This window comes from Neoarius graeffei, chromosome 18 (genome assembly GCF_027579695.1).
Source record: "Neoarius graeffei isolate fNeoGra1 chromosome 18, fNeoGra1.pri, whole genome shotgun sequence".
NCBI classification, from domain to species: Eukaryota; Metazoa; Chordata; class Actinopteri; order Siluriformes; family Ariidae; genus Neoarius; species Neoarius graeffei.
Window position 1 is genome coordinate 33562197 of NC_083586.1, and position 56891 is coordinate 33619087.

At 43.3% G+C, this 56891-nt stretch overlaps 1 protein-coding gene across 2 annotated transcripts; it reads left to right on the forward strand.

Annotated features, from left to right (window-relative positions):
* Positions 1-9620: 9620 nt before the first annotated feature.
* Positions 9621-49235, forward strand: si:ch211-91p5.3 (uncharacterized). Of its 2 annotated transcripts, none has more exons than XM_060898719.1 (21): positions 9621-9954; positions 24911-25042; positions 25775-25900; positions 26068-26220; positions 26398-26559; positions 28510-28684; positions 34279-34386; positions 34574-34756; positions 35112-35249; positions 35341-35481; positions 35602-35838; positions 35998-36162; positions 37910-38047; positions 40053-40181; positions 40303-40533; positions 40620-40739; positions 40874-41086; positions 41404-41535; positions 41835-42140; positions 45871-46011; positions 46091-49235. In XM_060898719.1, the coding sequence occupies exons 1-21, from the start codon at positions 9751-9753 to the stop codon at positions 46180-46182; spliced, it is 3426 nt and encodes a 1141-aa protein (XP_060754702.1). In that variant the 5' UTR covers positions 9621-9750; the 3' UTR covers positions 46183-49235. The 2 variants fall into 2 exon arrangements, with proteins under 2 accessions (XP_060754702.1, XP_060754703.1); XM_060898720.1 differs by having other exon boundaries at positions 35344-35481.
* Positions 49236-56891: the final 7656 nt, after the last annotated feature.

Sequence of the window (56891 nt, forward strand, 5' to 3'; positions counted from 1 at the left end):
CAAATCTGCTTGCTTTATGTAAATGTATGTGGCCAGGTCAGGAAAGATAATGCTGGATACAGCAAAAATTATTTTTGTGGGTATTTTATTCCCCTACTGCATTTTAAAAAAAACAAAGCTGCTTCAACTGTATAATTTTGAGGCTTTAGCATAATTCAGTGTGAACAAAACAATACAGTATTTTCCTCAAGTTCTGGACTTAACTTCCAGCCTCAAGCTATGCAATAAAATGAACTAAACAAACTCGGTGATGTGGACTCTGGACAACAGCAGTGGCTATCTTTAAATAAAGAAAATCAAAATACAAAACCCCAAATAAATACATTTAAGGCACACAGCTCATAAAGATGTTTTCCAGTAAAATGCAAAAACTCACTGTTAAATATACAGTACGTTCATGAGCAAAAACTGCATTTATAAACACTTTTACATCACTCACAAATTTCTCAGAATAAAACAAACTCTCTCACTCCAGTGTGCAGCCTACGTGCTTAGACGCACACACACCTGGACCTTCACACATCTTCTTTTCTTCCCTCAGGACCATCAAAAGCTCCTAAAAAAAACAACAACACATTTTATGTAAACAGTCAGAATGCATCAATATAAGTTGATTCTGTATGTATATAAGTGCACTTTATCACGACTTGCACCGACCAGCTACTTGCTACATCGCTCACTCATACTACATCACTTCCTGATTTCCCAAACTACGGGGGAGGGGCACAGAACGCGCATGCGTCAATCGCGCATCAAAAAAATTAGTGGCGTTAAAATGAATTTGCGTTAATGTGTGATTATCATGTTAACTTCGACAGCTCGAGTATAAATCATTTAGTAACTTATTTTGTTTTTCAGATGTCTGTTGATCTGTCATTGCACATCCCTGGGGTGGACAGTGTGGATGGAGCCAAAATGGAAGGAGTATTGATCATACCTGTCAACTTTGAGGTTTGAAAAAAAGGGATATTTCCCAGATTTTTAACTCAAAATAAGGGAAAATTTCGGAAAGTCATACCCTTCACCAAAAGTGGGTGTGTAGTTGAATGGGGGGCAATTTTCTATCTAGTATTTGTGATTTCCTGTACTCTGGTGCATGTTGGTGATAGCCAAGACCCAAACTCAATATGCTTATGGCTTATGGAGCACTTGCATGTGACGTCACAGCCGATCCAGATTGTGACAGACGCCATCTTGTCGGTCAAACGCCATATTCCGCTTTCTACTTCTACTTCTGGTTCTACTTCTGCTTTTACTTCTATCTTTTCTTCTGGAAAACCCTACTATATACAATTCTACTACAACGGCTGCGGCTACAAGCTCTCCCTACCTGTGCACGTTTTTTATGTTTTTTTTGTGTATTTTTGCGTGTTGTTCGTCTGTACCGGACTTCAATATCCACTACAACCGTATGGACTTACTGGACATTGGTTTCCAGCAGAACATGACGGTTTGTAGCGATTTCCATCGCATGCACAACATTCCGGACGAGATAGCGAGACCAGCGGGGTCTACGTGGATTGTTATCGGAAGCAAAGCGAAGGAGGCGGCGCCGGGAGCGGAAGCAAGAGCGAGGCTGCAGGCAGAGCCGGCCTGTTGACTAAGCTCAGAAAACAGCCACTCAAATCTCCACTGCTAAGCCTCTACCTCTCCAACGCCAGATCCATGTAAACAAGACGGACGATTTGGAATTACAGCTGGAATTACCTTATTCTATTCTATAATCGGCTGGTCAGTGCTATACTCAATACTTAAGTGACTTACCCATCCAATGAGGATTCTTGTTTACAAGATGCCACATCTGAGTCGCTGACAAATCCTGAATTTCTGTAAAGATAACTGTCCAGAGATTTATAAGCACGCAGTGCTTCACCACTGAACAGTGAGGGAAAGTTAATGAGGTAATTATACACGTCTGGGTATTCCGCTGGCAGTTCAAAATCCGGTCGTGAAAACTCCGTCCGGTAAGCCATAAGGGTCATAAATCTGTAGATCGTTTATTTTAGACATATATCTAGTTATCCGTTCATTAGAAAAATGAGCCGTGTAGTCCGTCGGTTGAAATTGATCCATTCTGTACACGAGTGCAGCAGTATTCAGCTGTGTTTTTGACTGACAAGATGGCGGTTGTGTACTTTCCGGTCACGTGACTGCAAGATCTCTATAGAGTGCATTTGTGAATAAACTATACATTTATTTTTATTTGCTTTCAGTGGTACCAGTTATTTCCCAAATTAAGGGCTAAAATACATATCTCATGTTAAAATAAGAAAGGTCATTATATAACCAGTCAATAAATTCAATTCCATTGCAATTTATTATGGGTTTTACCATAATCATGGCCTCGGAACACTAGATAGATAGATAGATAGATAGATAGATAGATAGATAGATAGATAGATAGATAGATAGATAGATAGATAGATAGATAGATAGATAGATAGATAGATAGATAGATAGATAGATAGATAGATAGATAGATAGATAGATAGATAGATAGATAGAGTAATAAAGAGTAATATAAGATATTAAACCAAGAGTGATTTAAAATGGGTAAGTTTCAGATAGAAAATAAAATAGACAATAAGTGGATAAAACAGTTAATACACCAATTAGTTTACACTAGGCTATTTATGAGGTCTTAGCCAGGACATACTTAATGTAAACATGTGTAGCTTACCTTTGATTATTTGGGAGGATTTCGTTTTCCCCATGGAAAATTTCTTTGCGATGGAAGAGTCTGGGAACATTCCAGCCACGCACTTGTTGAAATCATCAAAGAAAGAGAGGCTAATGTTTTTCTTAGCTATTAGCATCGCCATCTTCACCTCAGACCTAATCAGTGTTGCCAGATACTGCTGACGTTTTCCAGCCCAAAATATGTTCAAAACCCGCCAAAATGCACTTGAAACCGCCCAACTTGGGCGGGAAACCGCCCAATCTGGCAACACTGGACCTAATCACTTGTTCAGCCTCGCCTCCGGACGTAGTTCTGTAATTACTGATGTCTGAGAGGGCGGGGACATGAATTCATGGCCCGACTTCCTGCTGTAAACTCCTGACAGAGGCGCATCATGAATTCTGGACCTACCGACTTTTTTATATTGTGAATATACTGGACGTTTATATAATGTCAAAATACAGGATATTTTCGGGAAAATAAAAAAACGGGAAGACAGCGGGAAATAAGTCAAAATAAGGGTGTAGCACGAATAAAGTGTGGGTGGAGCACAGAGGACGGCAGGACAATGTTTAGATGCAGAGAAGGATATTTATTAATCAACTTTTCAGTCGAGATGCAGCGTAAGCCCACATACACACGCGCACACACACACTCTGCTTCCGGTCCCGGGTCACGCTCCCTCTGCTCTCTCTCTGCCTCCTTAAATAGGGAGCGGTTACTGGGAAAACACACACAAAACACAGGTTAACTACTGTCAGGTGTACCGATTCTGCCACTCACCTTCCCTGGCTCCGCCCTCCTGTCACAGACCGGTGCTTGACCACGCCCCCGCTGCCACATACCCCCACCGCCCGACTCAGGCCGGGCGCCCGTCCGGCCTGCAGCCGACTCCCCCCCACCCCTTGACGGGAGAGGAAGTCCACCACGACCATCTGCGCCCCTGGCCTGTGGACCACCTTGAAGTTGAAGGGTTGGAGTGCCAGATACCAACGGGTGATCCGCGCGTTGGCATCCTTCATGCGGTGGAGCCACTGGAGGGGCGCGTGGTCCGAACAGAGGGTGAAAGGGCGCCCCAGCAGGTAGTAACGGAGGGCGAGGACCGCCCACTTGATCGCCAGGCACTCCTTCTCAATCGTGCTGTAGCGCCCCTCATGCACTGACAGCTTCCAGCTGATGTATAGGACCGGGCGATCCTCCCCCTCCACCTGCTGGGACAAAACGGCCCCCAGCCCTCTGTCCGACGCATCCGTCTGTAACATAAAAGGGAGAGAGAAGTCAGGGGAGTGTAAAAGTGGCCCCCCACACAGTGCAGCCTTTACCTCAGAGAAAGCCCGTTGGCACTGCTCCATCCACTGGACCGGATCTGGCGCCCCCTTTTTAGTGAGGTCAGTCAGCGGGCTGGTGACGTCCGAATAATTAGGTATAAACCTACGATAGTAGCCAGCCAACCCCAGGAACTGTCTCACCCCCTTTTTGGTCTTGGGCCTCGGGCAGGCCGCAATCGCTGCTGTCTTATTAATTTGGGGACGCACCTGCCCGTTGCCCAAGTGGAAACCCAGATACCGTACTTCCACCCGTCCAATCGCGCACTTCTTTGGGTTGGCAGTGAGTCCCGCCCGCCTCAGCGACCTAAGGATGGCCCTCAGGTGTTGCAGGTGCCGCTGCCAGTCATTACTATAAATGATAATGTCGTCTAGGTAAGCGGCCGCATAGGTGGCGTGGGGCCGGAGGACCCGGTCCATCAGCCGCTGAAACGTAGCGGGCACCCCAAACAGCCCAAACGGAAGTGTGACGAACTGGTGTAAGCCGAACGGTGTGGAAAAGGCCGTTTTCTCTCGGGATAATGGAGTCAAGGGGATCTGCCAATATCCCTTCGTCAAATCCAGTGTCGAGTAAAAGCGAGCCGTGCCTAGTCGATCGAGCAGCTCATCAATACGAGGCATTGGGTACGCATCGAATTTAGACACCGCGTTGACTTTTCTATAGTCACACAGAACCGGACCGAGCCGTCGGCCTTGGGAACCAAGACCACCGGGCTGCTCCAGTCACTGTGGGACTCCTCGACGATGCCCATTTCGAGCATGGCCTGAAGTTCTTCCCAAACCACCTTTTTTTTGTGTTTGGGTAGTCTATAAGGGCGGCTACGCACTACCACCCCCGGGGGCGTCTCTATGTGGTGTTCTATGAGGTTAGTGCGACCGGGCAGGGGTGAGAACACATCCGAAAACTCGGCCTGCAACTGGGCGACCTCCATGAGTTGGGTCGGGGAGAGGTGGTCTCCACAGGGGACCGGAGAGGTACGTGATGCCAATGTCCCTTTTTGAACCTCCGGCCCCAGCTCCGCCTTCTCCGGAACTACTGACACCAACACCACGGGGACCTCCTCGTTCCAAAGTTTCAGCAGATTGAGGTGGTAGATCTGTAGTGCCCCCTCCCTGTCCATTCGCCTAACCTCATAGTCGATGTCCCCGACTCGCCGTGTGACCTCAAAGGGTCCTTGCCACTTGGCGATTAATTTGGAGCTCGACGTGGGCAACAGGACGAGTACCTTATCTCCCGGAGTGAACTCTCTAAGGCACGTGCCCTTGTTGTACAGGCGGGCTTGCCATTCCTGGGCCTGCCGCAAATTCTCCTGAGTTAAGTGGGTGAGCGTGTGGAGTTTTGCGTGCAGGTCCATAACGTACTGAATTTCGTTTTTGCTCTGTGAAGGTCCCTCCTCCCAATTTTCCCGCAGTACATCTAAGATGCTGTGCGGCTTACGCCCATATAATAATTCAAATGGGGAGAGCCCCGTGGAGGCTTGGGGGACCTCTCACACTGCAAATAACAAGGGTTCAAGCCACTTATCCCAGTTACGTGCATCCTCACTTACGAATTTTTTGATAATATTCTTGAGGGTGCGATTGAACTGTTCAACTAAACCGTCCGTCTGTGGGTGATAAACGCTGGTGCGGATCGGCTTAATACCCAGTAGCCCATACAGTTCGCTCAGTGTTCGTGACATAAACGAGGTGCCTTGGTCAGTCAGAATCTCTTTCGGGATTCCAACCTGGGAGATGACGTGGAAGAGGGCCTCTGCAATACTGCGTGCTGAGATATTGCGAAGAGGCACCACTTCCAGGTATCGCATTGCATAGTCCACTAGAACCAATATAAAGTGGTACCCTCGTGTTGACCGATCTAATGGCCAGACGAGATCCATCCCAATTCTTTCGAACGGGGTCTCGATTAATGGTAGGGGGTGCAAGGGCGCTTTTGGAATGGCCACTGGATTTACTAACTGGCATTCGCGGCACGCCGTACACCACTTACGGACGTCGCCGCGAATCCCCAGCCAATAGAATCGGGCCATTATCCGGGCTAGTGTCTTATCCTGCCCGAGGTGTTCAGCCATGGGATTAAAGTGAGCCGCCTGGAATACCAATTCCCGGCGGCTCTTTGGAATTAATAACTGGGTGACTCGCTCTTTCGTCTGAGTGTCCTGCGTCACTCGGTATAATCTATCCTTCAAAATGGAAAAATAGGGGAAGGGCGGGGTGGCGTTCAGCTGGAGCGTTTGACCATCGATTACTCTCACTTGGTCAAACGCGTGTCACAGAGTCTCGTCTCGCGATTGTTCCAGTGGGAAATCCGCGAGGGATTCCCCAATAGAAAGAGGAGGAGCCGGCGGCTCCTCACTCTGTCGCGGAGATGACGTAGACGGCTCTGCGACCGCAGCTCCAGCCAAAGCGACACTGGGACCTTCCCCTGTCAAACCGCAGGACCCACTCTTTACTAGGCATGCCATTAAACCCTGAAATCCCGGCCAATCAGTCCCCAAAATCAAAGAGTGGGTAAGGCGAGGATTAACCGCCACCTTCACTATAGATTTTTCCCCTCTGAAATATATGTGGACTGGCACCAACGGGTATCTGTGAACATCCCCGTGCACACACAACACCTTCACCCCCGTGCTCCCCCCAATGCCTCGTCTTGCACCAGGCTTTGGCGGATCGAGGTCTGATTGCAACCCGAATCCACCAACGCCTGATATGTAGCCCCTTGTACACTCACCGGTATGCGATACGCTCCGGCCCGATCGAGGGCAGCTTCTGGCGCGTCGGGGATCCGCACCACCGCCCCCACCTCCATTGCTGCGCACTGTTGCTGCAGGTGGCCCGGTTCCCCGCAGCGCCAGTAAACTGGCCCGGGCCTTCCCTCTGCAGTTGTGTTCTGGGGCTCACTCACCTGAGGGGGGGGAGAGACAGACACAGAAGGGAGAAACGGGAGGGCACCACGGGTGTGGCGGACCGGCTGGGCGGGAGCCGGCCCCCGCCTCCGTGGTGGGGGAATGGGGCGAGGACGGGACACAGAAGGGGGGGAGAAAGAGAGAGAGGAGAGGAGAGAGGAGACGCCGTCGTCGGCCGTCCTGCCGCCGGAACAGCCGCCAAATGATCCTCCGCCAGTCCTACGGCCTGATCCAGCGACGCCAGGCGGTGGCACTGGACCCACTCCGCGGTTCTGGCTGGTAAGCGGGCGATGAATTGCTCCAGCACCACCTGATGTAGAAACAACTTTGCTTTTAACATCATAAGATCAACACGCTCAGGTGCATATAACAAAAAAGCAAGTCAGAACATAGAAGAGGTTGATTGGAAAAATTAATGAATTAACTTTTTAAGTTATATTCTTCTATTATGTTAAAAAGTTTCATTTAATTTTTGGTAAAGTTTATTTTTCATACCCTTAAAACGAGACTGCCTTTCGATTTCATAAAATCGGTGAAATTTAGTTCCATCGGAAATTTGGTCATTATGATATATGTTTATTTCTGTAATATCTAAAAAAAAAAAAAAACAGGCCATTCTGTGGCTGGGAAGTTCTTTAATTTGATGGGATTCCCTAGCAAATAATGTGCATGAAATAGCTTGCTTCACGCAGTCAAGCAGACAGAGGAAGTCCATGTGTGCATGCGCAGGTTTACCTTCTTCTTCTTTTGGGTTTTACAGCAGCTGGCATCCACAGTGTTGCATTACTGCCATCTACAGGTTTACCTTTGACCGCGCACTGACAGTTCCATCATTCTGTAGCTAAACGAACAGCTGATCACACCGAGGTGCTCACTGACCGCCGATGTTTATTAGTTTCCTTTCCTTCGTAACATAATGTTTTCTTTTCTTCTTGCTTTCCGTTACTATAGTCAGTCTTTCATGTTTCATTCACATCCTCCATTGTTCCCTCCAGTTTCAAATTTGTACCACGTGATGCATGACGTAGTATCTTGAATCGGGTCATGGTGTAGGAGGAAAAAAATAGCGGAGAATTTAGGGCCATGTGGCCCTAAATTCATTAATTGCTCTCATCTCATTATCTCTAGCTGCTTTATCCTGTTCTACAGGGTCGCAGCCAAGCCGGAGCCTATCCCAGCTGACTACGGGCGAGAGGCGGGGTACACCCTGGACAAGTCGCCAGGTCATCACAGGGCTGACACATAGACACACAACCATTCACACTCACGGTCAATTTAGTCACCAGTTAACCTAACCTGCATGTCTTTGGACTGTGGGGGAAACCGGAGCACCCGGAGGAAACCCACGCGGACATGGGGAGAACATGCAAACTCCACACAGAAAGGCTCTCGCCGGCCACGCAGCTCGAACCCGGACCTTCTTGCTGTGAGGCGACAGCACTAACCACTACGCCACCGTGCCGCCCATTAATTGTTCTATTAAAAAAAAAACTCATAAAATTGCAAGTCTGTGATTCAAATTCAGTAGCTTTCGGTCCACTAAACAAAAATAATTGGGTGTCAGGGAAAATTCTGAAAGGCAGTCTAGCTTTAATACACACACATGCATAAATAACGTCCAGTTTGATGAATAGCTTATCCACTTTGTGTGTTTTTCCCAACAATTAGATGAATAACACATCCAGTTTTGTGTGGCTTCCACATGTTGCAGCGGCCTAACCCAATCAGATCTACCAGATCGCAGCAGCAAAATTTACTGGTAAAACCTGTTGTTAAAACAAAGTGTGGTGAAGCAGCTTTTAGCTACTATGCAGTACAGCTATGGAACCAACTCCCAGAGGACATTAAAAATGCTCCTGCTGTTGGCAGCTTCAAATCTAGATTAAAGACCAAGCTGTTTTCAGATGCTTTCTGCTAACTATCATCATCTTTACATGTTTTAAACTTTACTTAACTTTTCTCATCTCATCTCTCATTATCTCTAGCCACTTTATCCTTCTACAGGGTCGCAGGCAAGCTGGAGCCTATCCCAGCTGACTACGGGCGAAAGGCAGGGTACACCCTGGACAAGTCGCCAGGCCATCGCAGGGCTGACACATAGACACAGACAACCATTCACACTCACACCTACCTATGGTCAATTTAGAGTCACCAGTTAACCTAACCTGCATGTCTTTGGACTGTGGGGGAAACCGGAGCACCCGGAGGAAACCCACGCGGACACGGGAAGAACGTGCAAACTCCACACAGAAAGGCCCTCGCCGGCCACGGGGCTCGAACCCGGGCCTTCTTGCTGTGAGGTGACAGCGCTAACCACTACACTACCATGCTGCCTACTTAACTTTTATTCTATTTTATTCTGCTGTTTTTTACTGAAATTTTACTTCATTTTATTATTTTATTTCTACTATTGTTTAATTCTTATTATTTTTTCTCTCTTCTTCCCCCTTTATTTTATGTAATTTTATTTTCTATTGTTTACTGTTTTGCCTTTACCTCTGTAAAGCACATTGAACTGCCACTGTGTATGAAATGCGCTATATAAATAAACTTGCCTTGCCTTCCTCGGCAGAAACATGACCATACCGATCCGATGTGCGTGGTAATATGGCGGACAGATCCCGTCACTCTGATTGGCCAATGAGCTCTCTAGCCATTTTACGTAAAGATCAGTGATTGGACCCTGTGGAAAAGACTGAATATCCGGCAACCATAGGCGTGACATGTTTCTGTTGGAAATCATCGGGTCAATTCTACCACCAAACTGTATCAGCAATAACAGCAGGCGGAATAATAAACAAGTGGGATAATAAACTCTTAGCTGTGATTTGTGGGATTAATGGATTCCTACAAGCGCTTCAGTGACGAAAATTACAAACACTGGCTTCAGGCGGCTGAGAGTCTGCACATACTGAGGAGCCACATTCGGGAGTTTGTGGAAAACGAAACCGAAAAATATCACCGGTCTCTTCGGCAAAAGTTAAAGAACGAAATTTGTGCATCCGAATGTAGTCTCCAAAAATGCCCACCAAGACCAAAAAAGGTAAACCACAGTAGAAGGAATCAGATCTAAAGCAATAATTTGCAGTGTATTAGTTATTATTCATAAGGAAGTAACTTTGATTTTGACATTGGTGGGGACACAAAAGTGATCCAAGGCAGAGTTAAAATGATATTTGGATATATAATTTAGTGATTGCCTATTATAGCATGATTATGATTACATTAGTATTGCATTTGTAGTATACCCCCCCCCCCATTTGTTTGTCTTTTTGTTGCCTGTTTGTGTTCGTAACGTGTGTTCACTGCAGATGTGCTTGTGACTTCATGTTCATGCTGCAGTTACCAATATTCGTCTGTAGGTGGCAGTAAAGGACCATGGATTTGTTGTATCTAGCCTAGCCTAGTAGTAGTCCAAAGAGGTCTCTGTAAAACGGTGAACGCAGCAGACTCTGCGGCTGTCACGCTGTTGATTCTGAAATGCAAGTCGCACATCTGCATGGCCCTGCAGTAGCCTACATCTGACTACTTACATTCTGTAAAACCATTAGGTCTATAAATTTAACATTCATTCATCGAGGATACTATCTAACACCAAGTTACATTGCTCCAGCATTCCTTTTCTCTGCAGCTATGCAGTAGCCTAGCTCTGATGCGGCCGGTCACGTTGCTAAACCTGCCTAAGGAGCCGCAGCAATACTTTTATGAAGGGTTTCCATACATCAAAAGGATTTTGTTGAGTTTTTAAAGCTCGACGGAAACCCTGCACTTACATTCTTGACTTAGAAGCAGAATGAACGAATGTCTCGTTTCTTGGGAGGGGGGCCATCATCCATGATACTCAAGTCAGCATGCGAGTCGTAGGGCAAGCATGCATGGGCATCGAAGTCCAGCTCAATTTGTAGGCTGACGGAGAGTGGGGGGTGCGTGGGGTCGGTCAGGTGTGTACGTGTGAGATACGGGGGGTTGATGGGCGGGTAGTCACGGCTGCTGTGGGAAGTGTGCTGCTTTTACAGCAGATGGAGTGACAGCTGGGATAGCCAACCATGTAAGTTAGTGAGAAACAGGTAGCTAATCAGAGAATAATATCGACGTTAGAGGGGGGATTATTAGCAGTGTCATACATTTAACCCTTTGTGTGCCATATAATCATTGCTCAGGTTAGGACATCGGTTTTATTGATCGTGATTACACAGTAGCGGCTGAATATTGGTAGGGACGCGTCCCTAGCGTCCCTACCCAAAATTACGCCCTAGATTATTCATAAGGGCCTGATGGGTTAAAATATAACACAGCAGCAGTTGTATGTAAAATAAATACATATATAAATAAATAAAAATCTATAGATAGTACAGCGCCCTCCACAATTATTGGCACCCCTCGTTCTTAGGTTTCTAATAAATTAATTTTAAAAAATAATATAGGACAATAATGCAAATTAGAGATGGTTTTGTAACCTTTTCCAGCCTGATGAGCATCAACAACACTTTCTCTGAGGGCCTCAGAAATCTCCTTTGTTTGTGCCATGATACACTTCCACAAACATGTGTTGTGAAGATCAGACTTTGATAGATCCCTCATCTCATCTCATTATCTGTAGCCGCTTTATCCTGTTCTACAGGGTCGCAGGCAAGCTGGAGCCTATCCCAGCTGACTATGGGCGAAAGGCAGGGTACATCCTGGACAAGTCGCCAGGTCATCACAGGGCTGACACATAGACACAGACAACCATTCACACTCACATTCACACCTACGGTCAATTTAGAGTCACCAGTTAACCTAACCTGCATGTCTTTGGACTGTGGGGGAAACCGGAGCACCCGGAGGAAACCCACACGGACACGGGGAGAACATGCAAACTCCGCACAGAAAGGCCCTCGCCGGCCACGGGGCTCGAACCCGGACCTTCTTGCTGTGAGGCGACAGCGCTAACCACTACACCACTGTGCCGCCCTTGATAGATCCCTGTTCTTTAAATAAAACAGAGCACCCATTCACACCTGATTGTCATCACATTGACTGAAAACACCTGACTCTAATTTCACCTTCAAAATATACACTATATTGCCAAAAGTATTTGCTCACCCATCCAAATTATCGGAATCAGTGTTCCAATCACTTCCATGGCCACAGGTGTATAAAATCAAGCACCTAGGCATGCAGACTGTTTTTACAGTTTGGAGCTGGCCCCTTCCTCTTCCAATATGACTGTGCACCCGTGCACAAAGCAAGGTCCATAAAGACATGGATGACAGAGTCTGGTGTGGATCAACTTGACTGGCCTGCACAGAGTCCTGACCTCAACCCGATAGAACACCTTTGGGATGAATTAGAGCGGAGACTGAGAGCCAGGCCTTCTCGTCCAACATCAGTGTGTGACCTTACAAATGCGCTTCTGGAAGAATGGTCAAAAATTCCCATAAACACACTCCTAAACCTTGTGGACAGCCTTCCCAGAAGAGTTGAAGCTGTTCTAGCTGCAAAGGGTGGACCGACGCCATATTGAACCCTATGGATTAGGAATGGGATGTCACTTAAGCTCATATGTGAGTCAAGGCAGGTGAGCAAATACTTTTGGCAATATAGTGTAGCTGCAAGCAGCAATGTGGGGGTCTAGCAGAAATGGCAGCGTCCGCAATGGTCTTCAGATGCAACACTGACTGCATGTTACATGACAAACAACCAAAGATTCACAGAGATTATCTCCTGCCTGGGAGCTTTTGGGTAAATGCTTTAAAAAAAAATCGACACTGTGACAATTAGTACCTTTTGTGAGGATTGGTCTGAAGATCAGCTGTTACCAATTTCATTAGAAAATGTGTGACCTGTGTGACCTATAAAATATGGTCTTATAACATAATGTTAAAATTATAGTGCCCCCCCAGAGGTCAAAGGTCACCATATTTCATGAGTGCCCTCAGGATGGGGTCAAGAGTCTGTACCAAGTTTGAACTTGGAACGTCAAACCGTTCCTGAGATATGACCTCACTTCCTGTTTGGCGGCCTCGCCGCCGTTTTCGTTTGGCTGTGGCAGGCAAACGCTTTGGAATTTCTAAACGGCTGTAAGTTAGTTTTGTGGGGAATGGCCCGAAGACCATGTGTTCCAATTTTAATGACAAGCGGGCTAAATTTGCGACCGCTGAAATTTTTGTTTCACTTTCAACAAAATCCAAAATGGCGGAAAATCCAATATGGCGGAAAATGACGTCATAGGGTGCGTTGAACTCGGCTTGCCCCAAGGATTCCAACGGTACCTGATTTTTGAAAATCGGGCATACAGCTCAAAAGTTACACTCATGGACACAACTCCAAATTTGATCCATTGGTGGCACTAGACCGCTTAACTTGCATACATGAAACTTGGTCAAATTAATCAGGGTGCTGTCCCCAATGTGTGTGCAAAATTTCACAACTTTTTACCATACGGTTCTATAGGTTGCCATAGACTTCCATCACGGAAGAAAGTTGAACAATAATAAGAATACATAGAAACACAATGGGGTTCTGCAGCTTCGCTGCTATACCCCCCAAAAAAGAGAAAAATCCAACCTTTAATTTGTTGGATTAAATTATTAATTATAAATTATTAATTGGATTTAATTTGTTGAATTAAAGGTTGGATTTTTCTCTTTTTTTTGCATTGTTGTCCTATATTATTTTTTAAAATTAATTTATTAAAAAATATGCATTTATTCAGTGGGAAAAAAGTCCCACATTAAGAAATAATTCTTTTACATGAAATCATGTGTGCCACAATTATTCGCACCCCTGATGTTAATACTTTGTACAACTCCATTTTGCCAACAAGACAGCACTTAATGTTCTCCTGTAACATTTCACAAGATGGGAGAATACAGAGAGAGAGAGAGGGATATTCGACCATTCCTCTTTGCACAATCTCTCTAAATCATCCAGAGTCCTGGGTCCTCTCCTATGCACTCTCCTCTTCAGCTCACCCCACAGGTTTTCAATTGGGTTGAGGTCTGGGGACTGAGATGGCCATGGGAGGAGCTTGAGTTTGTGTCTGGTGAACCATTTTTGTGTAGATTTGGCCACATGTTTAGGGTCATTATCTTGCTGAAAGACCCAGTGACGACCCGTCTTCAGCTTTCGGGCAGAGGCCACCAGATTTTGATTTAAAATGTCCTGGTATTTCAAAGAGTTCATGATGCCATGCACCCTAACAAGGTTCCCGGGGCCTTTGGAAGAGAAACAGGCCCACAGCATCACCGATCCTCCCCCATACTTCACAGTGGGCATGAGGTGCTTTTCCGCATACTCATCTTTTGCGATGTATTAGAGTGTTTGTTGCCAAAAAGCTCTCTCTTGGTCTCATCTGACCAAAACACACAGTCCCAGTTGAAGTCCCAGTACTGCTTAGTGAACTCCAGACGTTTACATTTATGCTTGTAAGTGAGAAAAAGCTTTTTCTGTGGATGCCTCCCAAACAGCTTGATGGCATGTAGATAGCGCCTGATGGTTGTTATGGAGACTTTGTGACCCCAAGATGCTACTCTTTGATGCAATTCTCTAACAGTGAGCTTTGGAGAACTTTTTACTTCTCTTACCATCCTCCTCACTGTGTGTGGTGGCAAGATAAACTTGCATCCTCGTCCAGGCTTGTTTGCCACTGTTCCAGTTGTTTTAAACTTCTTGATTCCTCTGGCTGTAGATATGGGCAGGTGTAGGCGAGTGGCTATTTTCTTGTAGCCATTGCCTGACTTATGAAGGTCAACACACATCTGCCTTACTTGAATGGTGTGTTCTCTTGTCTTTCCCATGTTGAAGAGTGGATAAGAGAAATAGGCCTCTGTGTCACATCATATTTATACCCCAGGGAAAGAGGATGTGATGAATTACGAATTAAAGGCTCCTAGATACTCTGATCAACTTTATAAACTACAGTAGAAATGACAGAAATTCTTCAATTACATTTATTTTCTAGGAATTATGGGTGCCAATAATTGTGGAACAGGTAATTTTATGAAAAATAATTATTTCTTAGTCAGGGATTTTTTTTTAAATTCACTTGAGTTAAGGGATACATTTGTCTACAATTTTCAGTGTGAGATTATGCTTCTGCAATAAAAATTGAATTTATTTCAAGGCTTTTAACACATCTTAACCAGGGGTGCCAATAATTGTGGAGGGCGCTGTACACATAATGAATAGATTTCCTTTTATCTTAATGCATTATTATTTTTTACTTTATAGAAAGAAGGTTAGGTGATTTAATTTGTGCTCAGTGATTTACAGAATATGAGACACAAACTGACTTGTAGAAAGCATGTTTTAGTCCCAGAAGAAGAAACCTTTATTGTCATTATAACATGTACAATTAAATTAAAGTGCAGACCTTAATCGGTGCAACATAAAAGGGGAAAAGTTATAAAATATATACAAAATATAAAAATAATGTGGTGTAGTGGTGTAAAGTTCACTAGGTGTGGGTGGAGTACAGAGGATGGCAGGACAGAGACTGAGTTTGCAAAACTCTTTTATTTTCACTTTTCAGTGGAAATATCTTTCTCTCTCAGCCACACATGCACACACATTCCAGTCATCTGGTTGTGGAGAGAGCTCCCTCTGCTCTCGCTCTCTCTCCTTAAATAGGGCGCGGTCACTGGGGAGACACACAAACACAGGTTAATTGCCGTCAGGTGTAGTGATTCTGCCACTTACCTTCCCTGACTCCGCCCTCCTGTCACAGACCGGCGCTTGACCACGCCCCCGCTGCCACATACCCCCACCGCCCGACTCAGGCCGGGCGGCTGTCCGGCCTGCAGCCGACTCCCCCCCCCCCCCCCCCCCCTTGACGGGAGAGGAAGTCCGCCACAACCATCTGCACCCCTGGCCTGTGGACCACCTTAAAATTGAAGGGTTGGAGTGCCAGATACCAATGGGTGATCCACGCGTTGGCATCCTTCATGCGGTGGAGCCACTGGAGGGGCGCGTGGTCCGAACAGAGGGTGAAAGGGCGCCCCAGCAGGTAGTAGAGGAGGGCGAGGACCGCCCACTTGATCACCAGACACTCTTTCTCGATAGTGCTGTAGCGCCCCTCACGCACTGACAACTTCCTGCTAATGTACAGGACAGGGCGGTCCTCCCCCTCCAGCTCACTTACGCATCGGTCTGCAACATAAAAGGGAGAGAAAAGTCAGTAATAGTGGCCCCCCACACAGTACAGCCTTTACTTCAGAGAAAGCCCGCTGGCATTGCTCCGTCCACTGGACCGGATCTGGTGCCCCCTTTTTAGTGAGATCAGTCAGCGGGCTGGTGACGTCCGAATAATTAGGTATAAACCTACGATAGTAGCCAGCCAGCCCCAGGAACTGTCTCACCCCCTTTTTGGTCTTGGGCCGCGGGCAGGCCGCAATTGCTGCTGTCTTGTTAATTTGGGGACGCACCTCCCCGTTGCCCAAGTGGAAGCCCAGATACCGTACTTCCACCCGCCCAATCGCACACTTCTTTGTGTTGGCTGTGAGACCCGCTCGCCTCAGCGACCTAAGGACGGCCCTCAGGTGTTGTAAGTGCCGCTGCCAGTCATTACTATAAATGATGATATCGTCAAGGTATGCGGCCACATAGGTGGCGTGGGGGCGGAGGACCCTGTCCATCAGCCGCTGAAACGTAGCAGGCGCCCCAAACAGCCCAAACGGAAGTGTGACGAATTGGTGCAAGCCGAACGGTGTGGAAAAGGCCGTTTTTTTCCCGGGATAATGGAGTCAAGGGGATCTGCCAATAACCCTTTGTTAAATCCAGCATAGAGTAAAAACGAGCCGTGCCTAGCCGATCGAGCAACTCATCAATCCGAGGCATTGGGTACGCATCGAATTTAGACACCGCGTTGACTTTTCTATAGTCCACACAGAACCGGACTGACCTGTCGGCCTTGGGTACCAAGACCACCGGGCTGCTCCAGTCACTGTGGGACTCCTCGACAATGCCCATTTCGAGCATGGCCTCGAGTTCTTCCCGAACCACTTTTTTCTTGTGCTTGGGTAACCTGTAAGGGCGGCTACGCACTACCACCCCCGGGGGTGTCTCAATGTGGTGCTCTATGAGGTTGGTGCAGCCGGGCAGGGGCGAGAACACGTCCGAAAACTCGGTCTGCAACTGGGCAACCTCCACGAGTTGGGTCGGGGAGAGGTGGTCTCCACAGGGGACCGGAGAGGTACACGATGCCAATGTTCCCTTTTGCACCTCCGGCCCAGCTCTGCCTTCTCTGGAACCACCGACACCAATGCCACGGGGACCTCCTCGTTCCAGAGTTTGAGTAGGTTGAGGTGGTAAATCTGAAGTGCCCCACCCCTATCCGTTCGCCTCACCTCATAGTCAACGTCCCCGACTCGCTGTGTGACCTCAAAGGGCCCTTGCCACTTGGCAACTAATTTGGAGCTCGATGTGGGCAACAGTACGAGTACTTTCTCTCCTGGTGCGAACTCCCTAAGGCGCGTACTCTTGTCGTACAGGCGGGCTTGCAAATTCTCCTGAGTTAGGTGCGTGAGTGCGTGGAGTTTTGCACGCAGGTCCATAATGTATTGGATCTCGTTTTTACTTGGTGAAGGTCCCTCCTCCCAATTTTCCCGCAGCACATCTAGGATGCCGCGCGGCTTACGCCCGTATAACAATTCAAACGGGGAGAACCCCGTGGAGGCTTGGGGGACCTCTCGCACTGCAAAGAGCAAGGGTTCGAGCCATCTATCCCAATTACGTGCGTCCTCACTTACGAATTTTTTAATTATGTTCTTGAGGGTGCGGTTGAACCGTTCAACTAAACCGTCCGTTTGTGGGTGATACACGCTGGTGCAGATCGGCTTAATACCCAATAACCCATACAGTTCGTTCAGTGTACATGACATAAACGAGGTGCCTTGGTCAGTCAGAATCTCTTTTGGGATTCCAACTCGGGAGATAACGCGGAAGAGTGCCTCCGCAATACTGTGTGCTGAGATATTGCGAAGAGGCACTGCTTCCGGGTATCGCGTTGCATAGTCCACTAGAACTAATATAAAGCGGTACCCTCGTGTTGACCGATCTAATGGCCCGACGAGATCCATCCCAATTCTTTCGAACGGGGTCTCGATTAACGGCAGAGGGCGCAAAGGCGCTTTTGGAATGGCCGCTGGATTTACTAACTTGCATTCGCGGCACTCTGTACACCACCTACGGACATCGCCGTGAATCCCTGGCCAATAGAACCGGGTCATTATTCAGGCTAGTGTTTTGTCCTGCCCTAAGTGTCCAGCCATGGGATTAAAGTGAGCCGCCTGGAATACCAATTCCCGGCGGCTCTTCGGAATTAAAAGCTGCATGACTCACTCTTTAGTTTGAGTGTCCTGCGTCACGTATAACCTATCCTTCATAATCGCGAAGTAAGGGAAGGACAGGGTGGCGTTCGGCGGGAGCGTTTGACCATCGATTACTCTCACTTGGTCAAACGCATGCCTCAGAGTCTCGTCTCGCGACTGTTCTAATGGGAAATCTGCGAGGGATTCCCCAATAGAGAGAGGAGGAGCCGGCGGCTCCTCACTCTGACGCGGAGATGACGTAGACGGCTCTGTGACAGCTGCTCCCGCCAAAGCGACTCCGGGACCTCCCCCTGTTAAATGGCAGGACCCACTCTTCACTAAATGTGTCATTAAATCCCGAAATCCCGGCCAATCAGTCCCCAAAATTAAAGAGTGGGTAAGGCGAGGATTAACCGCTGCCTTCACTATGGCTTTTTCCCCTCTGAAAAAAATGTGGACTGACACCAAAGGGTAGCGGTGAACATCCCCGTGCACACACAACACCTTCACCCCCTGTGCTCCCCCCAATGCCTCGTTTTGAACCAGGCTTTGGTGAATTGAGGTCTGATTACAACCAGAATCCACCAACGCCTGATATGTAGCCCCTTGGATACTCACCGGTATGTGATACGCTCCGGCCCGATCGAGGGCGGCCTCTGGCGCGTCGGGGATCTGAACCACCGCGCCCACTTCCATTGCCGTGCACTGCTGTTGAAGATGGCCCGGCTCCCCGCAGCACCAGCAAACCGGCCCGGGCTTTCCCTCTGCACCGGTGTTCTGGGGCTTACTCACCTGAGGTGGGGGAGAGACAGACACAGAAGGGAGAAACGGGAGGGCACCGCGGGTGCGGCGGGCCGGCTGGGGTGGCGCCGGCCCCCGTCTCCGCGGTGGGGGAATGGGGCGAGGATGGGACACAGAAGGAGGGGGAGAGAGAGAGAGAGAAGAGGAGAGAAGAGAAGACGCCATCTGCTGTCCTGCCGCCGGAACAGCTGCCAAATGATCCTCTGCCAGCTCGACTGCCTGATCCAGCGACGCCGGGCGGTGGCACCGTACCCACTCCGCGGTTCCTGCTGGTAAGCGAGCGACGAATTGTTCCAGCACCACCTGGTCGATGATCCCCTCGGCGTCACGGTTGTCGGACCTCAACCACCGCCAGCAGGCGTCCCGGAGCTGCTGGCCAAACGCGAACGGCCGGCCAACTTCCTCCAAGCGCAAAGCGCGGAAGCGCTGGCGCTGTTGCTCTGGTGTGCGCCCCACGCGCTGGAGGACAGCCCGGTGGAGGTCCGCGTAGGCCAGCCGGCGGTCGGCGGGGAGCTGTAGCGCGGCCAGCTGCGCCTCTCCCGTTAGGAGGGGCAGAAGGCACGCCGCGCGCTGCTCCATCGGCCACCCCGAGGCTTCTGCGACTTGTTCGAATAGCGTGATGAAAGCCTCGGGGTCGTCCTGCGGACCCATCTTGGTAACGGTGAGGGGAGACGGGCCCGCGGCCGGAGCGCTGGTGGACCCCGCCGACGTGAGGAGGTGCCGGAACGCCTCGCGGTCTTCCTGCTGGGCAAGCACCAGGGCTTCGAAGCGTCGCTCCTGTTCCTTCCAGAGGGTGACGAGCGCCTGGTGCTGGCTTTGCTGGGCCGTGGCGAGGGCGTGAACCAGGTCGGCGAACGGGGAGGACTCCATGGGGCTGATCAGCTGGTGCTCCACTCTGACTCCCAGGTTTCGGCACCACTGTAAAGTTCACTAGGTGTGGGTGGAGTACAGAGGACGGCAGGACAGAGATTGAGTTCGCAAAACTCTTTTATTTTCACTTTTCAGTGGAAATATCTTTCTCTCTCAGCCACACACGCACACACATTTCAGTCATCTGGTTGTGGCGAGAGCTCCCTCTGCTCTCGCTCTCTCTCCTTAAATAGGGCGCGGTCACTGGGGAGACACACAAACACAGGTTAATTGCCGTCAGGTGTAGTGATTCTGCCACTTACCTTCCCTGACTCTGCCCTCCTGTCACAGACCGGCGCTTGACCACACCCCCACTGCCACAAGTGGTTAGCAGTGTCGTCTCACAGCAAGAAGGTCCGGGTTCGAGCCCCGTGGCCGGCGAGGGCCTTTCTGTGTGGAGTTTGCATGTTCTCCCTGTGTCTGCCCGGGTTTCCTCCGGGTGCTCCGGTTTCCCCTACAGTCCAAAGACATGCAGGTTAGGTTAACTGGTGGCTCTAAATTGGCCGTAGGTGTGAATGTGAATGATTCTCTGCGATGACCTGGCGACTTGTCCAGGATGTACCCCGCCTCTCGCCCATAGTCAGCTGGGATAGGCTCCAGCTTGCCTGCGACCCTGTAGAACAGGATAAGCGGCTACAGATAATTGATGGATGGATGGAACCATGCGATACAAAACATCTAGATGCTTGCAGCATTCAGTGTACTGACAGCTACTGGGAAGAAGCTGTTTCTCAGTCTGTTTGTCCTTGTTTTAAGTGTTCTGTATCGTCTACCTGATGGCAACAGTTCAAACAGTTTATGACCCGGATGTGATGAATCTTGCAGAATGTGTTGAGCTTTCCTGAGGTAGCGGGAACTGTGTAGTTCTTCCAATGGAGGGAGAGGGCAGCCTACTATTTTCTGGGTGTCCTTTATGACCCCCTGGAGCACCTTCCTCTGTGCCATCGTGCAGCTGGTGGACCAAACACAGAGACAGTAATGATTCTTCACTATTTTATTCAGCGAAGACATTGATTGAGGTGTGTGACTTTGACATCGCACGTGCTCCGGACTCGGATGAGTAATCGACAGATATGGGTGAAACGACGACATGCGGATCTCTGGTACAACGTGGTACATTCATGGGAAAGTAGACTGGTTAGAAAATGTACGAATGTCAAAGCAAACATTCGATTATATCTGTGATGTTTTGGAACCATATATAAAGAAACAGCGAACACGGTTTCGTGAACCAATACCGACACATAAACGCGTATTGATAGCTTTATGGAGATTGGCCATGAATATTGAATATCGGACGCTAGGACAGTTATTTGGAACTGGACGTTCAACAGCATGTAAAATAACAAATAATTTTTGTAAAATGGTTGTGAAACATCTGATGCCATTACATGTTAAATTTCCTTCCGAAGAAGAATTTCGTGAGGTTGTAGACGGCTTTAAAAACCGGTGGGGATCATTCAGAATGATACCTGTTTCATGGTATGAAAAACTGGATGTGGATGGTGTTTGCTGTTGCCATGATGTGGATGGAGTGGTAGGTTGTTGCCATGACGTGGATGGAGTTGATGGTTGCCATGACGTGGATGGAGTTGATGGTTGCCATGATGTGGATGGAGCTGGAGGCTGCATACGATTCAAGGAGGAAGGTCCCTGCTGGTTACTTCTATCTTGGTAGGGGTTACATAAGTTGGTGAACATCTGCATTTGCATGAGAAATGCCTGTTCACTTGCCCTACGTCTTTCCTCGGCCTCGAGCTCCATCTTTGTTTGTTTCTCATGCAAGTCGATGAGAGCTTTTGTGCTCTTCTCCTCCATTTCTGAAAGCTGGTTCAGTATAATACTCATATCATTCTTCTTGCGCTCCCCTCTCACCGAGAATGACTTTTTACCTGTGTATATATATACAGAGATGTTTTTAGAAAGTGAATTGAATGAGTCCCAGGACTCACTCAGGCTAAAAGTAATGAGTCCCAGAGCAAATCAATGAGTCCTAAGATATATTAAACATTCATAACCATTAGACTTCTTGGGTTTATCATGATATTATCTCATCTCATCTCATTATCTCTAGCCGCTTTATCCTGTTCTACAGGGTCGCAGGCAAGCTGGAGCCTATCCCAGCTGACTACGGGCGAAAGGCGGGGTACACCCTGGACAAGTCGCCAGGTCATCACAGGGCTGACACATAGACACAGACAACCATTCATACTCACATTCACACCTACGGTCAATTTAGAGTCACCAGTTAACCTAACCTGCATGTCTTTGGACTGTGGGGGAAACCGGAGCACCCGGAGGAAACCCACGCGGACACGGGGAGAACATGCAAACTCCACACAGAAAGGCCCTCGCCGGCCACGGGGCTCGAACTCAGGATCTTCTTGCTGTGAGGCGACAGCGCTAACCACTACACCACCGTGCTGCCTGATATTATTATTAGAATCCAAATCATATTTGAACTGAATATTGATGATCATTTGATTTATATTGTGCTTACCTGATGCTTTTTTTTGTTTTTCTGATAGGCCGACACTTGTTGTGGCTTCTGTAATACAAAAATTGAACCATATTGCATGTAATGTAATTGAAAGAAGTTGTGTGGTTTAAATTTCTATATATTTTGGCTTACTCTATACAATTTACCTGCTGTATTATTTTCAACCTCTACGGGTCTTGGCACATTTACATCAGGTTGGCTGGAGTTCTCATCATCTTAAATGAAATAATTATAGTAAAACATAAATAATAGTGTGTGTATAAAATATATATATATATATATATATATATATATATATATATATATATATATATATATATATATATATATATATTCCTTTGAGTATAGGAAAAGGACAGGACAAATTAAGTTTTAAAAATATCAACAAATATATACATACATATATTATACCTGAAAAACTTTCCAATGATCTCTTTGTACCTCTTCTGGGAGTCGAGGTAATTCTTCCATCCACAGATACTGTTGAACAAAAATTAGTTAAACAGGATATAACATTGAATATGTGCATTATATATATATATATATATATATATATATATATATATATATATATATATGAGAGTATAGTTAAAACTATAAATATATAATGTAATGTGTAATGTTATGTATCTGCTTACATGTATCATTTGATGCAGCATCGACGCCATCATCCTCATCGCCCTCCTCCTCCTCGGTCGGCTGACTCACAGTGGGAGCGCTTCCCTCGTTCTGCGAACTGCCAGTGGAATCGGCAGTGGAATCGGCCGTATCGCTTGTATCTAGAGAGAATGCCGGTGATGTCGAGGGCCCATCTTGTGAAACCCGATCCATTATATCATAATATGGAAACTTACTACGTCCAGCCCCAGACCTATTGTTGTGATTCTTTGCTTTGTGATAAACGCCTATCAACACTTTTATTTTCGATCGGCACTGCTCCGGAGTGCGACCGGCCGCATCTTCGCCCATGAAGCGGCGGAGATCACTCGACAGTTGTCCGTACACGTCGATATTTCGCCGTGTACCCCTCAACTGTTCCTGGCATCGCTCGTCTCCCCAAAGCTCCAACAAACACATAACTTTGGTTTTGGTCCATGTAGCTCCACGGTTGTTTTGAGCCATTTTACAGCTGGAAAGTGCGTGCGTATTGTATTGTATGAATAAACCGGAAGAAGTAGGAATGGTTCATTGCGCATGCGCATTATATTTGTATCGATACAGAGCCGCTTCTACCCTGTCCACACTAGGGATTTTGTACCGATACGAAACTACTTTCATACCGCAACACCTGTCCACACTAGCAACTATACCGGTACTATAGCGGTATAACTGTATCGGTACGAAACCCACAAATGTATGGGTTTCGTACCGGTACAGTATCGGTACTGTAGCGCTTCACTGTAGTGTGGACAGATGAAGCGGCTCTGTATCGATACAAATATAATGCGCAAAGTCACACACCTCAATCGATGTCTTCGCTGAATAAAATAGTGAAGAACGGAGATTCGTTTTCTTTGTTTCTTTCTCAACTGCCTCGCGCGTTTTATACGATTCGACTGAATAAATGACCACCAGAAATACAGACTGTACATTGACAACAAAAAGCACACACACGTTGTTTCATCTGCCATATTCTCGGAAGGAAGTTACTCGGTAACCACGGAAACATTTCGCGCACGCGCATTTCAACTACCGTGAAAGAAAACCGCAAACATTTCTCGCTAGTGTGGACAGATGCACTAAACTGTACCGGTATACTTTCTATCGATACAGTTATACCACTATCGTACCGGTATATATGTGAACACAGCATTCATCTGTCCACACTACAGCCAAGCGCTACAGTACCAATACTGTACCGGTACGAAACCCATACATTTGTGGGTTTCGTACCGATACAGTTATACCGCTACAGTACCGGTATAGTTGCTAGTGTGGACAGGTGTTGCGGTACAAAAGTAGTTTCGTATCGGTACAAAATCCCTAGTGTGGACAGGGTATAAATGTGATTAGTGATCACTAAAATTCTGTAGGCCTACCTTTTACAAGTGCTTATTAAACAAGTAACCAGACCTTAATTAACTCCTAATATGGTACGTGCTCCTTAAGCCAAAGTGTGTTACCCATTAGTTCTACATTACACTGACCCTGTTTAGGTTTACATCAACGCAATGTTGGAGCAGTTGTTCATTATAGACTATCCATATCTAGTGTATCCATGGATACACTAGAAATTACATGAAGTACTGTATGGCTTTTCCAAAATAGGTCTGTTGTAGCAAATAGTCAATAATAATAATGGACAACTACCAGTTGTCCATTATTATTATTATTGTCCAGGAACATACACCAGTACTGTAATGGTGTATGTTCTTATCCCATAACTGAGAACCAATTTAAAGACCTTTTGTGTTCACGTAGTATGAGAGTATAATCTTTGGAAGGACAGGTGTATGTCTGTGAAATTGTGTTTCTCAAATAAACATGACTCTCCACAGTTTCCAATTTGTGAGAAGTGTGAGAAGTGGAAAGATGCGATCTTGAATAATCATAATAACAAGCATAATGACATACATTGGAAAAACTGCCAGCCACAGCTATGGCCTACAGACAAATGGGAAGTGGCCAAGGTGAGTTCTGAGCAGCACACATAACACACATTCCTCAAGTGAGATCATATTAAAGGAATAATCCACCCTGAGACCACTTGCGTATTAATCTTTAGTATAAATACACAGGTGATTATAGAAAATCCCACAGAAGAGCTACTGTAGTGCAAACTGCTGAAAAAGGTTAATGCTGGCTAAAACAGAAAGGTGTCAGCATTAGCTTTTTCAGCAGTTTGTGCTACAGTAGCGCTTCTGTGGGATTGGATCATATGGGCTAGCCTTCGTGCCCCATGTGAATCAATGAGCCTTCGACACCCATGACCCTGTCGCCGGTTCACCGGTTGTCCTTCCTTGGACCACTTTTGGTTGGTACTAACCACTGCATACCAGGAACACCCCACAAGATGTGCCATTTTGGAGATACTCAGACTCCGTCATCTCGCCATCACAATTTGGCCCTTGTCAAAGTCACTCAGATCCTTATGCTCACCCATTTTTCCTGCTTCCAACACGTCAACTTCAAGAACTGACTGTTCTCTTGCTGCTTAATATATCCCACCACTTGACAGGTGCCGTTGTAATGAGATAATCAATGTTATTCACTTCACCTGTCAGTGGTTATAATGTTATGACTGATCGATACGTATATATACAGACACACACATACAGATAAAATGGGTTTCAGGGTGGTGAGTTCCTATATGGGACGCTTTGCATTGATTTTATGTCGGCTAATCTGGATTTTTTCCTCAGGCTTATATGATACGTGGAACAAAAGATCATCACAGTTTTGATCAGTTTGACATTTCTGCCATCCTGAACTTCATGACTCAGTGCAAGCACTTTAAAGCCTTTACAGAGGGCAAGTACCTAATCCAGGTAAAATTATTGAAATGTTCAGGTCACATGTATTCCTTTTTTCATTTTAATGTTTGTGTTTTTGCCTGTATATGCACAGACAAAACTGATATCTCTGATATTATAAGTATAAATTTTAAGCCAAATGGGATGCCATGCTTATTTTCATTTTTCTGTTCATCATGAAGGTCATCACTGTGAGAAACAAACTGATGCATTCTCCTGACTTCACGTTAAGCAAAAAGGAGATGGATGACTGTATAAATAATGTTCGGGAGCTGGCTAAGGTTCTTGAGAAGCATGCACCGGGACTAAAAGACGTATCAAAAAATATAGAGGAGGTATCAGCTATTTAAGACAACACAGCAATAATTATTTTACATATTAAGGTTCTGTGAGTAGATTTGAGAAAATAGATTTCACTTTTTATTTCTCTGAGGGTCCAGAAGGTGACTTGAATAAAATTACCCCAAAAAATTAGAAAAGTTGTTCAAAGTTGTTTGTTTTGTCTCCTAAAGTTTAGCAGCATTTTGGAGAAGTGTAGTGGACAGGTTTCCAAAAGTACAGCAGACAGCAAGGAATCCAGACTGAAGCTTCTAGACAGAGAACAAGCAGCCCTGAAAGAGAAGATTGAGTTACTGGCCCAATGCTTTGAAGAAGATCAAGACACAGAGCTTAAAGTAAGACAGATTCCTTTTATAGTACATCTGATCATTGATGTGTCAATACTTGATGCATATCTTTTATATATGCACACACACACACACACACACACACACACACACACACAGAGGCTATTACATGGTTATGTAAATTAAAAACCTGATATTATCAGGTTTTTAATTTCCCTGAGGGAACCCTCCCAAAGGGATCAATAAAGTTTTATCTATCTATCTATCTATCTATCTATCTATCTATCTATCTATCTATCTATCTATCTATCTATCTATCTATCTATTGTGCAAAGATATGAAGTTTATCTTTGAGTGCTGAACATTTTCATGAAGCGAATGAGTGAAAATATTTTCAGCATGAGAAGATAAATTTCATATCTTCCCACAACCGTGTGATGTTCTTTATATTATACGGACACATCCACAAAAAATATGCAAGTTAATGAAAATAATTTTAATTTTGAACCGATTCATCATTTTGACAACACGCATCAAGTTAGCAGGAAAACACTGAGAGTGACATCATCGGAGTGAAATATCAGAAAATATGTCACTCAGATCCTCAATGTATTTTGTATGAAAAATACCACAAGTTTTTCAACACGAGAAGATAAACTTCATATCTTCAAGCCAACGTGTGATTTTCTTTTTATTATATAGACACATTAACAAACAAAACGTACCCAAATTTATCAAAACAATTCATCGATTTCTTCACAAGTGACACATTAAGCAATTGTTGGACGAGGTTGAATAAAATATCGTGATTTGTTAGTGGTGAGCAAGCAATCATTTGCCGATGCTGAAGACAGACACTAACAACTCATGATATTTTGTGAGACCCAAATTCAATAAATGTTTTATCATCCATACTTTTTTTTTTTGAACTACTGATTTTCAAGTTTGCGTGATGACTCAAACGATAACAAAGAAATCAGATGCAGTCACTTTTATTTATATCTCATAGAACTCAAAATACAAACGTGCGGAGTAACTGCGCATGAGCAGACTATTTGTAGTCGATACCAAATAATTGGAATGATATTGAGATTTGTCACAGTTTTGGTTCTCCATATCCCAGATGTAGCTTATATGAAAAATACAAGTGGTGTATTTCCCAGTAAAACACTTATGTCTATACACGAGTGTTTTATAAGTTTATATAAATAAGTTTATAACATCACTTTAGACTGAATAAACTTTAGGTATGGTTTTGATTAAAGGTAGACTGCCTTTCAAATTTTTCAGCTGTAGGTCACAAAAATAATTTTCCCTGACACCCAATTATTTTAGTTTAGTGGACCAAAAGCTACTCAATTGAAATCACAGACTTCCAATTTTATTAGGTTTTTAAAAATAGAACAATTAATGAATTTAGGGCCATGTGGCCCTAAATTCTCTGCTATTTTTGGACGTGAGTGTGCGAATGAAATGTGAAAGACCGACTACAGTAATGGAAAGCAAGAAGAAAAGATGTGATGTTGCGAAGGAAAGGAAACGCAGGACCAAACTAATAAATATCGGCGGTCAGTGAGCACCTCGGTGTGATCAGCTGTTCATTTAGTGACAGAATGATGTAACTGTCAGTGCACGGTCAAAGGTAAACCTGCACATGCGTATACAGACTTCCTCTGTCTGCTTGACTGCGCAAAGCGAGTGATTTCATTATTTGCTCAGGAGTTCCCACTAATTAAATAACTTCCCAGCCACAGAATGGCCTGATATTTTGTGAGATATTGCAGAAATAATCATATCACAGTGACCAAATTTCAGAGGTAACTAAATTTCACCGATTTTATGAAATCGATAGGCCATCTCTCTCTCTGTAATGTAATGGTAAGCCAGTTTGGTCAAAAACAGCAAAATAAAATATAAAAAATAGCATCACCGTTGCAGCTTTGAATCTTTAATCCAAGCGCTGAAAAAATAGCTGGTCTGTTTTTATGTCCATGTTAGCTTCAGGAAGAGATGCAGGGCATGAAAAATTTCCTGGACCAAAACAAAGATTTGCTGGAGAACTTAGGCCCTCAAGTAAACCGGCTGAAGGAAATACAAGAGAAGGTGAACAAGCATGAACAGGATATCAACAAACTGAGCAACAGGGTGGACCGGCTGGAAAGTGATGTACCCGGTGAGTGAAAGATGAATGAAGATAGAATTAAAGACATAGAAACAGATTAAACTTATACCTACATGGACAGTATATATCTTTTCTCATCTTTAATTGATCCAAGGAAAAGGCATGTCAAAAACACTGTAACTAGTTAAGTTCTGGGGAGCATTTAAACAAGATCATTAATGGAGAGCATGAACATGTGGAAAAGTGTTCGTGTGTATGCTTTTTAACAGAGTGTGAGCTGTTGTGATTTGCTAGCAGTGTGCAAGTGTACAGTGCCCTCCATAATTATTGGCACCCCCTTGTAAAAATTAGTGAAAAGGGTTAGAAAAAATCCACCTTTTAGTGAAGTTGCTTCATCTCACACTGAAAAAAATGAGAAAAATCCAACCTTTAATTGGGATAAATTTATTCAGAGGAAAAACAAATCCCTCGTGAAGAAATAATTATTTTCAACAAAAACACATGCCACTATTATTGGCACCCCGGAAATGATAATGAACACAATGTAACTGAAGCATGTTTCCCATTTAAATTGTACATGTTTGAGTTGATTGGAGTGTGGAGGAACTTTCAAGCTGTAATCCATGACTTCCTGATTAACTGGGGAACAAATATGAGGTGACACAGAAACCAAATTCCCTTAGTCATCCATCAACATGGGAAAGATAAGAGAACACACCAACCAAATGAGGGAGAAGTGTGTTTACCTTCAGAAGTCAGAGAATTGTTCTAAAAGAATAGCAACTTGCCTGAAAATGTCAATTTCTACAGTTAGGGCAATAATAAAAATGTGGACACCAACTGGAACTGTTACACAGTTGACTGGAAGACGACCAAAGTTTATTTGACCCCATGTACAGTGAGGAGGGTAAGAGAGGTCAAAAAAACAAAACCAAAAAAAAAAAAACCCAAAAAAACTCCAAGGATCACTGTTGGTGAATTACAAGAAAAATAAAATGTTGGGGTTTCCAAATCTCCAAAACCACCATCAGACTCCACCTCCATACCAACAGATTATTTGGAAGCTATGCCAGGAAAAAAAAGCCTTTTCTGTCAGTTACCCACAAACGTAAGTACCTGAAGTTTGTGAAACGCTACTACAACTTTGACTGGAATCGTGTTCTCTGGTCTGATGAAACAAAAATGGAGCTTTTTGGCAATAAACACTCAAGGTGGGATGGCTCAAAGAAGGATGGCTGTAATGAAAAGAACCCAATCCCAACTGTACAATATGGTGGAAGTTCTGTGATGTTTTGGGGCTGTTTTTCCTCCAAAGGCCCTGGAAACCTTTTTAGGTTGCATGGCATCATGGACTCCATGAAATACTGGGACATTTTAAATCAAAATCTGGCTGCCTCTGCCAGGAAACTAAAACTGAATCAAACTTCTGCCATGGCCATCTCAGTCCCCTGGCTTGAACCCCAATGAAAACCTGTGGGTGAGCTGTAGAGGAGAGAGCACAAGAGAGGGTCTCAGACCCTGGATGATCTGGAGAGATTGTGTAAAGAGGAATGGTTTCAGATTCCCTGCTTTGTATCTCCAACCTTATAAAATGTTATAGGAGAAGACTCAGTGCTGTTTTACTGGCAAAGGGAGGGTGTACAAAGTATTCAATGCAGGGGTGCCAATAATAGAACTTAGAACTTTAGAACTTTGTCACTGTTTTAGAAACAACGAAACACAGTTTAACAGCTCTTGGTACTGGCAGTGCAAAATGCAAAATAGACACACAAGAACAAATAACACAAAAAGAAACACAATTAATAGACATAAAAGCAATAAATAGGCATTTTCCTTGGGATAGGGTGTTTGTTGCCTCTCACTGGTGGAGTTGGGGCAGGGGAGGTGGGGTTGCGTATGCAACAGCTTGAGGGTAAAAACTGTTTTTTAGTCTGTTTGTTGCAGCTCTGATGAGTCTGTATCTCCTTCCAGAGGGCAGTAGGGAGAACAGATGATGTCCAGGGTGGGTATGGTCCTTTAAAATACAGATGGCCTTCTTTTGTAGTCGGTCAGTGTAAATGTCTTTGAGGGGAGGTAGTGATGTATCAATTATGCGCTCTGCTGCCCTCACCACCCGCTGCAGGTCCTTCCTGTTGTCCGCGGTGCAGCTGGAAAACCACACCATACAACAGTAGGTCAGGAGGCTGTCTAGTACAGATTGATAAAAGTTGATCAGCAGGTGGCGAGGGAGGCAAGCTTGCTTTAATTTCCTAAGGAAGTAAAGCCTCTGTTGTGCTTTTCCCACCTGGTGGGAGATGTTAATGGCCCAGGTGAGATCAGCTGAGATGTGGATGCCGAGGAACTTGAAGGTCTCCACCCTCTCCACCTCCTCACCGTGTATGCAGAGGGCAGAGTGTTCGGTGCGCCTCGATCTCCTAAAGTCCACTATCATTTCCTTAGTTTTTGAAATGTTTAAGTCCAGGTTATTGTTTGAACACCATTTTGTCAAGTGCTGAACCTCCTCCCTGTAGGCTTTGTTTTTGTTAGTTATAATTCCCACTATCATGGTATCGTCAGCAAATTTGACAGTGGTGTTACTGGTGTAGATGGGGGAACAGTCATGGGTGAAGAGGGAGTAGAGGAGGGGGCTGAGGACACACCCCTGTGGTGTACCTGTGTTCAAGATGAGAGTGGACGATGTGTAAAGTCCAATCCTGACATTCTGTGGTCTGTTACTTAGGAAATCCAATATCCAAGTATACAGTGAACTGCCTAAGCCCAGGTTTTTGAAGTAGCCTGTAGGGAATAACTGTATTAAAGATGAAGCTAAAATCCATGAACAGCATTCTCATGTAGGTGTTTTTTTGATCCAAGTGTGTGAGAGCTGTGTGGAGAGCTGTGATTATTGCATCCTCTGTCGACCTGTTCGCTCTATAAGCGTACTGATGTTGGCCGAGGTCAGCAGGGATGGCCGTTTTAATGTGGGAGAGGATGAGTCTCTTGAAACATTTAGTGATGATGGGGGTCAGGGCAACTGGACGATAGTCATTGACGCAGTTCACTGTACTTTTCTTCGGTATTGGGATGATGGTAACTGATTTCAAGCAAGTGGGGACTGTGGACTGTTGTAGTGATAAGTTGAAGATGGTTGTAAATACCTCTGCTAGCTGGTCTGCTCAGTCTCTGAGGATCCTGCCAGTGACTCCATCTGGACTGGCTGGTTTCCTTGTGTTGACTCTCCGCAGGGTGGATCTGACCTGATGTTGATGCAGCTGTATGGGGTCATCCTTCCCTGGTAGTGCTGGGTGGATGTTGGCCTCCCTGTTTCGTCGATCAAAGTGAGAAAAGAAGCAGTTCAGTGTGTCCGGCAGAGTGCGGTCCGTGGGGTTTGTGAATATGTTGCCGTCCTTGTAGCCAGAGTTTTTATCCCCTGCCACATACCTTTGGAGTTATTGCTGTTAGTGTTCCTCTATGCGCTGCTTGTACCTGCGCTTGGCCTCTCTGATACCCCTCTTCAGGTTTCTCCGTGCTGTTTTGTAGGCCTGCAGTTCCCCAGATTTAAACACAGAGTCACTTGTTTTGAGCAGGGCTTGCACCTTACTGTTGAGCCACGGTTTATGATTGGGGAACACTCTAACAGTTTTTGTCTCAGTCACATTCTCAGCACAGAAGTTAATATACGAGAGGACAGCGGTTGTGTGTCTCTCCAGGTCTGCCTCCTCAGCAAAAACTCCCCAGTCTGTATCTTCAAAACAGTCCTGCAGGGCTGAGGTGGCTTTCTTAGTCCATACTTTGACTGTTTTTGTGGATGGTTTCTGTCTGCAGCTGAGTGGTTTGTATGATGGAATCAGAGACAGGGAGAGATGATCTGAGAGTCCCAGGTGTGGCAGAGGGCTGGCTTGAAAGCATCTGATATGTTGCAGTAGACCTTGATCTACAACATTCTTTTCTCTTGTGGGGAAGTTTACATACTTGTGGATTTTGGGCAGAACTGACCTCAATTTGGCATGATTAAAATCTCCTGCCACTATAACAATACTGTCTGGTTGTGCTGACAGATGCTGGCTAATGGAGTGGTATAACTTCTCCATAGCTAGCCTAGCATTAGCTTGAGGTGGCACATACACAGCTGTTATGACAGCCAATGTAAACTCCCTCAGCAAGTAAAAAGGTCTACACAGCAGCATTAGATACTCTATGTCCGGCCGCGAGCAGTACATGTCTTTAACTGTAGCGTTTGTGCACCAGCTGTTTAAATAAATACAAAGTCCTCTTCTTCTACTCTTACCGGAGTGAACAGTCCTGTCTGCTCTGAAGATAGCGTGGCCTGCTAACTCAGTAGCAGCGTCCGGGATGTTTTGGTCAAGCCAAGTCTCCGTAATTATCATCATACAGTGGTTCAGACTGTGTGACATGATCCGCAGTCGTAGCTCGTCCACTTTGTTGTTTAACGACCGGGAATTAGTGAGAAAAAGACTTGGGACTGCCGGTTTGTGAGGGTTAGCTTTTAGCTTCACCTGTAGCCCCCCTCTCTTCCCTATTCTGTTCAAAACTGAAAACAGCTCAGCTCTGCTGTACTATAAACACATAATTACACACCCCCGCAAGAAAAACACAAGAAAAAACAAAGTAGCTGCCAAAACGTGAGGAGCACTGGGCCGCTGCGTCTGGACGTGCCGCCATCTTAGACAGACATAGTTGGTCACGCTATCTTCATCTTAGACAGAAATAGTGGCACATGTGTTTTTGTTGAAAATACTTATTTCTTGATGAGAGATTTGTTTTCTTTAAATAAATTTGTTTCAATTAAAGGTTGGATTTTTCTGATTTTTTCAGTGTGAGATGAAGCGACTTCACCAAAAGGTGGATTTTTTTCTCACCCTTTTTACTAACCTTTGCAAGGGGTGCCAAAAATTGTGGAGGGCACTGTACTTCTGTTCTGCATTCTGCTCAGCAGTGACATACGTGCTTACTTTGGTCTTACTCGCTCATGTTAGACTACAATTTCCTCACGATTCAAGTTGAATTTTGAAACTTTGGATATGGGAATAAGATGTATGTTTTTATGTTTTAAAATCTGTTTTTTTTTTCTTTTTTGTATTGTTATTAGGACCCCCTTGAAAATGAGATGCCACATCTCAAGGGGTTATCCTCAAAATAAATAAATAAATAAATAAATAAATGTTCCCAGAGCTATGGTTGCTCACTCTCAACCAATCATACAATCACCTTCCTTCCAGAAATAAGACATTGATCTCTGCTAGCTTTTTTTGATCATAACTCACAGCTGCTCACGCTCTTTATTAATAAGTACATCCGCTAACATTGTTCTGCATGATTGGATTGGCCATCCTCCTGCTCTGTATTAATTATACTGTTTAAATGCCATAGTACGTGTAATGTGATCAACATTATTGACAAAGTATAGAAAAATGAAATCGCACACTTTGTCTCTCACACAGCAAGATTGTGTTGTACTTTAAAATATACGTACCGGTAGATCCAAAAAATATAATAAGAATCATTGATTTGGCTAAACGTAATTTGTAAGTAATCATCTTGAGAATTGATAGCGCAAAAAATGTATATATCGTGTAAATTATAAGGGTAAACACCTTGTATCTTTATTCTTATACTGTATATATTGAATTGAATTTAACCCACAGACCAAGTGTTCAGTTGTGATGTACTTAAATTCAAGAATCATGTGTTTGAAGAGGCTCGAAGAAGGAACATGCCAGATCCTGAATTTACAGAGGAATGTGAAGCGAGTGGTAACCAAACCATTAATTCTGTTATAAGTGATGGATTTTAATCCATGATCTAATAATTCTTTACTGCAGATTTGCAATTGTGCATTCGATGTGTTTAGAAAGTCATTACAAATTGTAATACAGTCCACATTTTTCTGTCGAATACACTAATGGATCTTTGTTCTAATTCAAATTATTGTCTATTCAGGTTACAGGGGTATTGTGAAAGTGAATGGACGTACATTTAGAGGTTTGGAGGTGTGTAATAATAAAAGAACTGCCCACCAAGAGGTTGCTAAGATAGCCCTGACATATATGCACTCCCACCCTGAATGGAAAGAAGAGACAACTGAAACCACTTCATCAGTATCCTCATCTACATCATCCTCAAGTAAAATATTTTCCCGAGCTTTTTTGAATTCAATACTGATAATCCACTGTCTTACAAAAATACACCCGAGGACATTTTACACAGACAATGATTTTTTTCTCGTTTCTTTTCTTTTTAACAAAACATAATGCTGTCACAACACAGGGAACTGCTAGTTTATAAAGTAATTTCAAAATGCCCCTTTCTGGGAAGGGTTCTTGATTTTAAATAAAAATAAATAAATAAAGCTAGCTGTAAAGTAGTAATAAACTGGCAATTTTGTACATGTTGAAATGACAGAGGCATTGTTTTTAATGATGCTTTACATGTTTCACTTTAAACATAGAAAATGTACTTTTTGATCTTTCCATTTCAGGCACTGTCCATTATGGTGTTGTGACTGTGTTCCTTGACAACCAACAAGTAACGTCTGATTGGTGTGCTCAAAATGAGGAAGCCACTGAATCAGCTTACAGGAAACTAGCCAGTCAGTTTGGCCTGACTCCTCCTAAAGGTCGGTGCCAATAATAATAATGTGACTGTCATGGTTAAATGGATTTAATCAAGGGCTTGGTCTTCCTCTAGTCTTGTTCTTCCCCTTGTAGCAGGTAATACTTTTAAGACAACAGTCCTGGAGAATTTTAAGAGGTGTAATTTCCCATCACCATTGGAACTCCCAGTTCACCAAGATGATAAGACCTTATGCAAACTCCAGCTCAGTGGCTCTTTCACTTTTTACGACAAAGGTAGTTCAGAAGCTGTCTACATTGTTAACCATCATAGAATTGTTTGATTGGACTACCTCTTACAGCTCGCTTTGGTATCCATCACTGATGCTCCATGCTTGGTTTATGAAAACCCTTTAGATGGCTCCTCAAAGAAGAAACAGGCTGAACATCAGGCAGCTAAGATTGCCGTGCAAAATTTGTCAGGGATCATTAACTGCAGGTCTCTGGCCAATGCTGGTGACAACTGGATAGGATTTCTGAAGGAACGTGTAGATGCTCTTGGTCTGAAGCAACCTGAGTATGATTTTTTAAGAAAAAAAGTATGCATCAGTCAAGAAACTGAGCGTCCCACTACCAGTGAAGACAGTTCACACAGTGAGTTTGAATTTATTGATGTAATGTCTCGAATTGTAACACTTCAGTGAATGTTAAAGTGCTATAAATTCAACATGGCATTATATCGTAAATATACAGTATGTTTGTTTTTCTGTGCCTTTTTGTAATAAAGTTGTTTGATCATTATCAAATATACAGAAGTAATTAGCAAGAATGATAGCCTTCAAGCAAAGAACAGTGTCGCTGTGGTCCAGGATCTACCTACAGCAGACACAGTCAATGTTGTTGACTGTCAGGAGATGAAAACCCTGGACTCCAGTCCTCCAGAGATGCCCAGCCAAGCCTCCGGAAGGGATTCTACAGGTACCCAGAAGTCAGAGGTGGACAAAGTGCCCAATTTCATTTCTTAAGTCAAAGTACAGATACCACTGGTCAAGTGTTACTGCGATGCAAGTGAAAGTTGTACAGTCAAATTTTACTTAAGTTAAAGTACCAAAGTACTTGCTTTTAAAAATACTTAAGTATTAAAAGTATATTTTCTGTCAATGCATTGTTTTATTATTGCCACAGCGCTTACAAAACCTAATGCCGTTAACAAAGACAGAAATGTGAATTCACAAAATGAACACATGCTGTGCCATCATGGTGGTTTAACATTAAGCTAGCTAGTCAGTGAAACTCCACCTGACATGCTAGCAAACTCTTTTCAAACTCGAAATCATATTAGGTAGCTAATGCTACTAGAAAAGAAAGATTTCTGCATTGTTTATGTGGCAAGATTATGCCAAAACATATTTCTGAAAGGACTTCAGGGCAGCACGGTGGTGTAGTGGTTAGCACTGTCGCCTCACAGCAAGAAGGTCCTGGGTTTGAGCCCAGTGGCCGGCGAGGGCCTTTCTGTGCGGAGTTTGCATGTTCTCCCCATGTCTGTGTGGGTTTCTTCCAGGTGCTCTGGTTTCCCCCACAGTCCAAAGACATGCAGGTTAGGTTAATTGGTGGCTCTAAATTGACCATAGGTGTGAATGTGAGTGTGAATGGTTGTTTGTGTCTGTGTCAGCCCTGCGATGACCTGGCGACTTGTCCAAGGTGTACCCTGCCTCTCACCCATAGTCAGCTGGGATAGGCTTCAGCTTGCCTGCGATCCTGTAGAACAGGATAAGAGGCTACAGATGATGGATGGATGGATGGATGGATGGATGGATGGATGGATGGATGGACGGACTTCAGATCAGTTAACATTATTCATGTTAGTGTAACTCAGTTTTTACATGCTAACTAACAGTGTCCAAGTTAACTAGCTATGTGTTAACGTTAGCCATGGACAAGGCGATGGCAACTTGGCAGGAAAATCCATAGAAAGTCATTTGGCTAGCCAGACTGCATAGCTATTGCAATGTTATCGCTAGCTCTAAAAGCACAGACAACTTCGTTGCAAGCTTTCTCTTGGAATAAAAATGTCTACATACCTCAATATGCTTCCGCAGGTTGAATGGTGAGTTTTTGTAGGCCGTGATGTGGTTCGTTTTAGACAAACAAAGCAAGGATTTAAAACGAAATGAATATTTAATCCTTTCAGAAAACTGAAACATGGGTTCATGGGCCATGAGTGCATGCATTCCCCAGAAGAACCACCTCCTCCCATTCTGCCATCAACTGATCGTGTTCAAATAATGTTGTGGAAAAATCACTGAACTTGATTTTATACAGTCTATGGATGTAACGTGACCATAGTGATAGGCTGTCTCAGTGTCACCTGCGAAAAAACCAATCACATTTTAGAAAAAAAAAGAAAAAAACATCTACTTTCAAAGCTGCTTCATAGCAACGAGTAACGAGGATCTTGATAGAAATGGAGTGGAGTAAAAAGTATATTTGCCTTTCAGATGTAGTGAAGTTAAAGTCAGAAGTTTAAAAAAATACTCAAGTAAAGTACAGATACTCAAAAAGTGTACTTAAGTACAGTACTCAAGTAAATGTACTTCGTTATTGTCCACCTCTGCCAGAAGTTTACTATACATGTACAGTGAAAATATGCTATTTCAGAAACAACCAGTAGGATGAGCTGTTAGCAAAATGAAAGCAGTACTTGAGTTTGCTATTTAAATTCCAGGCACTGTCTTTTATGGTATTGTGACCGTGTCCCTCAACAACCAAGAAGTTGTGTCTGATGAGTGTGTTGAAGAGGAAGAAGCCACTGAATCAGCTTATAGGAAACTAGCCTGTCAGTTTGGCATGACTTCCCTTGAAGGTGGGTGCCAATGATTATATGACTGTAATAGTTATACACATACAACCCCGATTCCAAAAAAGTTCGGACAAAGTACAAACTGTAAATAACAATGGAATGCAATGATGTGGAAGTTTCAAAATTCCATATTTTATTCAGAATAGAACATAGATGACATATCAAATGTTTAAACTGAGAAAATGTATCATTTAAAGAGAAAAATTAGGTGATTTTCATGACAACAACACATCTCAAAGTTGGGACAAGGCCATGTTTACCACTGTGAGACATCCCCTTTTCTCTTTACAACAGTCTGTAAACGTCTTGGGACTGAGGAGACAAGTTGCTCAAGTTTAGGGATTGTTAACCCGTTCTTGTCAAATGTAGGATTCTAGTTGCTCAACTGTCTTGGGTCTTTTTTGTCGTATCTTCCGTTTTATGATGCGCCAAATGTTTTCTATTGGTGAAAGATCTGAACTGCAGGCTGGCCAGTTCAGTACCCGGACCCTTCTTCTACGCAGCCATGATGCTGTAATTGATGCAGTATGTGGTTTGGCATTGTCATGTTGGAAAATGCAAGGTCTTCCCTGAAAGAGACGTCGTCTGGATGGGAGCATATGTTGCTCTAGAACCTGGATATACCTTTCAGCATTGATGGTGTCTTTCCAGATGTGTAAGCTGCCCATGCCACACGCACTAATGCAACTCCGTACCATCAGAGATGCAGGTTTCTGAACTGAGCGCTGATAACTTGGGTCGTCCTTCTCCTCTTTAGTCAGAATGACACGGTGTCCCTGATTTCCATAAAGAACTTCACATTTTGATTCATCTGATCACAGAACAGTTTTCCACTTTGCCACAGTCCATTTTAAATGAGCCTTGGTCCAGAGAAGACGTCTGCGCTTCTGGATCATGTTTATACGGCTTCTTCTTTGAACTATAGAGTTTTAGCTGGCAACGGCGGATGGCACAGTGAATTGTGTTCACAGATAATGTTCTCTGGAAATATTCCTGAGCTCATTTTGTGATTTCCAATACAGAAGCATGCCTGTATGTGATGCAGTGCCGTCTAAGGGCCCGAAGATCACGGGCACCCAGTATGGTTTTCCGGCCTTGACCCTTACGCAGAGAGATTCTTCCAGACTCTCTGAATCTTTTGATGATATTATGCACTGTACGGTAGATGATGATATGTTCAAACTCTTTGCAATTTTACACTGTCGAACTCCTTTCTGATATTTCTCCACTATTTGTTGGTGCAGAATTAGGGGGATTGGTGATCCTCTTCCCATCTTTACTTCTGAGAGCCGCTGCCACCCCAAGATGCTCTTTTTATACCCAGTCATGTTAATGACCTATTGCCAATTGACCTAATGAGTTGCAATTTGGTCCTCCAGCTGTTCCTTTTTTGTACCTTTAACTTTTCCAGCCTCTTATTGCCCCTGTCCCAACTTTTTTGAGATGTGTTGCTGTCATGAAATTTCAAATGAGCCAATATTTGGCATGAAATTTCAAAATGTCTCATTTTCGACATTTGATATTGTGGCAGTGGGGGCGTGGTCAAACGTCGATCTGTGACCGGATGGCGGAGACAGGGAAGGTAAGTGGCAGAATCACTGCACCTGAGGTTGATTAATGTGTTTGTGTGTCTTCCCCAGTGACCGCGCCCTATTTAAGGAGGAGAGCGAGAGCAGAGCGGGCTCTCTCCCAACCAGAACACGTGTGTGTGTGTGTGGCGTGTGTGTATGTGTATATAAGTAAACCTGTAGAAGCTGAAAAGCTGACAATAAAAGAGTTATTGAGAACTCAGTACTGGCCTGCCGTGCTTCTGTGCTCCACCCACCTAGAACACTTGCTACAGATATGTTTTCTGTGTTCTATTGTGAATACAATATCAGTTTTTGAGATTTGTAAATTATTGCATTCCGTTTTTATTTACAATTTGTACTTTGTCCCAACTTTTTTGGAATCGGGGTTGTATAACCAAGGGCTTGGTTAGAAGTCTTGCTCTTGCACCATGCAACAGGTAAAACAGCAGTGTTGGAGCATTTTAAGAGATGTAATTTCCCAACACCACGGGAACTTTCAGTTCGTGAAGGCGATAAGATCTTCTGCAAACTCCAGCTGACTGGGGATTTCATATTCTCTGATAAAGGTAATTCAGAATTAGTCTATATTGTTAACCACAACAGCATTGTTTCATTGGATTACCCCGTTACATCTGTCTTTGTTATCCATCACTAATGCCCCATACATGGTTTATGAAAACCCTTTAGTTGGCGCTTCAAAGAAGAAACTGGCAGAACGTCAGGCAGCTAAGGTAGCTCTGCAACATTTATCAGGACTCTTTAACTGCAGTTTTGAGGCTGAAGCTGACAAAAACTACAAAAGCTTTCTGAAGGAACGTCTAGATGCTCTTCATCTCGAAAATCCTGTGTACAGATGCAAAGTAAAGGAAGGAATCAGTGAAGCAGAGGGTCCCAGTACAAGTGGAGATAATTTACACTGTGAGTTTATGTCATAAACATTCTGGTTGAATGGGATTTAAACTATGAATTTGTTCTTTGCAATAAAGTTGAACGTGTGATTGCAGCATCCTGCACGACAGCCATTAGCAAGAACTTTTGTCTTCAACCAAAGGACAGCATCAGTCCACAGTGTGATGCAAGTCTTCCAGAGATACCCAACAAATCTCCCAAGATGGATAATACGGGTATACAGTGGTTTGTTTTACATGTACAGACCATCTGCTAGTAGAATAACAGCCAGTAGGAGATGACATTTTACACAAAACATGTAAAGCAGTGATTACTTTTCCCAGCTGACCTTTATGTGTGTGTTTTACAGCCATCAACACACTTCTAGTATTGTTTAATCTCAAGCCTCCATCTGTAACAGTCGAGAATGTCAGGACTGAGAAGGTTTTCAGCTGTCATGTGGACATAAACTTGGAAAACTTCACGTTTCAAAACAAAAATGAATACATTGCCAAGAAAGATGCCATTCGTAAAACCTATGTCTTACTTGGGACTGCATTGGGAATTTCCAAATCAAAATTAGGTAATTTGCTGCATCACATTTACTGTACTGATGTCAGGGGCTGTTGATATCAATGAGCAGCCCCCTCCCTTCAAACCCTCAACCCCATCCCCATCCCTGCCCTTTTTCAAAGATAAAATGTCAATGTTTGCTCCCCATCATTCTTCTTATGCCATCTATTGGACCTTATGATATAATGCATTGCTCAACGCTGACTGATTAATTGTCGACCTATTGATAGGTTGTTGCTTCCCATCTGCTTCACAGACTATTGCTATCATATTATTATCGGAATATGGTTAGCATATATCTGTATTTTGTCTGTCTCCCTCTTTAAGATGAAAACAATGCTTCCATGCTGGTGAAACAAGATTTTTCCCAGAAGTCTCTCACCCTTCCGAAGGAAGTGTTTGAAGACAACAAGTGTTCCATTACTGATATAACCTACAGTTTCGTCTATGATGGAAAAGGTTAGTTTGGCTGCTATGTTCATCACAAAATTTATAACAATACATGCCACATTATTACAGTAAGACACAAACCCTGATACATGTTGGAGTAAGAAAATTCAGACAGCAGAGGAGCTAGCTTTAGTGTTGCACAGTTATGTTTATCTTTTTGCTTTGTGTAATTGTGTGTTGTGTTATTTCCCATACTGTCATGTGTATTTATATTATTTACCTTCTCTTTTTTTATAGGAACACCCACTGCATAGATTTTTGTGGATGGGGAAAAATTGATTCACTAACTTTTTTTTTTTTCTCTATAGGCTCCACTGAGGCAGAAGCAAAGCAGGATGCCCTGCAGAAAGCCCTGGACATGCTAACTTTGCTCTTTGGGTTCAAGTCTTTGCCAAAGTGTCGCACAGTTGAGGAAACAGAGGTTCAGATTAATAAGTTACTGACAACAAAAGATCAAAAAGACCTCATTTATTCACTCAAATGCAACCTATATAAAAGCTCAGTTGAGCTCCTGTTCAAAGATTATACCATGGAGAGCACACACGAAAAGAAGAAAAAAGAAAATATTAATCATCTCAGTAAACGCATTCTGGGTCTGCTAGCAGTGGAGCCAGGTACGAATCACACATTATAAACCAAATTATAATCTAATGATGAGTTTCTAAAGCATTGCATTCTAACCCCTGTGCTTTTACTCAGAAAAGATTTGCATAAATAAATAAATAAATAAATAAATAAGGGGGGGGCGGCACAGTGGTGTAGTGGTTAGCGCTGTCGCCTCATAGCAAGAAGTTCCGGGTTCGAGCCCCGTGGCCGGCGAGGGCCTTTCTGTGCGGAGTTTGCATGTTCTCCCTGTGTCAGCGTGGGTTTCCTCCGGGTGCTCCGGTTTCCCCCACAGTCCAAAGACATGCAGGTTAGGTTAACTGGTGGCTCTAAATTGACCGTAGGTATGAATGTGAGTGTGAATGGTTGTCTGTGTCTATGTGTCAGCCCTGTGATGACCTGGCGACTTGTCCAGGGTGTACCCCGCCTTTCGCCCGTAGTCAGCTGGGATAGGCTCCAGCTTGCCTGCGACGCTGTAGAACAGGATAAAGTGGCTACAGATAATGAGATGAGAAATAAATAAGGAAATTATCCTGATTTAATAAATCTCTAAAGGTGCAAAATGATTGACTAACAAGGTCTACTGAGATTTGCATCTTTCAAAGGAGCAAAATAACATTCCCATTTTGCATGTTTGCTATGTTTATACCAGTGTTGTAGTCGAGTCACTAAACCTCGAGTCCGCGATGTTCAAGTCCGAGTCAAGTCAGTCAGTAAAGAAAATTTCGAGTCGATTCCGAGTCGAGTCCACTACTGATCAGAGTTGAGTCAGAAACAAGCCCCGCCCACTATCAACAGGGCAAATAACATGAGAGAGGGTTAACACTAGCCAGTTCATCGGTCAGCAAGCCCCGCTGTCAACAGAGCAATGAACATAGCGTGTCACTTACTTCTCTGGGTTTGGTCTTGCCAAATGACAATTGAAGTTCACGGTTGTCCCCGTCGTCTCCTCGATAGTTCTTCTACATATGGAACACATATCAGTGCATTTTTTCCCACTGCATGAGAAGTCTGTATCAGCAAAGCGGACAATCCTAGGGGCTTCTCTCCAGGCATTTTAGCGCCATTAACGTTAGTTTGTTCCTGAACATGACGTACGAACAGGTGAATGTGCATTCTCTTTCACAACATTAGTATAAAAATGAATGTAGATATAAATATCTTATGCCTAATTATTATGGCATACAGTACCATTCAAAAGTTTGGGGTCACTTTGAAATTTCCTTATTTTTGAAAGAAAAGCACTGTTCTTTTCACTGAAGATCACTTTAATCAGAAATCCACTCTATACATTGCTAATGTGGTAAATGACTATTCTATCTGCAAATGTCTGGTTTTTGGTGCAATATCTCCATAGGTGTATAGAGGCCCATTTCCAGCAACTCTCACTCCAGTGTTCTAATGGTACAATGTGTTTGCTCATTGCCTCAGAAGGCTAATGGATGATTAGAAAACCCTTGTACAATCATGTTAGCACAGCTGAAAACAGTTGAGCTCTTTAGAGAAGCTATAAAACTGACCTTCCTTTGAGCAGATTGAGTTTCTGGAGCATCACATTTGTGGGGTCGATTAAATGCTCAAAATGGCCAGAAAAATGTCTTGACTATATTTTCTATTCATTTTACAACTTATGGTGGTAAATAAAAGTGTGACTTTTCATGGAAAACACAAAATTGTCTGGGTGACCCCAAACTTTTGAATGGTAGTGTATTTCAAAAATTAAAGAAAAAATCAGAGTCCTCGTCTCCAATTTACGAGTCCGAATGCAGTTAATGCACTAGTCTGAGTCATCAGTGCTCAAGTCCAAGTCAAGTCACGAGTCCTTAAAATTAGGGCATGAGTCGGACTCAAGACCGAGTCCTGGACTGGAGTACTACAAGCCTGGTTTATACCCTGCAAAACAAACGACAACAATAACAAAACAGTACAATGGCATCTACTGTGGCATTCGCGGCTACGGCGGGGAACACAGACACTCAACCCAGGGTTCAGTGGAAAAGTTAAGTGCTGTTTTATTTTTGGGAAAAAAAAGCAAGGTAAGTGTGAGGGGTGAGAAAATTGTATCTGGTGCAGCGGTGGAGGGCTGACTACATCTGGGCCTTTCGTTGCTCTACTGCTGAAAGCAGGAGCAGTGGTGATTGCTGGTGAGAGTGCTGATTTCTCCGTTGTCTTCCTCTTTCTCCTCGGCGTTGGTGTCGGCATTGGCGAGATGACCTGTGCAGGGAGAGGAGGGAGGAATCAGTAACTATGCTCTAAGAAAACCCAAAATAATCTGTGTTTGTGGTCGCTTAAGTCCCTCCAGCCGTGTGCAATCAGCGGGTTCCGCCCTGCAGCCACGCTGCTTTCAAGAGTCCAAAACAGTGGTGTTGAAGTGTCACTGTTTCTTCAGCACCATGGGAGCGGTAAAGTGAGGAGCGATGTTCTGCTTGGGCTGCCGTCACACTATGAAAATAATTAAAATGAGCACCCACAGTCTGATATTTTCTACCTGAGTTAATGTCTTCATTTTGTTTTAGATATTTGAACCATAATCACACCTCTTGCGCGAACAAAATCCTTTTTTAATTTTCCTTGTAAATGGAACACACGTTTATTATTTTGCACTTGTATCACATTTTGTACAGTTTTTTCCATCTACCTCACCACTTCTAATCAGCATTACCTGATGTGTAAATATATGAAGAAAATGGAGCCATTATTTTGTCATATGCTTTATAGTAGTGAAATTCTTTTCATTAGCTCACCGGCCGTAGCCGATGAGCTATTGCCATCACACGATGTCCGGCGTCCGTCCGTCCACAATTCACAAAAATCGCTACTCCTCCCTGAGTTTTCACTGGATTTTGATTCTGATTGTTTTGTTTGGAAGATCTAAATCACTCTGCACAAAAGTTACTCCCTACTTTTGTGATTTCTCATAAACAAGTTGCTAATTAGGCCGGTTAATGAACTTTCAGGAAAATTGCTACTCCTCCCTGAGTTTCCAATGGATTTTGATTCTGATTGTTTTGTTTGGAAGATCTAATTGTTCTCATGAAGAACAACTTGGCTAATTCTAAATAAGTCTGGTTTCTCATGGCAGGGCTGTGTGAGTTACTGCATCACTGACACCCTGGTTGGTTGATTGAATACGTACCTTGTTAGGAAGTTGGGGTTAGAGCTCAGGGTCAGCCATAATACAGCACCACTGCAGCAGAGCAGGTTATGGGCCTCGTTTGAGGACCCACCAGTGACAGATTGCTGGCACTCGGACTTGAACCTTCCAATCAGTAGCCCATTTATTTATTTATTTATTTATTACTGATTTCGACTTGTCCAGGGTGTGCCCCGCCTTTCACTCGTAGTCAGCTGGGATGGGCCCCAGCTTGCCTGCGACCCTGTAGAACAGGATAAAGCGGCTACAGATAATGAGATGAGATGAGATTACTGATTTCAAGCATTAAATTTTCTTATTCTATTTGCAGATAATTTTATTTCTTTCTAGAATTAAACACTATAGTTAGAATTTTTAATAGAACAAGACTATTTTAAGCTTGAAATTAGTAAAAAAAAAAAAAGCCAAGAAATAGACTTAATAATCCTAGTTATGATTTTTTAAAGAATCATATAATAGGAAATCCTTTGAAAAATTGTCTAGATTCAAGGTATTGCCACTTGCTAAAATAATAAATAAATAATAAATCATGGCCAGAGTATAAGGACGTTTTCATATACTTTACCAATTCATTTATTATTTTGCAGAACCAAATAGTGTATCTTTAAGAAACTGTCTCGATGAGTGGTTTAAACGGAAGAATCTGGAGCAGCCTGTGTTTGAGAACACTGAGGAGGTTCATGGATCAAAAGTCACATTTTCTGTCACAGTTTCCTGCTCGAATCCAAGTGAGGACAATGCAATTAATACACTTGAAATGACAAGAAATATGATGTGCTGTCTCTCACACGTCTCTCTCTCTTTCAGACTGGGAAAGCAGCATGGAAGTTGCGGAAGAAAAGTTGGTCGATGAACTCAAGAAAAGGTTAAATTATCTGACTGATGAAGGCAAAGAATAGTATGAGATTTGGTACAGATTTTTTTTTCATACGTCTAACTGTTCTTGTGTGAATGATCATTTTCAAAGATGACAGTAATTTATAATGGAGGCTTAACTTTATCATGGGCATCATGGGTCATGACTAAAGATACTTTTTAATTATTATCAATCACCAGCAATTTGGATGATGTATTTCAGTCTGGGGTGGGTTTCCTGAAATGTTTCTAATGCTAAGTAAGTCATTCTATGTTGCTAAGCTAAGCTCATTCATAAAGTTCTTGAACTAGAATTTCCTGAAAAAGCTTCAACGTTTCAACTAACATAGTACTAAACTTGTTCATAAATCTACAGCAGCTTACAGTATTTTACAGCTTTTCATGATTCTACTAGTGAGCCAACATCACCATCCGGGCATGTCAAAATAGCGCAAATTTTTAAACTTATCTGGTGATTTTGTCAATATCTTGAATTCTGTTGGTCGTTCAGACATCAGATGATGATACAAAGTCCATGAAATGTAGTAGTTTAAGCCAAACTATTACTTTTATCACCGTTGTATTTTAAAGTGGGCTCTGTAAGCCTCTATCATTTGCATTTGGAATTTTTTTTCCCCATGTCAAAAACCCCATAATAAAAAATCTGGCCTTCTGCAGTGAGTTTTAGACAGATAGCAAACAGGTTTGTCTTTATATCTGCCAAATTTCATGTGGCATGGAACAATATTTCTGGAGATATGAAATCCTAAACATGATTTAGCAGATGTCTTTTTAATTAGAAAACATGATCTTATTTTCAGGGGCGTAAAAAAAACAAATGCGATGCTACAATTCAGCCAAAATACATTACAGACATTAAAGGGGAACTCCAGTATTTTTTAACCTGGGGTCATCTTTCCCATCTTTTTGGGTTCAAATTTTTACAGACCAAAATCAGACCAGTATTGAGTTAGAACACTATAAATGTAAACTGTCTACACATTGTAACTCTAGGGTGGTACAGTGGTGTAGTGGTTAGCACTGTCGCCTCACAGCAAGAAGGTTCTGGGTTTGAGCCCAGTGGCCAACGGGGGCCTTTCTGTGTGGAGTTTGCATATTGTCTGTGTAGGTTTCCTCCGGGTGCTCCGGTTTCCCCCACAGTCCAAAGGCATGCAGATTAGGCTCATTGGTGGCTCTAAATTGAGTGTAGGTTTGAATAGTTGTTTGTCTCTATGTGTCAGCCCTGCGATGATCTGGCGACTTGTCCAGGGTGTACCCCGCCTCTTGCCCATAGTCAGCTGGGATAGGCTCCAGCTTGCCTGCAACCCTGCACAGGATAAGCGGTTACAGATGATGGATGGATTGTAACTCTATGGGGAAAACATCAACATCAAAGTAAACTGATTGTTTTCACCACTATCAGGCTTGGAGCACCCCATTTGGTGCCTGTGGTCAACAATTTTTCAGAAGTTCTCTGCCTCAGAGATGAAATTGGCTGCTTGTTATGTAATTTGGTGTGTTGAATTCAAATATGACAATTAAAACAGCTGATTGGCAACGTCTTTTAAGATATTTAGAATTGTACATTTTATACTTATGTACATTGTGCAGATAGTAATGTTTTAAGTAAAAATTGTAAACCTAGGTCTCTTCATGTGTTTATGGTTGGTTTACATGATATTTCACCTGTTCTCTTTATGTAACACTAGAAAATCAGCAAAAAGTTTGTCCATCCATCCATCCATTATCTGTAGTTGCTTATCCTGTTCTACAGGGTCGCAGGCCAGCTGGAGCCTATCCCAGCTGACTATGGGCAAGAGGTGGGGTACACCCTGGACAAGTCGCCAGGTGCAAAAAGTTTATATAAATAAAATGCATTATGAACCAAATGGCAAAAAAACAATTATGTATAAGTACTGAATAGGTTTAGTCCTTATTCAGTGTGTACTCAGTGCTTTTTGGCAGCTTGTCTCTTGTATTCATGAAACGGAGCATCTCTTGTCAAGCAAAGACTTAATCTCGAGTGCGTAGCACTGTATGATTTTTTTTTTTAGCTGATTATAGGGCAATTTATTCAGCAGAGTGCTGTAAGTTGACTTATGATTGCATCATCAGTGACTTCTAGAAATAACCTGATATCATGTATGACACAATCTGAAGCTGGTATTGCATCATTCATTGTTTTACCAAAAAAGTAAGTACTATCCAAACCCAATCATAGATTTATTCACAGAGCCAACCTTGAAAACTAAAGTCAATGAACAGTTTTAAATTTAATTTTCATTCTCAGCGACCCAGAATTAATAAAGTTTGACTATATTTATTTCGAAAGCATTTTGGCTGTAGACCAGTGTTATCGTTCGAGAGCTGTTTTCTGATGTTTACAAAAGAAGTCATTCAGAATTTGTGAAGTAGTAATCCTCAAATATTTGACAATATGGATGAGACATCTGAATCTGATGGCCGTCCCTATTTATTTGAGACAGAAGCTCCTGTGCTATAATCAACTACAGGCCCTGAGTAGGTTGCTACATCAGTGACCAGAAGAAAAGCAACTAGTATAATCAACAATAAACACAATATAATTTGGACAAAAATAAACACTTATTTAAACCTCATAGTTTACTAGTTAGCGAGGTCAATGAGTCAGTAGTGAGAGCAACCCTTTCTGGCTTTGATAGGATGTCTTTAAGTAAAGAAGCATTAATTTCATATAGGGCGTCTGTCCTTGTGGTGATTGTCTTCTGAAAAGGTACATTATACTGGGGCTCAAGGTAATTCATTAAGTGTTTACTGTACTTTTTTGAAGACACTGTTAACCATAGAGCTAGTGCTAAAGCTTTGGCCAAGAAGAATCTCCTGCTCAAGAGTCTCTGAAATGATTGTCATCTGTTCAGTTTCAGTAAATTGTAAGTTCCCACCCCAATGCCACTCTAACCAATCAATCAATTTTCAATGTATTTTAATGAATTTTTTTTTAATAAATATTTGGCTCCATTTCTGGAATGATTTATGTTGTGTTGTACGGTAATGGACTTTGATCAGTGTAAAATGTATTTCATAAAGTTGCAAGATTAAAAAAAATTTAATTGTTAAACATTCATTCACACATTTATTGTGTCATCAATTGTGTGATCAATCATTACTGTTATTTGTGAGTCCCTGATACTCGAGGACTCGTGACAATCCCTAGTTGTAATATGGTTGTTGATTTTGTTCTGGAGGTTTTAGTGGCTATTCTTTAAAATGAAAACCTTTACCCTCGATGCTTGTTGATCTTTTTATTGACATACAGTATAATTAACATCTTTAAAACTGCTTACCATCATCGTCATCATCATCATCTGAAAAACAGCCAGAATAAGAAATATGCTAATCCTACAAGCAGTGATGGGAATAACGGCGTTAGAATAAATGGCGTTACTAACGGCGTTACTTTTTTTAGTAACGAGTAATCTAACTAATTACTTTTTACATCGTTATAACGCCGTTCCCGTTACTTACAATAAAATACTATGCGTTACTTTATTAAAGCTGTTCTCATCTGGCACGCTGCTCGTTCAGCCTTTCTTTACTCTGCTTTCGTGTGGGGCGGGGAGACACGAGACAACGGCACAGTAAGCCAATCAGAGTAGAGTTGGACAACATATGTAGGTAGGCCACGCCTACTGCACTACTGCGCGCTCTTTCAATCGGAAGACACAGCGATGGCGAGCGGTCAGCCCAGCACTGCGCTTTCACATTGGAAATACAGACATTACTTTTCATTACTTGAAATAAAAGGCAAGAGTGTTTACGTGCAATGCACATTATGTCGAGGAACAAAGCGTTTGTCCTCGTCAGTGGCCAGTAATTAGTAACATAATTTTAATAACTGCAAAAATATATTACATTTGATAGATGTCTTATCTCACATTGTCCCACAAAAATATTAATATAGTGTAGATAACGTTACTAATTGGTTCTGTTAAGTGTCCATTTCAGTCATTAAACACATTTAACATTCACTTTTATTATGATTACACTAATTGAATTTGATTTTTTTTGAGGGGGAACAAAATGTAACGGAATAATTACTTTCCCTGGTAATTAGTTACTTTTATGACAAAGTAACTCCGTTACTAACTCAGTTACTTTTTGGTAAAAGTAACTAGTAACTATAACTAATTACTTTTTGAAAGTAACGTGCCCAACACTGCCTACAAGGAAGCTGAATACTCTGATCTTGGTATATGTCTCGATTGGAAAAAATTCACTTTGATTGATAGAGAAAATGTAATGCCTTTCACAGAACAGGGCCACTTTTGTTGTCTTGGATTCATAGGTACAGATGGGTTGAGTGTTATAGTCAAGATCAAGTCATGACCAAGACCAAAGTGTATTAAGACAAGATATTTCATTACTGAAGGTGGTACAGTGGTGTAGTGGTTAGCACTGTCACCTCACAGCAAGAAGGTTCTGGGTTCGAGCCCAGTGGCCGACGGGGGCCTTTCCGTGTGGAGTTTGCATGTTCTCCCCGTGTCTGCGTGGGTTTCCTCTGGGTGCTCTGGTTTCCCCCACAGTCCAAAGACATGCAGGTTAGGTTATCTGGTGACTCTAAATTGACCGTAGGTGTGAATGTGAGTGTGAATGGTTGTCTCTGTGTCAGCCCTGCGATGACCTGGCGATTTGTCCAGGGTGTACCCCGCCTCTCGCCCGTAGTCAGCTGGGATAGGCTCCAGCTTGCCTGTGACCCTGTAGAACAGGATAAAGCAGCTAGAGATAATGAGAATGAGATGAGAAGATATTTCATTACTGAAGCTGGTACAGTGGTGTAGTGGTTAGCACTGTCACCTCACAGCAAGAAGGTTCTGGGTTCGAGCCCAGTGGCCGACGGGGGCCTTTCTGTGTGGAGTTTGCATGTTTTCCCCGTGTCTGCGTGGGTTTCCTCTGGGTGCTCTGGTTTCCCCCACAGTCCAAAGACATGCAGGTTAGGTTAACTGGTGACTCTAAATTGACTGTGAATGTGAGTGTGAATGGTTGTCTGTGTCTATGTGTCAGCCCTGCGATGACCTGGCGACTTGTCCAGGGTGTACCCCGCCTCTCACCCATAGTCAGCTGGGATAGGCTCCAGCTCACCCGCAACCCTGTAGAACAGGATAAGCAGCTACAGATAATGGATGGATGAATAATGGATAGAATAAAAAACTAGAATTAAATGAGGACAATTGCTCACAAAAGACAGCCACAAACAACAAGAATTGGTCGTGGCACTACATCAACTTGTGGTGTGCACAAACTAGTGATGTAGAGCCCTATAAAGTGACACAGTGAAGTGAGGTAGCAGTCAGTGTTCTGAAACATAAGTTATGGAACTGTAAACCATAAGAGTGCAACATGTGATAATGTACATGATAATAGTGCATAAAAAACAATAATGATATGTCAATGGGGGGAAAAGACAATATACAAAATATATACATATGTGAGCTGTGTGCAATGTTCCACATGAGCCCAGTGCAGGAGAAAGATTGAGCGTGTGGGGGGGGGCTGGTCAACATGATGCCTGTCTATGTTTCTATGTTCTCGAATACAAGATCAAGACTTTGAGGGGTTAAAATGAAGCCAAGGCAGGGCGTAACTGAGTCAGGACCAGACCAGGGTGTGTGAAGGGGCGGGGAGGGGTGACAGCTGGTAACAAAGAAAATTTTCAAATTAGTCACGTTATTGGTCACATTTGAAGCAAGAATTTTTACATCCAATCACAGTAACGATGTTAACAAATAAATCAATTGAGTGAAATCCCCATAGTTGTGGTCTTGACTGGTCTTGAAATAAAATCCCGAGTCCTCTATAGCTGAGACCGAGACAAGACAGAGTAAAAATGCAGTTGATTGCGAGTAATCTGTGGTTGGTTGAAGAGAGCAACTGGACTTGCTTGAAGATTCTTGAAAACGTTTCGCCTCTCATCCTAAAGGCTTCCTCAGTTCTGTCTGACTAATAGGGAGTATCCAGTATTTATCCTCTCATGGATCATCATAGAATCCGAATCAGAATGCTGATGGCTGCATTGTAGGTGGCTGATAAAAGATGTCATAGACACCCACCTCTGTTCAATGATGGTCGCTCCAGGCCGACAAAAATGAACGATCCTCTCTGGCTAAGATGTCTGCCAGTTTTCTGGAAGTCCTCTCATACTCCTGCACCAGTCGAAGGGATCTCATCCCAAAGTGCGTAGAAACATATCTGTGAAGAATCTCAGTCATCCAGGTATATAGTAATCTGTGGTTGGTTGAAGAGAGCAACTGGACTTGCTTGACCCCATCCTGAGGGCACTCATTAAATATGGTGACCTTTGACCTCTGGGGGGCGCTATAATTTTAACATTATGTTATAAGACCATATTTTATAGGTCACACAGGTCACACATTTTCTTATGAAATTGGTAACAGCTGATCTTCAGACCAATCCTCACAAAAGGTACTAATTGTCACAGTGTCGATTTTTTTTAAAGCATTTACCCAAAAGCTCCCAGGCAGGAGATAAGTTCACATCTCTGTGAATCTTTGGTTGTTTGTCATGTAACATGCAGTCAGTGTTGCATCTGAAGACCATTGCGGACGCTGCCATTTCTGCTAGACCCCCACATTGCTGCTTGCAGCTACACTATATTGCCAAAAGTATTTGCTTACCTGCCTTGACTCACATATGAGCTTAAGTGACATCCCATTCCTAATCCATAGGGTTCAATATGACGTCGGTCCACCCTTTGCAGCTAGAACAGCTTCAACTCTTCTGGGAAGGCTGTCCACAAGGTTTAGGAGTGTGTTTATGGGAATTTTTGACCATTCTTCCAGAAGCACATTTGTGAGGTCACACACTGATGTTGGACGAGAAGGCCTGGCTCTTAGAACACTATAAATGTAAACTGTCTACACATTGTAACTCTAGGGTGGTACAGTGGCGTAGTGGTTAGTGCTGTCGCCTCACAGCAAGAAGGTCCGGGTTCGAGCCGCATGGCCACCGAGGGCCTTTCTGTGCGAAGTTTTCATGTTCTCCCCGTGTCCATGTGGGTTTCCTCTGGGTGCTCCGGTTTCCCCCACAGTCCAAAGACATGCAGGTTAGGTTAACTGGTGACTCTAAATCACGGGCGATTGCTCTAAGACAATGAGGGAGGCTCAGCCTCCTCTAAAAATGACGAACATCGTGTAGGATGAATTGCGCTAGGCTTATGTTATAGCCGACCTTATAACATTACTATTTCAGATCCAAAATCATAGAAATACCGATATATGTGCTCAACCCAACAACAGTGCGAAATCATTCCGTTATAACTTTCCCCATTTCGCCTAATGTGTGCGTGAGTTTTTTCCCCCTCGTGACAGCGCGATGCAGCGCAGCCTCAGTGAACTTCAATGGCATTTGGGAGCTATGCGCTTTCAATATCAAAATGCAAGACGATTATTGGACCAATACTGCGAAAACGCCTGCCCACGGACTCCCAGCCTCACAGTGGGAGGGACATGGCAAAGCTTTCCACGAGGAGACTGGTGATTGGTGAAAGCGGCCGGATATTTTCTTTGATTGACAGCTCGTTTCAAATATAGACAGGCAGCAGTGAATCTCAGTTCAGTCCCATGCGGATTCGCAAGTGCTGTGGTGTATTGTAAGAGATCAGCTTACATTTCGATTTCATTCATTACATACGGTTTCTACCAGCTTTTTTAGTTTGTATATATTTTCATTGTAAATATAGTGTTGTCAAGTTTGCTATCTTAGTTCCAGAAATTTCGTTTATTTGAGTGACTGAACTTGAACTTGAGGGGGCTAGTCAGCTAGCAAGAAAGCTGCGCACCGATGCCAAGCATTGTTCATTTAATTTTGGCGAAGCCATTTGCCAGTCTTCCTTTCGAGGAAAATATTAAAATTAAAGAGCAGGGTAGACTAACGCCTCAAATTGACTTGGTGAAAAAGGTAGGGAATAATACTCGTTCCTTTCAGCTCTCCTGGTACGAGAAAGTGAATTGGCTAACAGCAAGTTCAGTGACGAGGAAAATGTATTGTTGGCCATGCCTCTTGATTAAACCCGGATCCGTGATTTGGTCAAATGTGGGCTTTGATGGCCTGCACAATTTCACAAGGGCACATAAAAGACATGAGATCAGCAACTGGTGACCCACATCAACAACAGTAAATAGGCTACTTTAGTAATATGTCATGGATAGACCAAAAATATAGAATCTATTTAAAATGTTTATGCTGAGTATATTATATTGGAATATATATTTCTCTGGATATGAATTAAACACAGCTACAATTTGGAAAACATTTTTAAACAAAAACACAGCCGAGGACATTTCACACTACAGACCTGGATTAAAAGTGAAGGGTTATCAAAATTGTCAATAAAACATTTATCAGTCAAAATAAGTAAAATATAGGGAAAGTGTCATTGAATGAAATGTGTGGCACCCAGCTCTATGTTTGGCTCCCCAAGGTCAGTGCTTGTGCCTATTCCAGAACACTCTGCTGTTACTGCTGAGGTTCCTGACAAAGAGCTGCTTTCAATAATGATCAATTTTTAAACAACATGCCACAATTTTAAAATATAAAATGTTAAAATATACCCCCCCAACACCACCATCATGTATATTGGACAGTAGGCTAATGGGCCAAAAGAACCTGTTATTTCACAGTTTGTGACCCTGCCAACAATCAGCCAGATCAGAGGCAAGAGTATGGGCAAAATCGATGTTTTTTCTTTTTTCTTTTAAAATCTAGAAATATCGTAACCGACCAGCCTCCCCTGTTTGAAAGACTACCAGCCGCCACTGCTCTAAATTGACCGTAGGTGTGAATGTGAGTGTGAATGGTTGTGTCTCTATGTGTCAGCCCTGTGATGACCTGGCGACTTGTCCAGGGTGTACCCTGCCTCTCGCTTGTAGTCAGCTGGGATAGGCTCCAGCTTGCCTGCGACCCTGTAGAACAGGATAAAGCGGCTAGAGATAATGAGATGAGAACAATTAATGAATTTAGGGCCACGTGGCCCTAAATTCTCTGCTATTTTTTTCCTCCTTCACCATGACCCGATTCAAGATACTACATCATGCATCACGTGGTACAAATTTGAAACTGGAGAGAACAATGGAGGATGTGAATGAAACATGAAAGACCGACTACAGTAACAGAAAGTGAGAAGAAAAGAAAACATTGTTACGAAGGAAAGGAAACTAATAAATATCGGCAGTCAGCGAGCACCTCGGTGTGATCAGCTGTTCGTTTAGCTACAGAATGATGGAACTGTCAGTGTGCGGTCAAAGGTAAACCTGTAGATGGCAGTAATGCAACACTGTGGATGCCAGCTGCTGTAAAACCCAAAAGAAGAAGAAGGAGGTAAACCTGCGCATGCACACATGGACTTCCTCTGTCTGCTTGATTGTGTGAAGCAAGCTATTTCATGCACATTATTTGCTAGGGAATCCCATCAAATTAAAGAACTTCCCAGCCGCAGAATGGCCTTTTTTTTTTAAAGATATTACAGAAATAAACATATATCATAATGACCAAATTTCCAATGGAACTAAGTTTCACTGATTTTATGAAATCAAAAGGCAGTCTTGTTTTAAGGTTATGAAAAATAAAACTTACCAAAATTAAATGAAACTTTTTAGCATAATACAATATAACTTAAAAAGTTCATTCATTAATTTTTTCAATCAACCTCTTCTATGTTCTGATTTGCTTTTTTGTTATATGCACCTGAGCGTGTTGATCTTATGATGTTAAAAGCAAAGTTGTTTCTACATAAGGAACTTGCTGAGATACATATTTGTTTACATTGCTTGCAACTGGTTTGGGCTGGTTTCAGTTTAATCCTTGAAACTTGTCTTCACTTGCACATCTACTCTCCATTTTTCCATTGAGCTAACCTAATCAGTAATGTAATACTCTATCACCTGTTGAAGCTACCCAATCACACACAGACAACTCGGCTTCTTGAATCACATCTTCCAATCATATCATTACCCCACACTCTTAAATGTGAATATATACTCATGTTTGTCTCTCAATAAACTGAGGAACATCTCTGAACAGCTGTGTCTGCGTCAGTGACTGTTACTCCAGGATCGAGCCATGAGGCAGAATCTCCCAGGCTGCAGAGGACTACATTTCTACATCATACTTTGTCAATTCAACTTCCTTCATGAGAGACAAATCAAAACCTATCACTTGTTCAGTAAAAAGGGGAGAAAAAAGAAATGCTGCAATGATACAGTAATTTGCAAAAGTATTCATCCCTCTTGGTGTTTGTCCTGTTTTGTCGCATTACAAGATGGAATTAAAATGGATTTTTGGAGTGTTAGCACCATTTGATTTACACAACGTGCCTACCACTTAAAAGGTGAAAATTGTTGTTTTATTGTGACACAAACAATAATTAAGATGAAAAAACAGAACCGTGGAGTGTGCATAGGTATTCACCCCCTTTCGTATGAAACCCCTAAATAAGAGCTGCTCCAACCAATTCACTTCATAAGTCACATAATTAGTTGATTAAGATCCACCTGTGTGCAATCAAAGTGTCACATGATGTCTGTGTAAATCAACCTGTTCTGGAAGGACCCTGACTCTGATACACTACTAAGCAAGCAACATGAAAACCAAGGAGCCTCCAAACAGGTCAGAGACAAAGTTATGGAAAAGTATAGATCAGGGTTGGGTTATAAGAAATATCCCAAACTTTGAATATCCCACAGAGCACCATTAAATCCAT

Bases quoted from the DNA above. Each gene is read 5' to 3' on its own strand.
- si:ch211-91p5.3 (XM_060898719.1), top strand. From the start codon at position 9,751: ATGGATTCCTACAAGCGCTTCAGTGACGAAAATTACAAACACTGGCTT. The intron at 28,685-34,278 runs GTGAGTGAAAGA...TTTAACCCACAG, and splicing joins GCTGGAAAGTGATGTACCCG to ACCAAGTGTTCAGTTGTGAT. The intron at 42,141-45,870 runs GTACGAATCACA...ATTATTTTGCAG, and splicing joins TCTGCTAGCAGTGGAGCCAG to AACCAAATAGTGTATCTTTA.